This window comes from Peromyscus maniculatus, chromosome 9 (genome assembly GCF_049852395.1).
Source record: "Peromyscus maniculatus bairdii isolate BWxNUB_F1_BW_parent chromosome 9, HU_Pman_BW_mat_3.1, whole genome shotgun sequence".
In the NCBI taxonomy this organism is placed as follows: Eukaryota; Metazoa; Chordata; class Mammalia; order Rodentia; family Cricetidae; genus Peromyscus; species Peromyscus maniculatus.
Genome location: NC_134860.1, coordinates 88,455,657 through 88,527,745, shown reverse-complemented (window position 1 = coordinate 88,527,745; position 72,089 = coordinate 88,455,657). Strand labels below are relative to the sequence as shown.

The following is a 72,089-nucleotide window of genomic DNA, read 5'->3' as shown; positions in this document are numbered from 1 at the left end:
CTAACTTTGGTTCATAATTTATTATTAAATTTTGTTGTAGTGTTTACATATAGTAAACATTTAGAATTTCAACGGTGGTTCTCTATAATTTTCATTAAATTTTCTCTAATCACTTTATGTGTGATATCAAAAACATATGCCATTGTCAAAAATAGATTTTGAAATATCTTATTTAAAAGAACATTTTTGGTACGCAGTTAATTGACTAGTGTTTTCCTACTGGATATATAGCTATGATGGACTTCAGAAGAAGAATAAAAATAGTCAAGGCTGTCATGAAGTCCTTTCTCAATATTTTTTCACATACCCTGCAATAGAAAAAAGGCAAAAGCTGCACAAACCTGCATAAATTGACATGAAGGTTGATTTCCTTCATATTTTCTCAGTCATTGCATAATGTCTTTCTGTACATACTTTAAGCAGGCATGCTATAGTCTCCACTGAAAACCTAGGAAATTAGCAGTTTGGTGTACTTTGTGACCTGAAATTAATTGGTGTGTCATCAAACAATTATTACCTAGTGACTTACAGTAAATGAGTAATTGTTTATTTTACTGCCTATCCAGTAATTACAGTATAAGCAAGGCTTTGAAAAGATGTTCAAGATGTCCCATTTCTTCTCTTCTTTATCACTGCAAGAAAAATAATGGTTAAAGGAAATCATTCAGTAGAAAAATGCCGTCAACACAGATTTAGATGATTTTTCTGGTCACAGATCCTTGACCTAATAAACTAAAGCCATTATGCTCAATGAGTTATTTTAATGGTCAGGCATCTGTTGTGATGACTTGGTTCAGCCCTCAAAGTGAAGGAAAAATGTCTGACTGCCTGTGTTGAACAAATGCATGATTAGTTGAACAAACCTATCGGTTGAAAATTCAAAAACAATGAAAACCTTTATAAGTCCAGGTGAGATTTTAACTCATAGTCTTAGTTAGGGTTTTGTTGCTGTGAAGAGACAACATAGCCGCAACAACTCTTATAAAGGAAAACATTTTGTTGTGGCTGACTTTCAGTTACAGAGGTTTAGTCTCTTATCATCAGGACAGGGAGTACATTGGTGCTCAGGTAGATATCATACTGGAGAAGGAGCTGATTTTTCTATATCTTTTTTTAAAATTTTATTTTATTTTATTTTAAAATATAATTTAATTCTACATATTAGCCACAGATTCCCTTGTTCTCCCCCTCCTGTACCCCTCCCCTTCCCCCCAGCCCACCTCCCATTCCCATCTCCTCCAGGACAAAGACTCCACCGAGGATTGAGATCAGCCTGGTAGACTTATTCCAGGCAGTTCCAGGGCCCTCCTTCCAGGCTGAGCCAAATGACCCTCTATAAGCCCCAGGTTTCAAACAGCCAACTCATGCACTGAGCACAGGACCCAGTCCCACTGCCTGAATGCCTCCCAAACAGATCAAGCCAATCAACTGTCTCACCTATTCAGAGGGCCTGATCCAGTTGGGGGCCCCTTAGCCATTGGTTCATAATTCATGTGTTTCCACTCATTTGGCTATTTGTTCCTGTGCTTTATCCAACCTTGGTCTCAACAATTCTCACTCATATAAACCCTCCTCTTTCTCGCCAATTGGACTCCCAGAGCTCCACCTGGGGCCTGGAGTGGATCTCTGCATCCAGTTCCCTCAGTCATTGGATGGGGTTTCTAGCATGACAATTAGGGTGTCTGGCCATCCTATCACCAGAGTAGGTCAGTTCAGGCTGTCTCTCTACCATTGCCAGCAGTCTATTGTGAGAGCATCTTTGTGGATTTCTGTGGGCCTCTCTAGCACTTTGCTTCTTCTTATTTTCTTGTGGTCTTCATTTACCATGGTCTCCTATTCCTTGTTCTCCCTCTCTGTTATTGATCCAGCTGGGATCTCCTGCTCCCCCAAGTGCTCTTTCCCTCGACCCTTGCTCTTCATTACCCCAACTCATGTCCAGGCTGTTCATGTAGATCTCATCCATTTCTCCATCATTGGGCTATCCCTGTGTCTTTCTTGGGGTTCTGTTTTCCTGGTAGCCTCCCTGGTGTTGTAACAGTCCAGTCATCCTTGTTCCACATCTAGTATCCTGCTATGAGTGAGTCCATACCATGTTTGTCTTTCTGAGTCTGGGTTACCTCACTCAGGATGATTTTTTCTAGATCCATCCATTAGCCTGCAAACCACAGGATGTCATTGTTTTTCTCTGCTGAGTAGTATTCCATTGTGTATATGTACCACATTTTATTTATCCATTCTTCAGTTGAAGGGCATCTAGGTTGTTTTCAGGTTCTGGCTATTACAAACAATGCTGATATGAACATAGCTGAGCAAGTGCTCTTGTGGTATGATTGAGCATTCCTTGGTATATGCCCAAGAGTAGTATAGCTGGATCTTGGGGGAGATTAATTCCCAATATTCTAAGAAAGTGCCATATTGATTTCCAAAGTGGTTGTACAAGCTTGCATTCCCACCAGCAGTGGAAGAGAGTTCCCCTAGGTCCACATTCTCTCCAACATAAGGTATCTTCAGTGTTTTTTATCTTAGCCATTCTGACAGGCATAAGGTGGTATCTCAGAGTTGTTTTGATTTGCATTTCCCTGATAATTAGGATGGTGAGCAAATCCTTAAATGTCTTTCAGCCATTTGAGTTTTCTCTGTTGAGAATTCTTAGTTCTATAGCCCAGTCTGATATTTCTATATCTTGATCTGCAGGAAGCAGAAGGAAACTGTGGGTCACACTGGTCAGACTTAAGCTTGTAAGACCTCAAAGCCTGCCCCCACAGTGACACACTTCCTCTAAAAAAGCCTCTACTACAACAAGGAAGGCCACATGTCATAATAGTGCCACTCCCTAGGGGACAAGCCCTCAAATACATGAGTCAATGGGAAACATACCTATTCAAACCATCACACTTATTAGAGAAATTCTGTCCCCAGATCTACTTCCATATTATTACCTCAACATTCTTTTATCTGTTAATAATATCTTTTTTGCCAATTCATTGAAGATAAATACACACACATGTAGTGGGTAGCCAGTCCAGCTTTGACCTGGAAGTACCACCCCCATTGAGGCTTCAGTAACTGCCACGCCTACAAGGCTGGGCCTAGAGAGGACCCCTGAAGACCTGAGATCTGGATGGGCCCGCTCTCTTGGTTCCTGGATCCTGGATGCTAGAGGTAGACCGAGCAGAGTTCTCCAGAGAACACCGCTGGACTGTGCTTCACCTTTCCCAGACCCTGTTACCTATCCCTTCACTTGTAAGTTACCCCACAAAATAAACCTCCCTTTTAAACTACGTGGAGTTGCCTTAATATGTAAACCAATACACACAAGTAAATTTTCAATTATTATTACAATTATTCTCATTTCAGTGAAATTATGCGATTTTGAATCCAAAAGCACTGGCATACTTTTTATCATTACTTCCAGGGATTTCAAGTTATTGATATAACATGTCTAGTTTCTGCTAATGTATTATGTCATGCAATAGTATCTTTGGACTTACCACATTGCAATGTATTATTTTTCTAGAGAGCAGATATATGTATTTTTTGAATATGAGTTTGAGGTCAGGCTGCTCTATACAGCACTCCCCAGGGTAGCCAGGACTACATAGAGAGGAGAGAGAGAGAGAGAGAGAGAGAGAGAGAGAGAGAGAGAGAGAGAGAGAGAGAGAGAGAGAGAGATTGAAAATTTGTCTATGGCTAATGTTTTGTCAAGAGATTTGGATTTAGAACCTCAAGTCATAGTATGAGGAAACATGCTGCATAGTAGACTGGACTTTAACTTCAGATATCTTTAAATACATGATTAAAATTGTCTAATATATATGTGGCTATAAAACCTGAGTAAGATGTATTTATGAATACATACATATATATGTATACATGTATGCATACAAAAATCTTAATGAACAAAGAGGCCATGAATTTCAAAGGGCAAGGAAGGACATATGGGAGAGTTTGGAAGAAAAAAGTTTATGGTAAAAACATGTATATCATGTAATCTTTATATAAGAATTGAGAAATTAAAAATAATATTTTAAATTTTTATAATTATAATATTACATCATTCCTCCCTTCTCTTTTCTGATATGAGGAACTACAGATTCATGATGTATTTTCCCAGATGGAGCTCCAAAAGTGTTCAGCATAGCATTGCTTTTAAAAAGTTTTTGCATAGAAGGAAAAGCTCGTGGAGAATCTGAAAACTGCCTGAACTTAGATTTTTCTTGTCCTAACCTCCACTGACTGTCTTCCAGCGCTATACTTAGATGTTCTAAGCCTTGATTTCTTCCTCCATAATATCTTTTACTTCAACATTTTTGACTCTTCTGGTTGTCATTGTCTCCTTTTCTACTGCATGAACTTTTTACATACTTATTTTTAAAAGTTGAAAATAATATAAGACAGTTCTTCAGATGTATGACTCAGTAATGCTTTCTGATTCTGTAATTACTCATAATATCTTCATATCCACTTGAAAAAGTATTTATTTTTGCTCTTCATAGCCTTCATATGACTTTCTAACCTTTAGGTGATTTCTCCTCTTGGAAAAGGATCTGTAAATGTGTCTCTCATTGATATAACAATATGCATCATAAGGAAACCTTGAAACACATCCAACTATACAAAACTATGATTAGTATGTAATTTCATTACCATTATGATTACTGGGAGCTCAATGCGTAGAGTTTTATTTTGTTACTATATTTTATATTTGGTATATTATATTTGCTTTTGTGATTATATCTTTTGTAGATTATAAATGTAAAATTTCATCCTATTTAAGGTATTAATGATGTTATAGTGTTCTAACATTGCACTTTATACTTGTCATTTTATACATTCAAGTAAATGGAAATATAAAAGTAAAGTAAATTCAATTTTAACAATGGAAGAGATTCAGAAAGAATAAATATGATTATTGAGATATATTTGGAGTTTTCTTGTTTCACTGTTTCTTGCAACACTCTATGTCATTCTATGAACCAATACAGTAGTCTATTTTCCAGAGATTTTGATTTCCACTATGTGAAATGGGAAGGAATTTTATTGGAATAATCCCTTTGGAAATTTTCATAGGTGTTTGCAATTTAAACTTAAATACTCATTTTGCATTTATTTTTCCTGCCAATATTATATATTTCTATATGGAAAATATATAAGATACACTTGCCATCTATTGTTATTGATACTTTTTAAACAATAAATCTTTTAGCTCATCTTGTAACCATATGTACAGAAGCCCTAAGTACAATATTGAGCCAATGGTGTTCGTACACATGTGCACAATGCTCAAAACTGTATTAAGTCAATGGTGTTCACATACATGAACACATACATAATAGCATTATTGAGTCAATGGTTTTAACACACTTGTACACAGTGCCAAAATTCATTATTGAGACAACGGTACTTATACAAATGTTTACACTATCGAATAACATGCTTAAGTCAGTGGCTTTTATGTATATATGTGCACATTACCCAACAACGTTATTGGTTAACAGTACTAGTATTCTGTTGAAAGAATACATGATGTCTAGTATTTTAAAATTAAGGGACAAAATGGTCATGAAAATGGATTAGGATTTGAGGGGAAAATGTGAACAGTCACAGGGAAGGAATAAACAGCAACAATTTGGTCCATGTGTATAGGGTAGTACATTGTGATAGCTAATCTCATTGGTGAAATGTAGAAGCACCTGAGAGAGAGGGTACTGGCCTAGTTGTGAAGACTTAGTTACTTTGTTTAAATTATGTGGGAGGACCTTCTGATGGTGGGCAGTATCATGAGCTGTACACAGAGAGAAATGAGCTCCTTCAATTGTTAGTTACTTTCTTCTTTCTGATATGGACACAATGTGACCAACTTTCTCAAGCTCCTGATACCTTAACTTCCACACCAGGATTGAGTGCACCTTAAACTGGGAGCTCAAATAAACCCTCTTGTTTTTTAATTGCTTTCAGCAGGATATGCTAGCACAGCAGCAGAAAAGTCAGTAAAAGAACAGCTGTGATTACTATGTAAGACTGACTATCTAATCATAAGAAACTTCCAAAAACACTCTTTCCTTCTCTCTAAGGGAACTGATATTTTCACTGTGACATTCTGATAGATTTGATCAGTCCCTCTTAATCTCCAGAGCATTTGTACTTGATTCTGGATGGCTTCCTTGTGCCTTGCCCTAGTCATTTTATACGTTCATCAATTACTGGAAGTAAGAAATGTGATATCATCCCCACTTCTCTCCAACTTTAGTTTTCTTAGAACTCCTTTGTTTTTTCTCTTTCACAGCCTGAGTGGATTTAGAAACTGAAACATGAATTTTTATGTTTCTCTTTTTTAATGGAATCACTGTATTTTCCTTTCTGTTCTTATATCTCTGTTTCTTCAGTCCCCGTATCTCTCTCTCCCCTACCTCCCTTCTTCCCTGCCTTTGATCTACCTTTCCCAACTCTCTCCTTCACATCTACCACTGATCTTCACTACATCTCAAAATAAGGCAGAGGAACAGGTAATAATAATATCTACAGGCTTCATCCCCATTCCCAGAAATCGTACTCTTTAAGTTCTACCTCTTAGCAGTGTGTTCGTACGTTCAGTTGTAAACCTTTTCATGTTTTTTTTTTTTAGTTTTTTCAAGAGAATCTTCATTTATTATAAACAGAGTACATTATATTTTGATGACGCTCACAGTACTGTTTTCTCAAATAATGGATATAAAGTGGGTAAGAATCCGAGATCACATCAGATGATTTTATTTTTGCCTGTATTTAACTAGGCAAAAATACAGAAATGTCCTTCTAAGAGGGAAATTATGCAAGTGTTACTTACATGAATATGCACAGGACAGATTTGAAAAGAGGTATTAGTTGAGGGTACATGGGTTCAACTTTAATTGATCATGTATACAAATGAAATTCTCTATTAATTTCAAATGTATATCATGGCAAGCATTAAAATAAATGAAAGCAAGAGTGTCAGCCGTGCTCACTTACTGATCATGGAGGATATTATTTGTTTCAGTGTTTCTGTCACTGTTTTCTTATGTCATGCAACATAGTATTAGAAACCACTAATACAGTATCAATTACAAGATCACTAAGGGATGTAAAGAACTAAAATGACAAAAACTGCATACTTTCTTTGCATCTTTGACTATTTCTGTGCCTCTGTCTATATCACTGCTCGCTTCTGGCTTACAATTAAAATCCAAGCCTGAAACTAATACTGTCATTCTTTTACAATGCTGTCATTGTTTTACACTCTTTATTTCCCTAATAGCTATGGGTATGAGCATTAACCCTAGAAAACTTAATACCGCTTAAGTGTATAAAGACCTTTTAAAAAGTATTATTGTCTTCCCGTTGACATCTGTAAATGTATTTCCATAGAGTTTCTACCACTATGGTTGATTCTAGTGGCTCCACATATATGAACTGCCCTTAGAGTCTGGTTTTGATTTCATACTGACCAGACAATGCTTGCATGTGGGCCACAAGAGGAACCATCAGCATTTACTACTGACTCTAATGAGAAGCAGAATGTACAATGTTTCAAACATGGTGTCCCAACAAATCTTAAAGAGTTATTTGCCTTCTGTGACACTTGATAAGGGGAGATCCTCTGAAAAAGTACAGCTGGGTCACCCTGGACTTTGCCCCTTTTGCCGTTCTCCATGATAATTTCAACTTGTACCTTTTCACTCTCATGATGATAGGCATGCAGTAAATATGACAGGGGAAGTCCTTTTTTATAGACTGAAATATGAACTGCAAGGAATCTTCTTCATGTTGCCTTTATGGTCAACAGTAATAATCATTATCTTGATGCTTCTCTTAATCTCTTTTCCATAACTATCTTTTGCTTTAATTTATTTTCAAGGCCTCTTATCAGCAAACTTAACTTTTCATCCATCCTGTAGAAGATCCTTTGGCTTTTCCGCATGGGTTCTAGAGAATGAACTCAGATCTCCATGCACACATAGAAATTAATTAACAAACAACTCCCCAACACAGGTTTATATTTTCACAGGTAAACTACAACTCCCCAACACAGGTTTATATTTTCACAGGTAAACTAATTTCCATATTCCCTTGATTTCAGAGGCACAGAATCTGTAATTATATGATTTATGTTCTGCATCAATGTCTCCTTCTTTCTCTGCATTCTCCAACATACACTGAAAATCTACATTTCTTTCTTAATTATAAAAACAAAACACCTTTTCAACACCTCTCCTCAAAATGTCTCTTCAGTGTTTGATATTTTATTTCTCTATTATATTTTCTTAGACTTTGATACCTTCATTTACATTGATAAATGTGCTCTGTACACATATTTTTCTCAAACTCCACTGAAACACTTCTCAAAACCAGAATATGCTCAATCTATTAGTCTCAGTTCCCATTTTAAATTAACTGTTAGCATTGTTGATATCATAGATCTTTTCTCCTTTTTATTTTCTTTACCTGTTTTTTTGAGACAATATAACTAACTCCTTTTCTTCTAATGTCAGTCTTACATGTTTCACTAATTCCTACACTTCTCTATTTTAATTAATTTTGGATCATTTCAGGTATTGATTTTTCTGTCAAGATTGATAATAATTCCATGGTCTTTCAGATACATTGATACTGATCTGTGCCTTACTTTCTAGTCTAGATCATGCATGCATGAGTCGTTTTTTAGCCCTTTACATTTAATTCTAGATTGTTGGCTAATGCAGATCCTTGGCAATAAGGCTTAAAAGTACAGCAAGTTCAAGTATTTATTCTGACAAACTTTTCATCCCAGATTTCCTGTACCAAACACCTTTCTTTGCAAAGGTTCACAATTCAATCGCATGGACTGTTCAGTCTTGATAACTGTCGAACAGGGAGAGAAGATGGCACCATCTTTGACGTTTTCAATTTCCTCCTTTTATGGGACGTCTTCTGCCACAGTGGTTCTCACAGTGTTGCACACAAAAAGCAGAGGAAAGAATAGCAGAGCAAATGAATGGATAAACAATACATTTCTGTGCACAAAGAATTGAGTAGTAACATAGCACAGTTCCACGACTCAGGAAACAGGTTTAGGGAACCATATGTGTGAGGTGAGGCTGATATGTAATGAAAATCTTTTATAAAATATACACACGTGTGTGTGGGTGTTTGTGTGCGTGTGTGCGTGTTTATATTTAATCTCCTATAGTCAGCCAGAATGTGATATGTCAAGTGATGGAATTAAACCATTTTATAGAATATTCTCCTTACAGTGAAAATGAGGATGTTCAAACTTATATGGAGAACCTGCACTTTGAAAGTAGCAAAACCCAAATTAAGTGACACTTCGTAAGTATTAGTTTTGTCAACATTAAAAAAGAAATTAAAGATTCTATAGAATGATAATATAAAGGAGTCCTAAGGTTTTTCAAATGTATAATTTGTGATAGTTGGTTTTGATTGTTGACCACCCTAAATTTAGAATCTCCTGGGAGACACACCTCAGAGTTTGTCTATAAGGATATTTTCTGATTAACTCGGAGCTGAAGTTCAGCTTTCAATGTGCTTGTCAGGTACCAGCAAGCCAACTATAACTGCTGCATTCTGATAGAGTCCTTCTTCTGACGCTGCTCTTTACTAATGACACCAGAAATCAGTCCTTTGGCCTTCCAATGGACACTCTATTCCAGTGAGTCTCTGCAGAACCTCCAGGCTTTCTAACACTAGGCTGGATAACCTAAATGTTCAGCTTTTTCAATCAAATGGGTTCAGGCTTTTCTGCTTCTCCAATATTCAGGTGCAATGGTTGAAGTACTTAGCACTTACATGTGAGCTAATGTGATAATACTTGTATAATGTATGTGCACATATTCCGTTGATTCTGTTCCTCTAGATCCCAATTTCCTAAACTCCTGCTCATGATCTCACATGGACTTATATCACTTAATGTGTGATGTAGAAATTACCATCAGTAAAGTGATTTTCTGAATCTACACCAGTGAAATCATATTCAAACACCATGTATGTAATGAATCAGAGATGATTCTGACATTGACAATTCATACAACAACTACATTGCAGATTATTGAAACTATGCATCACATTATACTTCATGGCAACAAGTAATACTAAAGTAAATCCCCTTTAGCACTGAGTGATACAATATGGTATGAAATGGAGTGATTTTACTATATATAAACATTTTTCAGTTCTTGGTGAAACATAATTGTTTTCTTGTAGAAAACAAAAGTGGTATTTGCCTATCATCAGTTCTCCTACTGCTAAGTACCAAATAAATTTTCCTGTGGATTTTATTGTTAGAATACTTAATTTAAAATATTGTTTAAATTGATGACTAGAGTTTCATTAGGTATTTTAAATAAATTCTCTCTTTGGAATTAGAAAAAAATTTTCAAAATTTTCTAAAATTACCCTAAATATGGTTCTGTCATTTTGTACTATGAACTGTTACAAATAATGTTTTTAGCATTGATATTTATAAAATCAAAATAATTTTTCAACTTTGAAAAGTATGGAAGGTGCTCTATGCCAATCAGTGTCAAATATTAGCCCAAGATGTAAATAGATATGAGTAATTCATCTCACAGATACGTATATTTGCTTTGGTCTTTATTAGATATTAAAGATTGTATATATAACAATTTAAAAATAAATATGTTATCTTTTATTATAAGTAAAATTTTATCTGTGTATTGTTTTATAAAACCCTTGTGCTCTGGACTGTGTAAAAAGTTCTTGGAGGAAAATATGTCAAGAGTGGAAAAAAATTAAGCCTGGTCTAGAAAAGAATTGCCTAATATCAGCCTTGAGAACTGGAAGGAAGAAGTAGTTTTTGGACACAACGAGGATGTTACATCTGGGAACTGGCATCAGTTAGGGTTGCCTGCACAAGAGTTGCACAAGACTATACCATGCCAATTGATATTCCAGTTAAAAGTTGGAAAGGGCTGCAAAGCCATACCTTTAGATGAGAATTTGAATGCAGTTGATGGCTGTGGGGGAGAAAAAAATCCATTTTCTTCATGGGCAAGAGAGTTTATTAGCACGGATTTCATGAGTATATAGGCTCCATGAACTACACTCAATAGATTTTTATGTCAAAAAAAAAGAGGAAGGGGAGAACTTGAGACGGGAGATGCATGTGTGTGGCAAAGTAGTTCCTGCCCGATTGGGAGAGTAGGGTGGTTATACTCAAAATGAGTTGTACTCATGTATGGCTTTCTAAAAATAAATAAACAAGTGAAATTGCTTGGTTTAATGATACACTGCCACTAACTTGACATTTTTAATATTTTTCTTAAAAGTCAATCCTAATTTCCATTTTTCACTGAACCTTTGGAATTAAAGTCTTTCCTGACAGTCAGTTTAGAGATTTTTTTTTCTTTATTCCCTGATATATCTTGGTCTTTAATACAGTGACTACATTATAGAAAGCATTCGATTATTAGCAATTAAATTTACTCCGTTGTCTAGACTGATCTAAAAGCCTTTAAATATTTCATAACATACAAAGTGATCTGTCCTTTCCTTTTCTTAGTCTACTTTAGTAGAATGACTTTCAATTCTCTTTTATTTAATTCAATAATACAATAAAACTTTAAAAACATTATCTCATTCTGTTTTTTTGCATGATTCACTTTCTAATTGGCGCCTGTGTACTTTAGTTTTCCAAAAGCCATGCCGTTAGATTTAATTTATCTTCACTTTGTATCCATTTCTGATAGTCTCATCATATACGAAGATTTAACTCTGTATGTACTATCGCTGCTGTAAGTCCATGACATCAACCTATAAATTCTAGATGAAAAAACAAAACATTCCCATTTACCTTTTTGACTTAGATGATTATAGGCCCTCCATAATTACACACCAGGAGCTGCATTAATCACCAGATGTAGAGGTTTAGCCCCACCAAAGATGCAAACACACCGAGAGATAATTTTGTTGTATTATATAAATATCATGTTTCGTAGTTGCGTAGGAGACTATAGATTTTTGTTATCTTAGAGAAATTTTCCCTTATTTAAGCTGTTGTCTTTAAAATATACAATCTAAATGTGACTATTCCCGTGTAAGATTAATTTATTTTGTTTTATGTATATGAATGTGTTCCTGAATATGTGTGTGTGTGTGTGTGTGTGTGTGTGTGTGTGTGTGTGTGTGTGTATCCCATACATTCCTTGTGTAGGAGTAGGCCAGAAGAAGGTATTCAATGCCCTGGAAATAAAGTTATAGTTGGTTGTGAACTCTCCTGTAGGTGCTGGGAATTGAACCAGGTTCCTCTGCAAAAGTAGCAGATTCTCTTAATTGAGCCATCTCTCCAGTGATTATTCTAAAAATTTAAAATTTATGCTTATAGTCAGGAAATCTTACATGTATAGGGAGAAATAAAAAAAAATCCAGACCATATTTACTTCTTCTTAGTTTATATGATCTGAATAATAAAACAGCATTTTATGTCAATATATATCTTTCTATTCTTTTACAATCTATCTCTATCATATTGCTATCACTTTATCTCTCTATATTTCTATGTTTGTTATCGATCTATTTATCTATCTATCTATCTATCTATCTATCTATCTATCTATCTATATCTATAAATGTGCATGACAGAGAGAAAATATGTATCAAACGAAGCATAAGGAATAAGAATCTTATAGTTGTACCAGAAGATGTGATAGGAGAGATGTGTTCTACTTACTTACATAAGGTAATCTATTAATTAACCACATGTTTTTCAAATACTGGTCATAAAACATCATGGACAGTGATGACTGAGAATTGGAAACTTACTAATTTGAAACCTTTGAGAGTGTCATTTTACCATTGGCAGAATTTCCAGTTAGATACATGCAGTTCACAGAAGCCAAGAATGATGCAGAATGAAGGAATTGGAGGGTTTGTTTCTATTTTTGCCAAGGACAAGATGAGTATAGTTCAGCAAGTCTAGTGTCATGTATAAAAGAGCCATAGAAAACACACTTAGAACCCCCTGAGTCTCCGTCTGACATTACTCAGCGTGTGCATGGAGGGAAATTATGCAGATCTAGAAAAAAAATCTCTTAAATAGTTAGAAAAATATTGAAAGTTCAATGAAAATAATATGTTACCTATACTTATTTTAATCTTAGTGAGGATTTTTTTTAATTCATAGAGCATCAGGTAGTATACTTCAAAATATACTGCCACAGTAGAGGGAATTTTTTTTTTGTCTCAGATTTAAGGGTAGTCTTGCTTCTATGGGTCAAACATAACAGCATGGCAAAATGTAAAATTCTTTGAATTTGTTTGACTTTGATTCAACCCATGCTCAAGGCTGTTTATAGAATTAAAAGACTATAAAATACACAAAATTGATATGCGAACTGTCTGGCATGGTAATATTTTATTTGTATTCAAATGTTATTTATATGTTAATAAATTAAATTGCCCGGGGGTCAGAGCTATTAGCAAGCCATAGGAAAGCAGCGCAGTGGTAGCATATGCTTGTAATCCCAGCACTTGGTAGGCAGAGCTTGGTAAGTCTCTGTGTGTTCAGGGATACAGCCAGTATTGGATATACCTGCCTTTAATCTCAATACCAATCAATAGAAAACCTGGGGGTCTATGCAGACAGGCCATGACGAGGCAGTCATGTGGTTGGGTTTATAACCAATGAGAAGGCAGAACAGAAACACTATAAAAAGACAGACACACAGGAATTAGCTCTGGTTCAGAGAGGTAGGACCACCGCAGGAGGAAGGGTAAGGTTTTAGCTCTTAGCTCTGACCTCTTGGCTTTCTTCTTTGCATTGGTTCTGTGTTTCTTATTTAATAAGACGGTTGGTTACATCTACAGTCTGGGATTACAGTTTCAACATAAACAGATTCCTGATGACAATTTTTTTTTTCTTCTGGTAGATGTCTTTTGAAATGTCACTAATAAAATTAATTGAAAAAAAAATACCAAACAGGAATAGGTGATTTATAAGAGGAACGGTAATGAATTAAGCATCTAATTAACAATATCAAAACAGTTGTTTAGAGTTTCTGTGAATTGAACTCACGGTATCATGCAATGGAGGCAAAGTTCTACCACTTTTATCTTCAATCATCAGCTCACTAACTTTTCCACACTAGCCAGGAATGCATTAGCTAGCTCAGCTTAGCCTTGAACTTGCCATGCTTCTCCTTCAACCTTCCAAGTAGTCATGATTACAATCGAATATCAAATGGTGTTGTAAAAATTGGTTTTAAATTATTCTACAGGATGATTAGATAAAATAATGAATAATTTAAGAGATTTCAAAATATTACATTTTCAAAAGTATGCAACAGAAAAACATGATGAATAGAAATTTGAAAGAAAAAAATTAGAGGATTAAATTGATATGAATTAATTTTGAATTAGGCAATTTATAGGAGAGAGAAAGAGAGAAGAGAGATTTCATTTTAATACATTCTCAGATATCCAAAATAAATATACAGACAAATCAAGTTGTAAGATAAGCCAAAATAAATTTATTAAACCAAAAGACTATGTGCCTGGTGTGCAACATTTTGGTGTTCTCAAAAGAGAAAACATATGGAATGAGTACTTTCATTTAGAGCACCTTTTAAATTTATTTGATGTTGATTGTAAGTCTATGATACAGAACCTCAATGAAACAAAAAAGTAGACAAACTTTAAAACAATTATTAAAACCATGATAAACATAGCTGATAAAAAGAAACAAGAGGAGAAAACAGACACTAGAGAAGGTAAAATGAATCAAACAATCTACATTTTGGAAAATACTCATATATTAGAGGACAGGGAAGCAAAACTTCAATTTAGTAGAATTGTGAACTTAAAATACAGCACAGGGGAAAACATCCCTCAAAAAGTAAGGGAGAACAGGATATTTGATAAAATTCAAATGCACGATGTTTCAACAACAGCAGTGCTCCACAAAAAATATTATCCCCATGACTCAATTACATACAGACTTGAAATTTTGAGGAAAAGGTAAGAAAAAAAGAACAAGAAAATGGAATTTTTTTGCACTAATACAAAATGTTTAAAAGTAACTTTAATAAAATCGCGCCTGGCTTATTGGTAAAACCCTGTAATGTTAGGACTACAGAGGAAACAGGACTCAAATTGAAGTTATCAGGGTTTGAGGCTCTGATTAAACTGTTGACTACACACTGTAGCTACTTACTGTTTTGGGGAAACATGGTTAAAATGTCACACAATAATCAACACAAAAGTCAATAGAATAAACTTGTTCTGTTTTGAGTTTAGAGTAATTTTTTAGTTATATTATATTGATAAGGAGAAAATAATTAATTTAAAATTGCATTCTACTGAATTTTAGAAAACCTTGTCTCAAAGGAGCACAAATCATTAAAAACCATTAAAAATGCAAAAACCTGGGTGAAAGAGTTTTAATGACATCATAAAATTTTCCCAATTAATTAAAATAACAAAGAAACTAAAGCAGGAAATGAAAGAAAATATTATAATGAATAGTATAATGGATTAATCCAAAACTATATCAACAATTACATAAATTTATATGCTCCAAATTATAATATAAATATCAGGTATAATAAAAATTTAGCATTAAGATATATATTATTAACAAAACACTAAACATAAAATATTAATATTATGAAATTTAAAAGAAACTTTGTGTCACTATGAAAATTAACTTGAAATGATTATAGTTTTAGGGAAACAAAGTTAATTTTTTTAGAAAATGAACAGTTGAAAACAGTAAGGAAATAAATCAGTAATAAAAATTTTGAAATGCCTTGGAGTATATCATATCAACATAGAAAGAAGTATTCACAAAGGACACACAAGACCTGCATGTTGAACATACTAAAAATTCCTGAGAAAATTGAAACCTCTTTAACATTGAAGGTTATAAATGAAAGTGGGTCAGAATACTCAAAATGATCTAGATGTCAGTAGCATTCAAATTGAATTACATGTTTAACTTAATTCCAGACTAAACAGTGCATGCTTACTTATGCTTGTATAGTTGATTCTAAAGGTTTTATGAAAATGTCATAACTTGAGTAAACAATGTTGAAAAAAAAATAAGGTTTTACAACTCTCTACAAAAACCATGATAATACTTGCATGCATCTTACTAAAACTCAAAGATGCATTGGTACAGTTCTACAGTTCAACAAATATATATGTGACAAAGTAATTATTTTTAAAAATATGCCAAAGCAATTCATTTAGCAAAAGCTATTTCCCAACTGTGCTTGAAAAAATGGAAAACCACATAGAAAATTTATACTGCCCTGCGTTTCATACCACATTTAAACACTAATCATAATTGTATAACACTTATCAGATAAGAATAAAACAATTCAAGTAAAAAAATTAACAGGAAATCTTATTTTTTGATAAGCAAATCAAAAACTGAAATGTTTTTAAAAATATAAGAAATAGGTAAGAAATCTTTGAATTGCGTACAAAGGAGAAGGCCAAGGATAGGCTGTGGTTACTTTCCAAGTATTTTGAACAAAGAAATGACACATGGAATGTATAAGAGGTCCCTATCAATCAGTAATAAAAAAAAATTATGTCGCTAAAAAAGCATTGGAGGAAATCATGTGCAATGAAGTAATCCATATCTAGAAAGAATGGTCGCTAAAGCTGTGGTTCATAGGTTAAGTGTTCTTGCTGTTTTTAAAGAGAATCTGGGTTCAGTTCCCAGAACTCACACAGCTATTTACAGCTATCTGTAAGTTTCAGTTCAAGGTGATGTTTTCTGTGCTTTCCACAGGCATGACATGGGCACATGGTACACACACACACACACACACACACACACACACACACACACACACACACACCAAAAGAAAATCACTACTGTACATAAAAGTAAAGAAAACTTAAAAAAGAGAAGTATACCATCTTGTATTTATGTCAAGTCTACAATGCAAAATTAACAGACCAAAAACTATAGAATGATTGGTACTAAGGGACTCAGAGAAGAGGAACTGAGAAGATAGCTGTCCAAGGCAAAGAGGCTTTAGCTATGGAGGGTATGTATGTGCAAGACATTGAGTGCACAGCATAGAAGCTGTACTTACAATAAGACACCAAGTGAACAAAAAATCAGCAAGGGAGATAGATGAATTTGTGCCTACAATAAGAGGCCATATGGACAACAACAGAAAAAAAAAAGAAAAGGAAAAATCTCAATGCGAGATGAATTTGCTCCTTAGCTTAAATGTGGTAATCATTACACAATTTAGGTGTATAACAAGGCCTTACGTTAAATATTTTAAATGTACATTTTATTATAAAAATGAAATCAATAATGCAAAAGTATACTGTGATAAAATATATTTTGCTGAGAAAAATATTAGTAATAATCAGGTATGAATAATCTTAACATCAAATGTCACAAGATAATTATAATTGAAAAAGAAAAGCACAAAGAAACATTACTACCTATACACTGGACTTATGGAAAATAATATGGCTAGTAATACCAACTGCAGGCAAGGCTGATGCATGTTAGAATTTACTGACTGTTGTGATTTCAAATGATACATTGACGTTGGAAAACAAACCTTGGCATGCTGCATCTTGCATGCATCCAAGATTAATAAAAACATATGTCCATAACAAGACTTGCATAAAAATGTTCATGATAGGATTTTGTATTACCCAAACACTGAATATAGCCCATATGTCCATCAATAAGAAAATGAATAAACAACTTTTGAGTTATCCATACAAAAAGATACCACTCAGCAATTAAGCGATAAAATATGAAGTATATAAAATATGCATGTATTTGTAAAAAATTATATTTTTAAAATTATAATTGGGAAAGTAATATAAGATAAGGGAGACTGTCATTCCACTTACACGCATTTCTCGAAATTATGAAATATTTTAGACAAGATCTCACTCCGTCCTCTACTGCAATGCAGGCAGTATGTTGCTTAGGCTACCTTTGCACTTGTATTGTTTTTCCTGGCTTATTGGGATTACAGATGGTATTACCACACCTGGCTCATTTTTAATATTTGATAAAATAACTTACATGAGTTGTTAACTAAGTGAAGAACTTGAATAGGCATGTACTACAAAAATATAAACAAGACTTCATAAAATTTAGGAGTTTATATGTACAATTTTTCACTGTTTTTATGGATTTTTATAGATTATTGGTCACAATTTTATCAATTTACTTAAAATAAATATTAATAGATTAATTTCATGTCAAATTGCTGCAATAATTCTTACAATATTTCAATAGTTTAGATACTTTTACCAGAAAAATAAATATTTGAATTCACGCACATGCTAAATATCTTGATTTAGTCTGTTCTAAATGTATATAAATATATACAATGTATATATCTATCAAAGTATATCATACATAAATCAAGTATAATTTTATCTGTCATTTAAATTTAATTGCTATCCAAACTAAAGTATCATTAGCTAAATAGACACTAGAGGGTTAAGATTATAAAGACAATGCCATGAATCTTGTGAAAGCAACAACATTTTGTACTGAAAAGAAGAGATATGACTGGATGTTTTTATCATTGGAAAGAAAAATGGAGGTCGTTCTTCTTGGGACCAAGTAGCTCTCCAGAATGTGGTATAGTCTAGGGACTTTGAAATACATCTCTGAAAATGTATTCATTGTTTAAAAAACAGTTTTCTTGGTTTTATCTTTACTTCTTTCCTCCCTTTTACTCATATGTTTCTAATCGTTTTCCCATTAAGGAGGGTTGAATAATGTTATTGGGGGGAAAATAAACAGATGCATAGTTTTCTATTTCATGAAGTTCATTTATAAGTTCTATGTATTTACAAGATTGTGAATAATCAGTTGTTTTGGGCACTGGAGAGATTGATCAGGGGTTAAAAGTACTCATTCTTATGGAGGACCTAAATTCAGTTCCCAGCATTCACCGGTGGAGACTCATCATCCCCTGTAACTACAGCTCCAGAAGGTAGAACATGCTTTTCTAGATACCATGCCTAACCCACACACCAGCTGTCCTCTCTCTCTCTATCTCTTTTTGTCCCCATTTCTCTTTTTTCTCTCTCTCTGCCCCCTCCCTCCCTCCTTCCAACACACTGACATGCAAATAAACACATAAATTGAAAATTAAAAATAAATTAAACTGCCAGGCGGTGGTGGCACATGCCTTTAGTCCCAGCACTCGGGAGGCAGAGCCAGGCAGATCTCTGTGAGTTCGAGGCCAGCCTGGACTACCAAGTGAGCTCCAGGAAAGGCGCATAGCTATGCAGAGTAACCCTGTCTCAAAAAACCAAAAAAAAAAAAAATTAAACTTAAATTAAAAATACTTTAGTTATTGACTGGAGAGATGGCTCAGCAGTTAAGAGTACATACTCTTCCTTCAACGGACTTGTGTATGATTTATGGGAACCACATAGTAGGCTACCACTGTTTGTAACTCCAGTTCCACAAGGATAACCAACTACCTTCTATCCTCTGATGACACTGCAGAATGTAGGCATATGGTGGACTAAATACATACAGCAAACCATACATACAAAAAAAATAAAAGAAATCATAAAAGATAATCAATTGTGGTGATATTTTAGTTGTGCTTTAATAATTAAAGCTTGCCTGGAGATCAGAGGAAACTCAAGTAAACACTGAAGTCAGGCAATTTTAGCACATGCCTTTAATCCTATCACTTGGGAGGCAGGGATCTGTCTGGATCTACGTGAGTTCACGGCTACACTGGAAACAGAGTCAGGTGTGGTGGCACATGCCTTAAATTGCAACACTAGCTAACCATGGAGGTCTGGAGTTCTGTACAGACAGGAAGTGACAGAGCTGGGCAGGAAGAGGAAATGATGTAGCTGAACAGAGAGAGCAAATCAGATGGCAGAACAGCAAGGCATATAGGTATGGGTAGACAGGAAGTATCTCGAATTTGGAAGCTGAGGATTTGGTGAGGTAAGGTTAGCTGTGGCTGTTCCTATTCCTTTGATCTCTCTCAGGCTTTAACCCTTATATCTGGCTCCTTATTTTTTATTCAATAAGATAATTTAGAGATTTCATCTATAATGAATTGTGTTGAACATATTCATATCTATATACATACATGTATATTAAATTAGAAAATTCAACTTTTAATTTTACTTAGATACCCAACATTGCATGCATGCGCACGCATGCGTGCACACACACACACACACACACACACACACACACACACACAGCCCCATATGGCTTTAGAGCACTTACAAGAAAATTGTCAAATTAAGACTGACAAAGTTACTTGGGAAGTAGAGGTTTCAAAGATTCCATCTAGGGCTGGGAGGTATGACCCAGCAGCAGAGTATTTCACTGGTCTGTGACTGGTCTGTGATGGAAAAAAAGCTAGAAATTTGTTTTAAGAACACAGAAGAAATGAGTGACATCCATTCCAGACCAGTGTCAAATCTAGACATTAATGTTCCAGCTGTATCAATTGAACAACCTGACAACAAGCTTTAAGCAAGATGAAAGGCTAATGTTCAACACTTTTCTCTGTCAAAAACTGACTTAACTATATCTTTTCTTACAAAATGTTGACACTGCCATTTTTGTACCTATTTAAAAGAGCCTATTAAATGACCTTTTGTACATATTTATGTATGGCTTCATCTGTTTTTCTTCTGCTTTCCAGACAGGATTTGGTAAGCTATAACCTATCTCCTAATTTCAGCTTTAACTTTTATGGATATTTCCCTGAGGCTGCATGACAGTTTTGCTGATATTGAGCCAATGCATCTCAGATGATCACACACAGGGTGGTCTGTCTGCTGCTTTTGCTTTCCAAACACCCGTGACTATGTGAAATTGTTTTGTGTTGTGCTAGAAGCACCTTCTGTCCAAATGCCTGTGGCTTTCTGATTTCATCTCATCCTTCAACAACTGCTTGGGACTTTCTTGTACAGTCATTTCCACCTTTACTCATATGAAAAATCCCCACTTTTTGCAAAGTTACCTTCTATCCTGCTTGCTAACTAATGGGATTGAAGGGCATTGAGTTTATCCTTTTCATTTGTGGAGGCTGAGCATCGTTCAGAAGCTTAGAATTTAGTAGGGAAGAGACACAAAGTAATGCTCTGTGTATTTAAAGAAATTCTCTATTTTGATATGAAAATGAGAACACATTTAGTCTATATTTCCTTTCCATCTCTAGAAACAACCTAATGAGAAACAGTGGCATTTGAGAAGTCTAAGATTTCAGACAGCTTGCTGTCCTATGTGCATTTTATAATCATGCACTCAGTTTCTTTATAAGTTAATGGATTGCAACAAAACTTGACAAATAAGGAAAACACGTTCACTCTCAGAAACAGTGTGCTTAACTTAAGATCCAAAGTCACAAGTACCATGCACAAAACCAGACATTCAATAAGTTCCACTGAGCTTGTCTTGTTTACACTGTGGTCATGGTGTTAGCCACAGCCTACATTTAGAATCTTCGTATATAACATACATTCATATGGAAGAGTTTCGTTCTTTTATTTCACTTTTAAAAGTGAAGATCATGTTCAACATTTTCCACATACCAGAGAGATTTCAATGTCTTCATTGTTGAAGTATATGTTAACTTTTAGGTGCACTTTGAGTTTTCTTGGCTTTTACCACATCAAGTAAGAACAACAAAAAGTTTGTTTTTCACAAAGTGTCTTCCCCCTTTTGTCTCAGGAACACATCACTTCATCCAATGGACTTGGTTGGGACCTGGTTGGAAATTGCTCATTGCCTATGAGCTGCAAGAACCCATTCATAAAGCTGTTGCTGCACTCAATTAAGATTTTGCATTTTAAATTCTCAGGTGTTTTATGGATAGAATCCAACCAAATCAGCCTCATTTCATCACTCATTCTATAATGTCAGAGAGCAGAAGAAAAAATTATGGGATAATGATGTCTTCAGTATCATGAATGATGTGTATCTTCCATGCCAATATTTTGTTATCCCTGGAAACTGAATCATACAGCTATGCAGTTCAAGGAGGAGATAATCTTGGATCATCTATCTAGACCAGGTAATTCCTAGAGTGCAGGCTCACTGAAAGAATAACTCCATGTTTTTTGGATGGTTACCTAACTTCTCTCTAATTTTCTCATAAAATAATAGTCAATCATTTTGTTATAAAATTTGCATACAATATTACATAATAATCTTTTAAATGTCTTAGTATGCCATAAATACTTAAGGATAGAGAAGAATGTCTTAAATGTATGAAGAAAAATAACAATTATCTCCTAAACTAAGGAAATCTTATATATGAACTTTCAGATAATACTTAAACACTGTTCTTGTTCAAAACAACTAGAACTCTTGTACGGTCTTCATGGGTTTATTCATTTTGAATGTGCTCATGTGCCCTTCATAGGGTTCATTGACTTACCACAGTCGATAATGGAGACACTCCAGAAGTGTGAGCTGCATAAACAATGAGCGCAGCGTAGAAACACAGACAGTGGGAACTGAGTGTGCGGCTCATGACAGAGCATGACCTTAACCTGTGTCAGTCCTGAGGCTTAGTCGCTACCAAAATCACCCAGGCAGGAAGAAGTGGCGTGCCAGCATGGGAAAATGTGAGGAGAGTCAGAATGCTCAAGACCATGGAAAAAGAGTGTTAATTGTAATGAGGCTGAATTTTTAAGTAGCTTTTAGTTTCGCTCACAAAAAGCACAAATGACTTTTAGGCAATTTGGCAATATCAAATCGGGGGAAAAGAATTTTTCAGAGAAAAGTGGAAGCAGACAAGATAGTTTTTCTGTATGTGAAAAATAAACACAGTTTTATATAAAAGCTGTGCAGAGAACACAATGTCTACAGTTCCTTCTTTCATCAGTTGAGTGTGGCCTATTGAATGAGTTCTGATGAATATATTTTGGGGAGATATAATATGAATTTGTATCTGGAATAACTCATCAAGAATTTAGTTAATGGGGCCTGGAGAGATGGCTCAGTGGTTAAGAGCTCTGACTGCTTTTCCAGAGGTCCTGTGTTCAGTTCCCAGCAACCACATGGTGGCTCACAACCATCCATAGCAAGATCTGGTACCCTCTTCTTCTGGCCTGCAAGGACACATGCAGGCAGAATGATGTATACATAAATAAATATATTTAAAAAAAAAGAATTTAGGGAACATGTATTTACCCCACATTTTTCTCATTAACCAGCATTTTACACACTAATGGATCATTTGTTACAGGATTCTAAATATTTTCAGTGATATAGATATTTAATGAAAACAATACAAAGGACTAGACAATTGCTTGGTGGCGTGTACTAATGGATATACAACAAAGGGGAATTTAGAAAGAGTTCTGGAGGCAGTTAACTTGGGTAATAGTTTCTCACATTAACTTTTCACACCTTATATATTTGTATTTTAATCAGTTGATTTTCTTCTTGCTATTAAACTAGGGATATTTAAAATTCTTAGTATCATTTTTCAAAATTTGCACATTGAGACCATAATAAACATTCATCTAAAATACCCACATATATACATATTTTACCAGCAGTATTTTCAACATATACTGGCTAAATCTTATTACTATTTATATTAAGTGTTAATATAGTACATTCACATTTTTTGGTATTTGTATTTTAATCAGTTGATTATCTTTTTGTTATGACTAAATTTCAAGTAGAAAATTATTTAAAAGACATGAGATCAATTTTAACCTACATTTTGAGGGATTAAAAATCATCAAGTGGTGAAGGCATTCCAGAAGAAGTATGGAGTAGTTGGTCACATTGCCTTTTAGTCATGGAGCAGAATGCTAACAGGAAATAGGGCTCGGCTACAGAATCTCAAATCCTGTCCCTGGTAACCTACATCATCCAACCAGGCTCAGTGTGACCTCATCAATGACCCAGTACAATGTCACTAACTGAAGGAAAAGTTCAAACACAGGAGCCTTTGGAAGACATTACATATTTATCTATAAGATTTAATCTATAAGATTTAAATCAGTGTCAAAATGTTGAGGAGTTTGGATTAGTGTAAAATTCATAGGTTTTTTTTTTTTTTTTTTTCAGAGACTTGTGTTTGACGTACCATTAGAGAATAATACAGAAAAGACAAATAGGATGTTTTGGGACAGGCATCAGGAGATGTATGTGGGGTAGAAGTATCATCACAGGTAAATTTTGTATCTGATAATTAAGACATTTGAGTGGGTGAAGGTTTCTATAGAACGACAAGAATTGGGTGTGAGATTAATCTTGAGAAAACAGAACAGCTGATGAGAAGACAGATGGCTATCAGTTCTCAGAGACTGCAGAAAAAGCCGAAGAAGCAGGCATGTCTATTGTCGCAGAAGCAAAATAAGGTTGTTTCAGGAAAAAAATGATCTTAGCTGTTTTCAAAAAAGATAAATTTATAAATGTTTGCTGACAGAATTGATTTTCAGTTTAATTATTGGGGATAAATATTTGCTTTTTTCCATTTTCCCTGCTTTAATCTAGTAATTAATGAATTTTATTTTTGTCAGTTGTTAGTTTCACAATCGGGAAACATATTCTTTCATTTTTTACACTATCATGAAACACGGTGAAACACTACTTTTCACAATTATTCAAGTTTTCTTTTTGTATCATTGCATACTGCTAATTACTTATGCTAAGTTACAAATTCATTCAGAAAGAATGACTTTATGCTTTTGCTGACAAAAGTGCATATGTATTAATTGTAGGTAATAATAAAATTAATAACTTCTGCCTACATTTAATAACTTTGTGTCTCCCAAAGTTACTTTTTTCTGAGAAATGTATGATAGATTTCAAATGTTTCTATCATTTGTTTTCACATATGTTCATAGTTATTATATTTTAGTGAGCAAACCTTGCCTTTCATGAAAAAAAAATCTCTTTTACTATTGTTTTTTCATTTCTATTAATGAAATTGATTTTTGTCCTGTTAGAATGCTGTGGAGTCATGCCAATGTGGCTCAGATGCAGCTGAGTTCTTACAGCTTCCTTTAAATGCTCCCATCTGGGAAGGCTCCATGGTCTCTGCTAAGCAGTGGGTTTTTCCAGGCTGAAAGCTCTATCTCCTTCCAGTCTCCCTGTTTTTCTGTTGCCCTATCATCTCACATGGATGGGTTCTCCTCTCACTGTCAAGGTCACACTTGATTATTCCTTTTTATTTATTTATTTATTTATTTATTTATTTATTTATTTATTTATTTATTTATTATTATTTTTAACAGAATCTTTAAAAAAAGAAAGTTAAACTTCCTGACTGGATCCAGCTTCAAGACCGCTGATGATTCTGGTTTTTCACCTTAGTGGAGACAGGATGAAAAATGACAGACTGCAAAGCAAGGGTAAAAAAACTTGTGTCTTGAATGATGCCCCCCCCTTGCCAGAATATGATACCCCTCCCGTATGGGATGACATTTTCCATTTTTAAGAGATAAAACCAAAGTCTTCTTTCTAAACACTTTGAGAGAAACTTCCTATGAGAGTCTCACTTCTGTCAGTTCCCTCCTACAGCATTTCTAGGGTTACTGTTCAGAGGCAGAGGCAGCAGCCCACACTAGTTTGTCATCTTATTAAGAACCAGAAGTCAATTTTGATATACTGTAGAGATCTAATTCTTCAAACTGACAAATTTGATATTTAAATCAGGCTATTGTAATAATCCTCAAGCAGATTGCATTGCAGGTGTCTAAAAAACTTTATAAATAACCTTTTCTAACAAGCAGTATGCCGTATATCATCCAAAATGGGAAAGTATGTGTATGTGCTTTAAAAAGTGCACATTTTAACTTTAACTCCAGGGAAATATGCACAAGTTGCAGGCTTAGAAACCAATTCTGGCTGAGGTTTGGGTTACTCTCACACTTCAGGGTACTAGAACTTGACTTATGGAGTTTCTAACTTAGCTAGTCTAGCTAATGAAACAAACTATTAAGAAGATATAAACATATATTTTAAAAATTGGTAGAAGATCCCAAAGAGATGGATGTGGTTGTAATGATTCTACTCTGAACACAGCTTTTTAAGGAGTGGTTTTGATATGCAATCAAGGGAAAATTACACAATACAGACTTTCAGAAGAAGTTCAAGAAAATGTATATTATACTGACAGATGGAAGCAGTGAATGCTAAAATGTCTTTAAAACTTTTTTGTGATGCTAAATTGTGTAAAAATGAATAAGAACGAATTAGAAAATTTAGAACCATTGCTAGGAAAAATGATATCTCACTTAAAGATAATACAGAACGACTAAAATAGTCATTTCCTTCTTTTATGGTTTCTGTCAAGATTACTGTTTGTAAATGGGAAAGATTTGAGCATGCATAAAAGGGAAAGGATTCAAATCTCAGGTATGTGAAGAATGTTACATTAAATCAAGCCATTTCTTCGGACTTAGATTTATGTCCATTCAAATCACACAACTGTCACTCTAATTACAAACAACTACAAAACCTATCCATGCAGATGAATAACAGCTATCACTGGACCTTGAATTTCTACAGTATCCCCCAGAAAGCATAAGACAGATGACAAGGAGGAACCATGAATCCTCATTACTGGCAGACTAGAAACATTAGAAAAAAGGGGGTGATGGCGGGGCAATAGTCCTCTAAATACTGTAGCGGTAAAGGGTTTCCTGTTTGAGTAAATTGCCATCTCAGTAAGCATTTGTTGAATGTCAGTCACAATTCCAGTTTTTTTTCAATGCTCCAAACAAATGGACCACTATAAATGAAATCAATGGGGATGTCCCAGTGAGTGCTGGACTATGGAATCATACTGTGTCCTTGTGCTCACATTTTCAGAATATATGAAGGCAGGTAAAAATGTTTATCACTCGATATAAATTATACATGACTGACAGATTCCTACATCAGACTGTTTAGTACAGTGTTTAGACCTTATGTCCATAGTGCGGAGATTTTAATAATTTTCAGTTATTGTGGAAAGTTCATCAACACGTCATATTTGGAGCACCATCAAACAACTTTTAAAAAAAATTGTCCAGAATGCCTTACAGGAAGTTAGCTTTTCTTATGTTCAATACTTTTTAATATATAATCACTTCCTAATTATTATTGTAATGATTAATTGATTAGACTAGGCTTCAGAGTAACTGTAGCTAGAGATATGTGTCTCTCTATACAGAACAAGACTCTATTATTCTCTTTCAGTAAGTTTGCACAGATATACTCACAATAAGTATTTCTGCACATGGACTTTATATATCCCAGGTCTGTACACTCAGCCAACTGGCCATTTCAATTTTCATTGATTCAAATTCCCCAAAGAAGAATTTCCAAATGAATTTTTTATGCTTTATTCAAAAAACATGATTCTTTTTAGGTCTCTTAAAGTGAGGAGTACTCATGTCCTACCTGACTAAAACCTTGAAAACCAATTGGAGATTCATGTTCTGCAGCAGCCCAGTGAAAGAACAGTTATAAAGTCTAGACTAGAGAATTGTCTCAAGTTTTATGGCAGCCTAAACTGAGCAAGAGGGAGAGATATCTTTTTTATTACTCTGATAATTAATCAACCTCTCTTTATAAATTTTGTTAATTGTCTTATTTTTTCATTTGTTATAACAAGGTTCCTGAGACTGAAAGTGATGTTAAGACATAGAACTATTAATATTCCTTCAGTGACTCATTGAAATCAACAGTTTAAACATACTATAACTTTAAAATGTTCACAATGAATTTCTACATAAAGGAGCATTGTTTTCAGGATGTAATGGGGGCTCTCTCTCTATAACTTTTACAAACATGTTTGTTTTCTTTGACATGTGAAAAGGCCTTAAAAACTGTTTTTATATCAATGACATTGTCATATTATAAATTCTATTATGGAATTTCTATACTATACTTCAACACAAACGAACTGTGAAGATTATATGCTAACTGAAATAAGTCAGTCACTGAAAGATAAATAAGCACAACCTTTTTTCCATAAGACATATAAACTACATAAATACCAGAAACAGAATGTCCACTATAGGTTATTAGAATGGAGACTCGGCAAACAAGAGTTCACTGGATGATGGGAGCCATGTGGCCTAGTTTTAGATCATTATATGAACACTTGTCCAATGGGTCACCCTGAAGCAAGACCCATAGAGATGGTCTTTAACTTGGCAAAAACCAGTGAACCTCAGCGATGAATATTGCTGAGACCACACAGTCTGCAGGCTCTCTTATCTCTCATAATAGTTTTTAGTTTCATTTTTGTCAGTCATGCATGGGACAGGCATCATCATTTCCAGAAACTCCGTTTTTTTTATTGTTGTTGTTGTTGTTTTCCTACAATATTCTCCCCTAAAATTCTCTGGGAAGTGATGTTTCTTGGATTTCTTATGGAGAGGTACGCAGGACTATTTTGTTCTTCTTTTTTTTTTTCTTTCAACACAGGGTTTCTCTGTGTAGCTTTGTGCCTTTCCTGGAACTCGCTTTGGAGACCTGGCTGGCCTCGAACTCACAGAGATCCACCTGGCTCTGCCCCCCAAGTGCTAGGATTAAAGGTGTGCGCCACCACCACCCAGCTGCAGGACCATTTTGTAGGACAATGGCACAGATAGAGAAATAAAAGGTAACTATATACAAACTGTTTATGTATAATCAACCCTATTTCTGGAAATAACGCTTTAAGTTTTGAACAATACTGTTGTTCTTGAAAATGTGTGCCTATGTTTATCACCTTTTAGCTTTGTAAAGACAAGATGTGATACCTCAATATTTAGCAAAGCTAACAAAATGCTGAGTATTGTTTTTTGTTTAAAAGTTGTTTTGATGTAAAAGTTGGGAATAAACATACTTTTTTTCTGGAGATTAATCCTGGAGATTGGGAAAAACATGCCTTTTTTTCTAAGTATAAATAAAATTTGCTTGAGGTATTCAGGCCTGCCAATTGGGGCAGATACCCATCTGGTAGTCAGACAATTCCTTCTCTGTGCTAGCATACCTTCCTCATCTCAGGATCTGAACCCTGCTGTGGCAAGACCATAAAACTGGATATAAGTTCATTTTATAACCACGAGAACTTCTCAAAATATTTTACAAAACTCCATATACAATTAATATCAATATATTTTATATTTAAAATATTAAGATGGTAAAAATGGTTTTAAGAAATCATGTCAAAAAGAAAATACATGGCATGAAATGGTTTTTTTAATATGTAATTTATAAGCTCATTACAATTACTGAAAATAAAGAAAATCAGGAATATATACTTATAGTTTGGATTTGACTATTCCTGGGATACCTAATAATGTGGAAGATGTCATAAATGAGAAAAAAAATCACCTGGATATGTTTCTTAGTTATATTGCCAGCATCCGAAGGTAGCACTAAGCATTCCATTTGCTATGTGGAGTCCTCTTACCTGCTTATCTAAAATTCGATATTAACTGAGTAAGTCTTGTTTTGGTCTGGTTAATAGTTTCAGAGATCTAAATGATGCCTTTAATAAACAGACTTTTTTATTAAGAGATTTTCTATTCATTTTACATACCAATCCCAGATTCTCCTGTCCTTCCTCCTCCCACCCCTCACCCCCAGTCTTCCCAGTCTTCCCTTGGAACTCATCCCCCAATTCCCATCTCCTTCAAGTAAAGGTCTCCAATGGGGAGTCAGCATAGCCTGGTACATTCAGTTGAGGCAGGTCCAAGCCCCTCCTCTCTGCACCAAAGCTGTGCAAAGTGTCTCACCATAGGCACTAGGCTCCAAAAAGCCGGCTCATGCACTAGGAACAGGTCTCAATCCCACTGCCTGGAGGCCCCCTAAACAGTTAAAGCTAAACAACTGTCTTGCGTATCCAGACGGCCTAGTCCAGTACCATGGGGGCTCCTCAGCTACTCGTCCACAGTTCATGCATTTCCACTAGTTTGGTTAGTTGTCTCTATACTTTTTCCAGTCATGGTCTCGATAAGGGCTGAGGGGAAATATGAAGGGACAGGGAAATGAATGGGACTGAGAAGCATGATGTAAAAGATCCAAAGAATAAATAAAAAGAAAGTTAAAAAATTACTAAGATTTATAGAAAATAAAAATCTCCTTAAATTTTTATTGCATAAGATATACAATAATATAATATAAAAATTATTATATTATTATAATAAACAGATTTTAAACCTGAATTTATGTAGCTATCGTACTGAAATTTTATGACTTATTATTTTTGTGATACTCTCATTTTTCTTATAATATACAATAAAAATTTAAAGTGCTTTTTATTTTCTATAAGTTTTAGTAATTTTTAATCTTCTTTTATTTATTCTTTGGATCTTTCACATCATGTTTCTCAGTCCTGTTAATTTCCCTGTCCCTTCATATCTGCCCTCGGCCCTTGAAAACTCCCCCTGCAAAATCAAATAAAATAAAGTTTGAGAGAAACAAAATCTTGTCATGCTAGCTGTAGCATGACACAGTAAGTCATATTGTATATCCTTTTGTCCATATGGCTTTACTTGCAAGTGTTTATTGCAAAGAGTCATTGGTCAGGCTGGAGGCCTCTGGTTTCTGCTACGTTATCAATGCTGGGCCCTCACTGAGACTCCTCTTCGATATCCTGTTGTTGCCCTGTGCCATGGAGATCCTGAAGCTTCCCATATTCAGGACCAGCCCCCTCAGGTGCTCCCATAGACAATAATAGATGGGGTGGGTGTTGGAGTGGGCCAACTCATAAGCCTGGTTCTGGACATGAGTAGTTGAAGGGTTGGTCAGCCTGAAAGCTTTCCTCATCCTCAACATCAGAGTGAGCCTCCAGCATTGCCCTGGCTAATTCACCCTCGGAGCAATGAGCTAGGAGTAGGGCCAGTTCTGCTTTCATGCCATCAGGATCAGCTCACCCACACCTAAGGTTGGAGAGATGGCTCAGCAGTTAATGGCTGGTCTCACAACCAAAAATAGATGTTTGAATAATTTTTCAATGAGTGTGTATCACTGAATGAAAGCATTCTGTTTCAGTTTATGGGTAACTTTTAGCTGCTTTGAAATCATGTGCTTGGTATATATGTTTACTATTTCAGAGTTTTATCTGATGTTTTATAAATAACATACATATATACATATATATATATATATATATATTTGTGTATGTGGATGCATATATGTGTGTGTTTGTATATATATATATATATATATATATATATATATATATATATATATTATAGTATATATATTTGGCTTATGGCCAAGTGTCATGGAATTGGCAATCTATTTCAGAAGATATATTAATTAGAAACTTCTTAAATCTAAAACTTACTATCTGCATATTATTGGATAATATAAGCTAAAACCTGAAATTATACATACATCATATTATCTTTATTAAATTTAGAATTTTTTAATATTTCTGTGTTACTAACATGACTTTTTAATTAAAAATAAATTTCCTCTCATACAATAAATCCAGCCCACAGTTTCCCCTTCTTCCATTCCTTCCAGCTCCACCCCAAAACCCTTCCCACCCAGTCCCACTTCCCATCTGTTTCCCTCCACAAAAGAGCATGATTCCAAGAAACAACAAACAAGACAAAACAAGATAGAAAAAGATAAGGCAAAAGCCTTCATGTAGAGGCTGGACAAGGTAACTCAATACAAGGAAATGAGTCCCATTGTTTCCAATTTGCTTCAAGCAGTGTGGTATTAAAACAAAAATGAACCTCAGTGTAATCAAATGCCCAGGTTCAGTGTCTCCTTCTGCACCTGAAGATAGCAGCTCTAATTTGTTATAGGACTTTGTACTATTAGGAAAATGCTTAAGGAGCCATCTGCATGTACTGTATTAACAGATTATCCATCATTATTCTAGAACATGTTTTCTATTTTTGCTTAAACTAATATGTAAAAGGACATTTTTATTTCATCAATGCATATATAACATCATATGAATTTATTTTGCCACAATAAATATCATATATATATCACTAAATGTTATATCTAACTATTATTTCATGTAATATAAATGCCTTACAGAAAAAAGTAATACAATACAATGTGATAGTAGAAAGATCTGTCCTAATTCAACTTGAGACTAAAAGTTTTCCAAAGAAATTTAATCTTCAAGTAAATTTGGAAGGCTATGTAAATACTTTAATAAATTAATATGAGTAGAATTCATTTAGGTAAATTAGTTTGTAAACATCCTTAATTTGCTGATATTTTGCTGGCTAACAACACCATCCTCTTAACCTCTAAGATACCTATTCATCATCTCCTGTTGATGAATAGGTATCTTAGGATAAAAGGAAATAATATATATCACTTATTGCTAGACAATTTAGAAACATTTAGCAGAAATATATGATACATTAATCAGGTCTCAAAATTGTGTGGAATTAATTCAGTGGCTTAACAAATGTTCCTATTTTTGCCCAAATATGAATACCTATGATCCCTACACATAACTTGTGCAGATGGCATCAAGGAGAGTTTTAGAGTGTATGACCTTACTTCAGTTTTGCAGTTATGAAAGATTATAGATCTATTTTCTTATCTAACCATCTTTGAGCCAGATTTCAGTGGAATTGGTCAGCAGATAGTTTAACCCTCCTCACAATCAATGATGATTTGGAAGCTCAGACCTGTAGCTTTCTCGTTATCAATCAAAGCCAGACAGTGCGATAAAACTAAATGTAATGAGATGTTATCATATTTTTGAAAGTAAAGGGCTATATTGTTTTTTTTAATTCTACTACAATTTGAATTTTTTAAATGTCAAAATATTTTACTAGTGTTTTCAATTACTTTTATTTCTTGTAATAGTTGAAGACAAATAGCATTGTCTGGGAAAATTGAAGAACGAATTATAGTTTGCACCTCATCTTTTAAGTTTAGTGACATTAATATCCATGGCTATGTTAAAATAACATATTGTACTTTATTATAATAATTGACACGTAAATTGTAAATCTTGTAATCTTTTGTATTTTTTATTATTTGACTATGTACTTTGACAATTTGTCCAATTATATAACATATTCTCTTCACTTTCATACCAAACTCTCATTCACCTTTTTCTCTCTGCAGCTATCCCTCTTCCCCCCCCCCCACAGTTTCCCTTATCCTGTATCTCTATGTAGATGGAGATATTTACTATGACCTACTCTTTGAGAAAAGCATCATTTGCTTGGCAATGAGCATCAGTTGCTGTTTTATCATGGCTGCAATTGTTGTAATCTGACCTAAGTATAGCATTTCTCCACACTTCACTCTGTTCAATGCTGTTACATTCTTTTTGTCCTCTTTTCAAATATTTTTGAGGCTTATTGCAGGGTCATAAATGTCTTATTTAGGGCTCAGCACTCAACTTTCATTTCTACTAATTTTTTTTGAGTACCCATGGGGCCCTCTATTCATAGTGTTCACTGCAAAGAGAAACTTCTTTGATGAAGGATCGAGGTTGTGTTATCTACGAAAATAAAAATATAAGTATTAATGCTGCAATTGATGCCATACTAATTTGGATAAGCAGCACGAGTGAGCTTCTACTAACAGTGTAACCATACAAGCCTTGGGATTTTTACTATGCTTCCAGGATCAGACTCTTGTTCACTCCTGTACAGTGCATCTCAAATCCAAGCTGAGATGTTACCCAATTAACGGTCATCCCACTGTTGCAGCAGTGACCATCTCTTACTTGGCAGATTCATGCTGTAATTCACAGAATTTGTAGCAGGGTGCGTCTATGGATGTTTTATCTCTTCCACCCACCTGCCTAGTATCTTTCTATACTGGAAAAATTATCCAACAGTGAAGAAGCATCTAGCCTATTTCCAGCTTATTTCCTCTGTATCCTGCATCCAAGGTATATAGTGTTCTTAGCAATAGACTGATATCGTACAGTTCTGCTGGGCAACCATACTCTTATTTTTTTTTCTTTACACCACCATTCAGTTCCACATAATAGCCACAGATTCCCCTGTTCTCCCCCTCTCACCCCCCTCCCCCTCCCCCAGCCCACCCCCCATTCCCACCTCCTTCAGATCAAGGTCTCCCCCGAGGACCGGGATCGACCTGATAGACTCAGTCCAGGCAGGTCTAGTCCCCCTCTCCCAGACCGAGCCAATCGTCCCTGCATAAGTCCCAGGATTCAAACAACCAACTCATGCAATGAGCCCAGGACCTGGCACCACCGCACAGCTGCCTCCCAAACAGATCAAGCCAAATGACTATCTCACCCATTCAGAGGGCCTGATCCAGTTGGGGGTCCTTCAGCCTTTGGTTCATAGTTCATGTGCTTCCATTCATCTGGTTATTTGTCCCTGTGCATTATCCAACCTTGGCTTCAACAATTCTCGCTCATATAAACCCTCCTCTTTTTTACTAATTAGACTCCCAGTGCTCCACCAGGGGCCCAGCCGTGGATGTCTGCGTCCAGATTCCTCAGTCCTTGGATGGGGCAATTAGAGATACATCACCCTTTACAATAGCCACAAATGACATAAAATATCTTGGGGTAACACTAACCAAGCAAGTGAAGGATCTATATGACAAGAACTTTAAGTCCCTGAAAAAAGAAATTGAAGAAGATGTCAGAAAATGGAAAGATCTCCCATGCTCATGGATAGGCAGGGTTAACATAGTAAAAATGGCAATCTTACCAAAAGCAATCTACAGATTCAATGCAATCCCCATCAAAATACCAACACAATTCTTCACAGACCTGGAAAGAATAATACTCAACTTCATATGGAAAAACAAAAAACCCAGGATAGCTAAAAGAAACCTGTACAATAAAACAACTTCTGGAGGCATCACAATCCCTGACTTCAAGCTCTACTATAGAGCTACAGTAATAAAAACAGCTTGGTATTGGCATAAAAACCGACATGTGGACCAATGGAATCGAATTGAAGACCCTGACATTAACCCACACACCTATGGACATATAATTTTTGACAAAGAAGCCAAAATGTACAATGGAATACTCATTTTTTTAATTTACTCTTCTCTCATACAATACTTCCCAATGCAGTTTCCCCTTCCTCCAATTCCAGTTGGTTAGTGAATAATACTTATGTAACTACACTCTTTTTTAATTTAGAGTTTCTGAAATCCCCCTTTGAGAAAATGGTGTGTTCAGTTTGACTAAACCACAAGCTGTAGCAAAATATCTGTCTGTAGAATTTTGAGAGGAATGAATCAAAAACAAATTATAGAATATTTAAAAGAATAAAAATATTAGTATTAATTTTAATGATAAATCTGAATTAAGGTTCAAAAAGTGAAAATATTAAGAATTTGATTTTATTCTGAATTACTCACATTTTGTTAAGGGATTAATACCATTAATTTAAATCATGTATTTAAATATATTGAGATAAATTTCTCTTCATCTTTGCAAACACAAACTGTGGAATATTACATCATATTTTCATATCTGCTATGAAGTTTGCTTTCACTACTGTAATAATCATTCTTAAGTCCTTTTGAAGCATGTAATTTAATTTTTTAAGTAGAGTAATTGGGGAGGAGATATGTGGTTTAGAATTACAGCTAGGGAAACTAATTCACAGTCTTACTGAAAACTAAATTCAGGTCTATTATTTCTCAAAATCTTATATTCATTGGAAATACTGCTTTCTCTTAACTTCTCCTCCCAAAACTCACTCTTCATCTTTTTCAGGGTTTTTTCATTTTTTCATATGATAAACAGAAGTATATTTACCTTTTAAACTATAGAAGATACAACTAAATGAAATCTTGTAAAGTCAAGAGAATATAAACATAATAATATAATATGATATGCTTTTCCCTATACATTTTCAAAGAAGAATAAATCTCTGTTCTTAATATATTTTCTAGTGTAAACAAAAAGGACTTTATGTCAGGGTGATTGAAACAGTTCATAACTCCACTGATTTAATCAAATAAAGACTTAGTTACAAAGTACAAGAAAATTTTAAAGACAATAATTGAAGTTCTTTAACAAAATGTGTAACTAAGTCAAAAACTATGAAAGGAATTTTTCATGGAAATTACAAAGAAAAATCTGGAAGTAAACAGATCAATCAGAACTCATTTTCTAATTGAAAGTAAATGTGACAAATGAGGAACTCATGCATGGTTTCTAAAAAAAAAAAAAAGTTAGAAAAGATAATCAAAACTTCCTAGAAACATACAAAAGAACTGCCAACCCCAAACTGTCAAATTCTATGACAAAAACCTTTGGAACTAAAATTGAGGTTGAAAATGTGAGAAGCTTCCAGAATGAAAACGGTTTACAAACTGCACTTTCTTTCCCACTGGTGTATTTGTAATCAGATGAGAACTCGTTAAATATTGGTACTATTCTGCCTATCAGTCACTTTTTTTCTCAGCTTTCTTAAATATCTTCCAGGTTGTTAAAAAGATCTTACAAATCCACTGGAATGTCAAGACAGAATAAGGATTCTTTGGCCCTCTCAGTATAGATAGCAAACAAAAGTTACAAATAAACAGAATTTCCTCCCTAGACAAAATTTAGATTGAAGTCTTCTGTAACTTTCAGTGGTAACAGCAGAAGTAATCAGAACATAAGGTGCAAAAGATACAAGAGAATTTACTTAATTGTTTCTATTCACATTTTAGAAGATTATTAATAAAACTCAAGGAAAAGCAATCGACATACGTCAAAATTTGTGTGCTATTCTCCATAGTTGTACAACTCCAAATATTACTGAAGGAATATGAGTTTACCTTTCCTAAAAATTGCTTTTTGATAGTAAATACACAACAATAATGGGTTTTAACTTGTCCTGCTTAAATTAGGTAAGAAACATCAATAATATCTCTTCCCATTTGAGGGGATTTTTACATTAGAGAACCAGTAATTATAGAGTCTCTCTGTCTCTTTGAAATGTTTTTATAATTCTTTTATATAAGACTCTGTTTTGGAAACATCTAGCTAGTTTTAAAAGGCAGGCCATTGATACCATGGTACTGAAACGGGATTATCAGAGAGTTCTCAGTGTTAATGCTTCCCAGTTACTGAGGAAGTTGAGAGTCTCTCCTGGAAGTAAAGGATGATCTTCAAGTTTCAAATAACCGAAAGACTGGCATGCATTTGCTTCCCTAAACAGGGTAAACTCACACACCCTGATAACCACACCAATCTGACAGACGAGCTTTGGGGGGAGCCATTTATGTTTGACAGTTCTATAAAATCAAGCTAGCCTAAGAACCAGTTATCCCCTACTTGAAAACATGTAATTAATTAATGAATAATATATGCCAGGAATTTAAGAATTTATCTTTATGTGTAGTTTCATTTTCTGAGTACTATGCTCTAAAATATTATATGGAAAACCACATAAGAAGATAATTCCAAAATGTTAAATAACATTATTATGTCATGTTATTATAAATCTTCTACTTTACCATCTGGTGATATATAATCAATTGTATCTGATTGTTAAAATAATATTTAATACATTTATGTTTGAATATAAAAATTATACACATACACACACACATACACACACACACATATATACATATATATGTATATGTATATATTTGATACCCTCTTTGTACCTGGCATTGACCTTGGGTCTCTAAATATGGGGGTGTCTATGGAATAATAGGTAATATTTGTTTTATGTTTAACAGTCTTTTAGTAGATTGTGGTATACATCATATTTTTTATTTAAGAATAAAACTTTTTTTTCTTTTTAGATGTTTGCAGAGATGTTTTCAATTCTGGCAGGAGATTCAAGTTTAGCCACATTTCCTCAGCAGTGTAGGTACACATTTACAGTCATATATTTGTATATGTTTAATTAAAGTAACTTTTGTCTTCTCTAGCACATATTTACTATACCGTGTCTGAGTTATTTTCATCAAGTTTCTTTAGAAGTCATTAGAAATAATAAGGAAACAGTATTTGAGGTTTGTTTGTTTAACAGTTTTCCTTTCTTCCAACAATAGTAACATAGCAGAAAATTCTTTTTTAAAAATGTATGTAGGACAGGAAAACATATCTTATCCTTTCTATTATATACACACATTTTATTTCCTATTTTTCACTTCTCATTTTCCTCCTAGATATTGAAAGGAGAAGACATTGAGAGACTTATTCAAATTAATAATGAGGACAGCAAAAATATAAATGGATATGACTGAAACTATGCCTAACCCAAAAAGTTTAGACTTTATTTTGGAGTGGAGTGAAGTGTGATGTTTCTGTAAGATGGTAACTCATATCTACATAGTAATGGTGTTAATCTACTGGGAAGTATAGACTTGGGTGTATGCCCTGATGTATATACTTGTGGAGCACGAACACTCTATTTCAGTTGTAGTGCAGATGGAGTAGTTAAAGGGAATGCAAAAGGAAATGAACATAAGTGAGTTAAGCCATTTATACACCCAATGCCATCCTGTAGCTTGTTTATGTGCCATTTAAGAATTATATGGTGAGATGCTTTTTTAATACTCACACTAAATAGAAAGGTTGAGCTAGGAAGTGTCCCTCTTCTAAGACCCTTGCAAGTCAAGACAAACAAATTACCTTCTCTAATGTGAATGCCATGAATTAAAGCAATGCACTACCATGTATATAAGATGAAATTAAGCCATGCTTGGGGACTGAATATTCAGGAAGCAGCAGCTGTTACTAAGGGAAGTGGAAAGAGTTCCATAGGCACAAAGGAAGAAAAAGTATTAAAGAATCCAGAAGACTGATGAAATAAACCCCAATAGCTTTAGCTGATTTAAGAAACAAAGTTATAAATTAATAAACATTCAGTAGGATAATTACCTAAGAAAAAGTGTTTGTTTTGTTTAAACCTCTGCTGATTATCATGTGATTGGAAATGGTTTGCTAAATTCAGAGAACTAGAGTGGGTAGCATGGTATTTTGAAAGAATGAAATCATAGAATAAAATTTAACAAGTAGTACTTGAAAATGTCCAGAATGTATTAATGTTACTTAGAATTTATATATTAATTGCCTAAAATTAAATAATTTTGAATAATTAAAAATTTAAAAGAAATATATTAATATTTACTCAGGCATTTCCTTTATTTAATCTGGATTATAGTAAGTTGCATTTTAATATGAGAAATTATTGTATTTTTTGTTATATATCAATGTGATCTCAATATTGATGATTCACAAAATAGAGAAATACATATTACATTTTAAATTAAAAAAATAGAGTGTTTAGAACTATTCTTCTATTTAAAAAGACACCTAATCTTTTTCGGTATGTCCTTAACTTAGTTCTTTTTTATTCTAGACATTTAGAAGTATTAATGGTGGTTAATTAAATTAATTAATTAACTAAATAACTGTGTGGTTCTTTCTTCCACAGCATTGTGGGAATCATGTACTTTTTTTCACTACTAAAAATGCATGGATAACCATTAGTCACACAAATTAAACACTTTCTTCATTTACTTCCACTATTGTTGAATTATCTCTCAGTAGATCTGAGTTAAGTAAAGAGATAGTTAGTGTAGAATGATAAAGAAAGCAAAAGAAGGCTAAAGAATAGTATACATTGGCAATAAGATAAAAATGATTATGTGTAAAATCAAACTCCAGCCACCATTACTGCTTCTTTATGTGTCAAAGTATGATGCTTTTGAGAAAGAGTAAAATCATAAGGACAGTAGAAACCTAACTAGTGGACTGCAAGAGGCTAGCAGCATGACTCTAAGCTCTAAATTTGCATTCTGTGTTTTGGGGTATGGTAGAACAATAAATAAATGAATGGATGAATGAATGAATAAGATACATAAATATATTACCAAGCCACTGTTTGGAACATGGCTTATAGAGTGAAAAAAAAATCCTTTTGGATTAAAACAAACAAACAAACAAACCTACCTCAAAAAACAAAAACATAATCCTGATAATTTTGTGATAAATATGAGTAGTTTGGTAGATGTTAAGTTTGGAAAAACTTTATTTTTCATTTTATAATGTGATGCTGCTCACTTCATAATAGATGAAATTGAACCTCATTCTTTGAGCAGCCTAACACATGAGTATTCTCATTCATGTTTGTATTTTTACCTATGGTACAATGATGTTGCAGTCATTTTCATTATGAAAGGGTATTTCCAAACCTGATGTTCAAAATAACAATTATTCATGAAACCCCTTTTATGTATTCAATTCAGAGGATAAAAATTCAGTTATGAAATAAATTCTTCTGTCAATCTTATAAACACCTACTTCTCACATGCCTGATTTATTCACTCCCCCTAAAAGTCAGAAATCTCAAGGCATTGAAAAAAGTACACAGATGAATCATAATGACCAAGTCAAAATAATGGAAAGAGAAATTTGCTTTTTATTTCAATATAGGTTAAATCAAATTGTCTGGAGTTTGTGGAACCAAGTAAAACCATTTATCTAAATATACAAAATCCCAGTCTTAGTTAAAAAATGGAGAATTGCCGATATGGAGTTCACTGTTGCTTTCAAGTGAATGGAAATGCCAATAATGGATGGAACCTCCTCTCCAACTTTTTTTGAAGGGCTGCTTCCAAATATGAAATTAACACATCTGTCAAATGTCATGAAATGCAACTGTTGCAATGATCTGCAGCTGTCAATAAAATACCATAACAGCCAATAAGGGCACATGCAGAGAAAATGATAGAAAAAAATAGAAATAGATGTGGGCAACAGTACTTATTTGTTTGAATTTTATAATGTGCAAATCTCAGCCTGAATGATGTCACATTTTTGTTTAGTTTAAAATGAAATCCTGCCATGAACCACACCAGCCTTTTAACTATAGTGAGTGGAACACATGTACTAGAGTCTACACACATCCTGAAGTTTACTGGGAGAGTTTCTTTTTATCATAGTGTTTTTTTTTTTTTTTTGATTTTTCGAGACAGGGTTTCTTTGTGTAGCTTTGTGCCTTTCCTGGATCTCGCTCTGTAGACCAGGCTGGCCTCGAACTCACAAAGATCCACCTGCCTCTGCCTCCCGAGTGCTGGGATTAAAGGCGTGCGCCACCACTGCCCGGCTTATCATAGTGTTTTTATACCTAACTAGTGTGAAGGCATAAAGATTGCACATCGGTGTGTCATCCAGGATAACTCTGAATTGTCAGCTTGCAAGGAGGAAAAGTCATAAGACCTCCCTTATGACAATGTTAGAAATGGTTCCATCTCCAAAATTGTGCTCCTATGATTGTTGATTTTACAAGTAGACACAATGAACAATTGTCCCCAGTTACTCAATCAAAGATTAACCTGAAGATGGAAAAATATGTTTCATGTACAATTAAAGTCTACAATGTTTGTATGGAAGGGGTGATCTAAAATCATCCAATTGAGTCTGGCTTAATTAGTTCATAGTAATTTTGAGCAGGACTGAGAGAAGGAAGCTGTCTGCAGACTGTAGCTGCAGTCTCCTCATGAATTCCAGTGTGCTTTCCTTACATATTGCTCTATGGATTTCAGGTTGGACTAAACAGTCCCTATGATTGCTTAGGCCATTTTCTTACTATCAGTCTCATAATAATCTCTTCCTACACATTCTTTTTCTCAAGCTGAACCTTAGTAAACAATATTCCACCTCATTTACTTACAAGCACAGCTATCCAGTGCATCTTCAAAGCACCAACATGAGTAAGAAAGTGGGTAAGAAAATGCATTTTAATTTATTTGATTTTCTTCACATCTGTCCGATTCAATCAGGTTATTGCCTGGGCCAGCAAGTTCCATCAATACATTCTACTCAGCAAGTTGATTTTCAGATTAGCCCTGAGTAAAACACACTTCAAAAAGTTCATTTTCCAAACAATTTTGGCATGTTCATTTTCATTCTTCCTGGCTTTACTGATGAAGTATGGAGATACAGCACTGAATGCGTATTGAAGAGATGAAGAGCAGATGACTTGGACACAGTAGCATTATCTTTGTCTCAGGACTTCCATTATTCAGAGGGGTTTTACTTTTTCTCTGATACCAAGCCTTGTTTACCCAAAGAGCATGGTCTTCTTTATCAATATCCTGCCTGGTTTCTGGAGTCTTCAATATCTCTTTGGTATTAGTCAAGACCCCTGATTCTCCTTGCTGTATCCTAGTACATTGAAAGACTAAATATGAAATTAAATTGATAGTAGACAGAACTAGGATGCAAACTTCCTTTTTATCCTCATTACTTTTTCTTAATTCTTTTCTTTTCTGGCTCTATCTGTCTGTGAAAGGCAAATTCTTTATACTTCCTTTTGGTCATACATGCGCCCATTTTACTCACCCGTGTCTGCCTCCCAACTTTTCTCTTACCTCCATGTCTCATATCTTTCCTCATAGCTCTGTTTTCTGGCATTTCTCTCTTCCAACTGTCACTTAGCTTTCATTTCCTTTTGCATTACAGGATTATTATGGCATTTTATTTTCTCACAGCATGAGTAGTTAAGAGGATGGGTTATGTCCAGACTTACATGCTCCAAATATAGATCTGCACTAAACAGCTGTGTGACCTAAGGCAAATGTTTAACTTCTAGTCTCCTATTCTACGGTGCATGAATTGAAATTTCATTTAGTAGTGGGATATGGTAAGAAATACAAGAGATAATAGGCCTGCAAAAGGAATGTAAAAGCATCCCCATCCATTGATTAAAATTCATATTCCATTCCAAATATGGACCTTAGTTCTATTTACATAATATCTCCAACAATCACTCATTTTATTTCAGGGAGTCTCTACCTATTTTTGTTATCTTCATTTTAACTCTTGAGTTCTATGTCATTTCTTTCTTCTGATTCTACCACAAATTCTTGTACTATACTAGAAAGGAACACTTAGACCCATTACCAGACACTGGAGAAAGTATGGAACTTGAGTATGCGCCCTGAAATTATTATCTCTCTCTACATATAGGACAGAATATCAATTTTAATCTTTGGGGTTTTACTTTCAGGTGGAAAAATGCTTACTTTACTTGGATTCTGTTTGTTTTTTAGGTTTTTTGGGGGCAGGGTTCTTGTGTGCATTTGTCTTTGAGACAGGGTCTCATTGTATATCACTGTATAGTTTGGCTGGCCTGAAATTTACTATCCTGACCTCAGACTTATAAAAATCAGCTTATGTCTCCTAAATTATAGGATTAAATGCTTATGCTCTTATGCCTAGCCAAGATGGAAAGGGTTTTTTGTTGTTGTAGTTGTTGTTTTTTGGAGACAGAGTTTCTTTGTGAAACAGTACTGGCTATCTTGGAACTCTCTCTGTAGACCAGGCTGTTCTTGAAGTCACAGACATCCTCCTGCCTCTGTCTCCTGAGTGCTGGGATCAACCACCACCACTTGGCCAAGAGGGAAAGTTTTAATTGATGGATAATCAAATATATGTTTTTATGTTTTACAATCTAGTATGTTTTTATCAACCCTGTGACTAAATTAGTACTCTTAAATAATTGATACTGCCCTGCATCACTTAAAAATTAGAACATGTTATTAGGAATGAGTCACGTCATGATTTACGTTTGTTTCCACACCACAGAGTGTATTTCCACTAACTTAGGCTATATAGCTTGTTGCTCTGTGAGATTTATTCCACTAGACTGCTCTGGTTTGCTCGGTCATAACGCCTTTGCCGGATTTGTTCTGGCAAGTAATTTTTCATTACAAACAGCTTATTTAGAGCTCCTAAATAGTCTTCAACCACCTTCATATTGTAGCACATGTACAGTCACTACTCATTTTCACATAATGCAATGAATAACAATTCTTCAATCATTTAAATACCTCAGAGCTAGCATTTCCATCAACAATGCAAGAATAAACCTTTTTTTTTTTTTTTACTTTTTGTCATGGTTATGATTGTCATAATGTGAGTGGGATGCACCATGATCATCTTCAAGCTAATACATTCTTGAAATGTTATTCATCTCATTGTCATCAACAATACATATCCTTCTTTCAGAACTTTTAAAGTTTACATTTTAAAAATAAGTAGTAATTTTAAAATGTTAACAAGTCTCACCATGGCATTACAATGAATACATACAAAGAATATTTAATGTCAGTCATCATTAAGTGCTTAAACTCCAAGCTCATACATGTGATGGAGTACACATGCCTGACTGGTGAGTACTAACCACCAATGTTTATACAGGTTTTTAGTATTTGATAACTTGTAGTTCCATATTCTATGACTTACTTTGGCTTCTTATCACTATTATTATTAATGTTTGCATAATATTAGCATGAGTTTAAATTAATTCAAAAGAAAATGGAACAATGAAGAGAGTTGTACACAGCAAATGTATGAAACTGTTACCAGTGTAACATGGCATCATGTTCAACAGTAAACATTGTTTGAAAAAATTGAAAAACTGCACTCTCAGTATTTATAAGTATAATAACATAGTCAAGTCACATGTTAGTAATATTAGAAATTAAACTCTGGTGGCTGGGCTGTCTCTAACCTGTGAGCTACAAGTTTCCCATTTTCCTAAGTTGTCACTCACGATGGAGTGGGCTTTTGGTGATGCAGCTGTCTTTGAGTAACTTTAAAACCATCTTTACTCCTGTGAGTAACCCCTTACACATGCCTCTCTAAGTATCCCCAGTCAATTTCCTTGTTGCCCCTAGGATTTAATAATATCCTTACTTTGATGTGCTATTGATTCCCTATTTCAGGAAAGGAGACATTTGTTCTCTTCTTTCCAGAAACACTTTAAAATAATGCTGTAACTTTATTTATTTTATTCACTTTACCGACTTTTTAAAATCTATTTTTTCAAAAGACATACTATTTCCTGTCATCAGAAATGTTACGTCTCAATATCTTACCAATCACAGTTATTTAACTATTCTATAGTATTTTGAATTAGTTCAAGGTTCTAGAGTCAACCTAGGTCTTATGTTCAGTGAAAAAAAGTGACTTATACATTGCTTTTCAGAATTACAGAATTTCATTTATTACTAACATTATTGAATTAGAGAAAAATCTGATGTTATTTTAGACAAATGCTCTTTCACTTTAGAAATAAAATATTTTTATAAACTTTAACATTCTAAGAAGTGGGATGCCATAAATTGAAATTGATGGGTCTATGAATTTGTACCTGTTCCTTACCACCAAACTACCTTCCAAAGATCTCCTTCAGTGTCTTATGGGTGGATAGCAGTGATAAGGTGTCATCTCTAAATGTTAAGTTTTAGTGGAAATTAAATCAAATATTTTCTACAGAAGGGACCGTCATCATTGAAATTGATTCATGTAATTTATACCCTGTATTAATAAGTAAGAAACTGAGAAATATATACTATTTGTTGGTTTAAGACTAAAAAAAAACCCTCTGATTATCTTACATTAGTTTCTGCATGGAAATTATGAATTAAAAGAGAATTAATTTTTGTGCAATTATCTTCCATCTTTAATGCACTTTATGACTTTGAGAGCCAATAAATACCATAGACTTGAAGCAGAGAGAATCACATTTTTCATTGTTTTATTGTGGGATACAGTAACAACTTAAAAAAATTTCTCCCGGCAGCTTTTTCAGAAATACATCAATTATAATAAAAATAGAAACTTTAGAATTATTGGTTTGAAAACAGAAAATATGCAAGTATATTAAATAAAAACATTCATGTTTAGAATATGAGACAGAACTCTTTAATTTTATATTAATATATAGATGATAGATAGACAGATATTCACTAAATATAAGTATTCCTTTATTTAAATTAAATGATTACCAAAATTATTGGCTGTCAATCTTGTTTGTTTTTTCTTTTGTTTTCAGTTTATTAGTTAGTTAATTTTGATACCTTTTGTTTGTTTTTAAGTCAACCTATAGCTCACCCTGACCTCATAATTGCTATGTCCCTCTATGGTGGCTTGAATGACATGCCCCCATCCCCAAATCTCAAGCATGTGACTACTTTGTCCCCATTATGTGGCAATTAAGGGAGTATTTGAGATTGCAGCCTTGTTAAGGGAAGTATGTCACCAAGAACAAGCTTTGAAAGTTTATAATACTGACTTTATTTCAAATCAGTTCTTGCTTCTTCTTGATTGTGGATCCGGAATCAAGTTCTCTGCTGTTGCTCCAGTGCCATGCCTGTCTGCTTTCATACTTTCCATCAACAGGATGGTCATGGGCCTAATCTTCTGTAACATTAAGGACCAAATAAATGCTTTCTTCTATGTGTTGCTTTGATTGTATTACTTTGTCACAGCAATAGAAAAATGACTAATACACCCCCTACCTTACCCTTCTGAGTAGAATCATAATAAACATGAACCAGCACACATAGCTTAAGGTTTTTATTTTCATGTATAAGAAATATTTCTATGTGTAAACACCAGGGAAGGAAAACAAAAACATAAGAAATAGGTAATAAATTGTAATAGGGAACTACCTTTATTCTGATTTTGAGAGTTCAGTCAATTTAGATAGTCTTGCTTTATTATATGTTCATTTTATATTAATTTTTATTATTATATTATATATCTATTTACCTTTTCTACTTTTCAACTCTTACTAGTCATATAACACAGAAAGACATAAAACCAGACTGAAAATATAACATTTATGTTGAATGTCCATTTGTTTACCTTCCTGTCACCTCCATTCTTTATTTCAGATGTATGCAGTTTTTGAGTGTCACTGTCATAAGAATCAACTAGTGGTTATGTCTCAAGTGAGTTGGAAGGCAAGCATCAACATTCTGCCAGAAGCTGATCTTTCAGTTAATTCTATACCAACTAATGAGTTGGTTAGAATCATAAAAATCCTTTGTAGTTCTTCTTGTACATAGTCTTTGAATGAAATGTTTAAGTTTGACATTCCAAAATGCCACATGGTATCCCTTTGCAACTAGTTTTAAAGTTTACTGAAAAGATAGATAAAAAAATAGATAAAAATAGATTTTTAATCAATCTTGTCAATAGAAATTATGTAATGTAAGGCCTTGAATTTCTAAATATATACCATAAGATAGTTATTTCCTTCCATTTTGATATTTACCCAGAAATCTCAAATATTTTGGGAAATTTAAGAAATTAAATCTTTCCAGGTGGTGGTGGCTCATGTTTTAATTCCTACATTGGAAAAACAGAGGAAGGAAGATCTCTGAGTTCGAGGTCAGCCTGGTCTACAGAGTGAGTTCCAAGACATCCAGAGATGTTACACAGAAACCTTGTGCTGAACAAAAAATCAAAAAGAAAAGAAAGAAGTGAAGTATAAATTATGAGATGTTTAGTGATTGCATATAAGAAATCACTACAGATATGTTCCAGAATAGGAATTATGTTTGGGGGACAAAAAGAGTACCATGAATCCAAGGATATGAAAGTAGGATATATAGAGTGTTTTATTATTTTACTTAATATATAATAATTGTGCAAAAGAAAATGTTTCATTACATCTTAAAATTGGAGATAGCTTATAGTTAAAGCTCATTATTCTTTAGTCTTTTAATTTATGTCATATCATTACATTTGCATTACGCTACATTTCAATTTAATAAAGTAGATTTGGTCAGTAATTATCATGTGGGAAAATATAAACCTTGAGCTATGTTTGCTGATTCATGATTATAATGCTAACACTCAGAAAGCTGAAGTGGGAGGATTTGTTAGTTATTTTTCTATTATTGTGACAAAATAACTTGAGCAAAGCAACATAAAAAAAGAAAGTGTTTACACTTTCTACAAAAAGTAATCAGAAAGAACTGACTTGAGTCTGGGTTACCTCACTCATGATGATATTTTCTAGTTCCATCCATTTGCCTGCAAATGTCATGATGTAATTTTTTTTACTGCTGAGTAGTACTCCATTGTGTATGCGTGCCACATTTTCTATATCCATTCTTTGGTTGAGGGGCATCTAGGCTGTTTCCAGGTTCTGGCTATTATGAATAATGCAGCTATCAACATAGCTGAGCATGTGTCCTTGTGGTATGATTAAGCATTCCTTGGGTATATGCCCAAGAGTGGTATAGCTGAGGTCTCCAGGTAGATTGATTCCCAATTTTCTGAGAAACAACCATACTGATTTCCAAAGTGGCTGTAAAAGTTTGTGTTCCCACCAACAGTGGAGGAGTGTTCCCCTTGCCTAACTGTAATCATCGAACCTTCATCCAGTTACTGATGGTAGCATGTGCAGAGATCCACAGCCAGGCACCAGGCTGAGCTCCAGGAGTCCAATTGATGAGAGAGAGGAGGGATTCTATAAGCAAGGGAGATTGAGATCATGATGAAAAACATATAGAGATGACCAACCAAACTAGTAGAAACCCATGAACTGTGGACCAATAGCTGTGGAGTCCCCATAGTACTGGACTAGGCCCTCTGGATACGCAAGACAGTTATTTAGCTTGAACTGTTTGGGGGCGGGGGCAGCCAGGTAGATCTGGACCTTGCCCTGGTGCATGAGCAGGCTTTTGGGAGCCTAGTGCCTAAGGTATGATATATTGCACAGCCTTGGTGCAGAGGACAGGGTCTTGGACCTGCCTCAGCTTAATATACCAGGCTCTGCTGACTCCCCATGGGAGACCTTGCCTTGGAGGAGGTGGGAATAGGTGGAGGGTTGGGAGGTAAGGCCATGGGCGGGAAGAGGGAGGAGGGGGCATCTGCGTTAGGTATGTAATATGAATAGAAAAATTTCTTGATAATAAAAAAAAGAACTGACTTGAAATAAAGTCAATGTTATAAAACTTAAGGACTTGCTCTTGGTGACATATTTTCTCCAACAAGACCCCATTATTCTCTGTGAAGAGCACCAAAATGGGGACCAAGTATTCAAATGTTTGAGATTTGGGCATGGATGTATCTCATTCAAACTTTCATACTTTCACAGAAGGCACAGAAATAACATTGATTCAACTCACATTCAATAACTTCTGATAGCATTTCTGTCCTGTGATAATGATCAGTCATATGATAACATGAATATGTAAATGATATTCATTGAATTTTATTTCACTATCAAAACTGAATGATCATTGTTTTTGTTATATTAAAACTATATTTTAATTTGAATACTTGTTAAACTTTCTATGTCTTCATAGAAAGTCTTCAATTGATTTCTGAAAGAAAATTTTAATTTTTTGAAACTTATCATTTAATATTATGAAACAATTGCCAGTTTACATTGTTTTTACTCAATCATACTTGGAATGAAAAATCTAGTGATTTTTTTTCATTTTGTGGACTTTTGTTTCAGAAATAAAGATAATATATACCTCTAATAATAAATGAAATTAGGTACAGGATTCAGTGGATAATATAACATTTAATTAAAAATAATTTTACATATAAGATTCTAAATCATATACCTGTATAGAATATTTTCCCTTAAGTGATTTCATAGAGAATTTGATTCCATTTGTTCAACCTTATGTGTAGACAAGTTTGTGTTTTGTTTTTTGCACACTATAAAGTAATAGAAACATAATGAGGCTGAAATGTCACCTGAGGTGCAGAACGAAAATGATAGGTGAGAAGTTGCCAAACACAGACCACCTGTTTATGTTACAATTTTGTGACCCTAGTTTTATTGACAAAGGAAAACATCAAGCTAGAGAGGTGGTTTTATTTTGCGGCCTTTTGTAGGTCAGCCTTACAAATTCCAGATCCTCCTCTTTCTTTGGTGCAAACTGTCAGACGTCCCACAGAGCCATCTTCTAGATGGCTCATTGCAAACCTCACCATGTGTTTCTGAATGATGTGAACCCCACGAGGGGAAGAAACATAAATTACGCCTTTTTACTGGAACAATTGCATATCTCACAGGGTTCAGAGGTAAATGTGTTTTTCTAATACAGAAAAAAATGAGAAATGACAAAAACTGCATTGTTTCAATTCAATTTAACCGAATAAAATTAATTCATCACCTTCCAGAAAACAACAAAGGCATGCATATTTGCACATTGTCCTGGAAAGACAGCACTCTAGTAAAGGAAAAAATAGAAACCACAAAGATGCTTTCCTATTTACAAGTAGTCAACCAGTAGTAGTCCCTATGATTAGTATTTGGAGAAATAAGCAAAGTGTATGAAAATTAAATTAATTTCTCATTGGTTTAAAAAATATATGTAAAATTATTATAGAGATAATATTATAGGGGTGCCACATACATGAAAACATACTGAAAATAAGACAGATTCAGATACTGTTATCATCAAATTTACCTACACAGCTCTACTGATGTCCATTATAAATAACTCTTGGTGTTTTTCACACCATCACCTTAGAAAATATACATGGAGAAAATTAACATAAGTCTGAAATTTGAACTAAGAATTTTGTCTGAATATGAAACGCATACACTGAAAATGTATTTATCAGTGCTTTTGAAACATTTCTTTGTTTGTTAATTTTTATCATTATTTTACTTTATGTTTTGTATGCTCTTATGTAAGTACATTCAGTGTCCATAGAAGCCAGAGGAGGATGTCAACCTTGGAAATGGAGTCATAGAGGGCTGTGAGCCACCATGTGGATACTGTGAATTGAAGCTGAATCTTCTGGAAGAGCAGCAAGTGCTCTTAAATTCTGATCCATTTCTCTGGCCCCTTCTTTGTATTAAGTTTTTAAAAATTACCAGTGTTATGTCCATTGAATTTAAAATATCATTGGAATATGATAGTCTTAAATGGAAGTTACAATATTTGAAGCTTCTGATAATATATTGTCTATATAATAAAGAGATTAGAAATAGTTAATTTAGGTATAAATTGTTGATGATTGCTGTTTAGATCTACAATAGGAAAATAATCTTAGAATAAATTTTCCATTTTATTTTTAAGAGGCACAATAGACAGGGAAGGATACATCCATTCATTGTCTTGCATAAGGCAAATTTAGTCAACTGAATAAATGATTTCTGGTAAAATAACAGTAAGTCTCTTTGGCTTTAAAACTTAGTGATGCTATATGATGAAACTTTCCATGTCTTTCCAGTGTTAGTGGGATGAATTGGAACCTATTTTATCTTCTGAATGGAACAAATTATGAAAAAGAATGCATATGATTGGATAACAGAAACATTAGTCATGGTAATAAGATATACTGATAAGTTGGTAAAGGACATGAGACATCACTGTGATGTGTTTCTCACTGCAATATATCACATAATTAACAAACCCTAAATGTTTATCATATTAAGCATGCCACACTTGTTTATAAAACAAGGACACGATCTGGAGCTCAAAAATATTCAACATATCCATATACCTTTAGTTTCCCTTCTCTGCTCCACTCTCTTACCTTCCAAAAGCCTGTTTGTGGTGATACTTTGCTTGTGCTGTAACAAATTCATGCCTCTATCTGTCTCTAGGTTTTTATTATTAAGACCAATTAGAAGTCCTGCTACAACTGTTTACTCTATCACAGTCAGAACTGGATAGCTATTGAACTTCTCTATATCTACCACCAAATCATTCATTCTCAATGCGAAAATATTTCATTTAATATATTGATTCATTCATCTTTTTTAATTTCTTTGAGGAAATAATTCTTTCTCAAGTATGACTCTGTGATGAGTTGAGATTCAATGAGGCCTGATTTATTTCTCACAAGTAGTTCATTCTTCCTGGGGGATTTGGGAAAAAAAGAATGTAATTATTTTGTTTAAATGATGATTAGTCAATAAATTAAACTTAATATGAACCAATGTAATTTATTATAGGACAATTTAATTTGAAGTGTGTTTACTGTTTTAGTTAATACTTTTATCTGCTATGAATAGGTCTTCATAATCTCTGAAATATCAATCATTTGTGTTTTTTTGCACACCTTGTGTGAAATGATTCTATCCATAACAGTTAATTAGATTTTTGGAAAATTTGATTTTCTGGTTGTATTTTAAAGCTTATTTTGAAATTAAAATCTATTAAAATAATGAGTTAAAATATTATTTTTTGCTAAGATTATGTTTTACAGGGCAAATATAGCTACCTACACAATTCTTATATGTGACTATGAATCCAATAAGAAATGTAAATTGAGGGTATTACCTTTATTTGTTTTTTTGTTACTAAAATAACCAATTTTGTGTGTGTGCGTGTCTGTGTGTGTGTCTGTGTCTGTTTTTGTATCAAGGTTTATCTGTACATCTTAGGTTGGCTTCCAAGATTGGACCTTTCTACGTGACCTTCAGAGGACTACCCTCAAGGCTTGTACCACTAGGTTGTGCGATACTGAAGTTCTTCATTGGGAAGTTTTCTGGGGTTTTGGAGATGGGTATGAGACTTCAGTGAAGGACAAGATTGGTGAGAAAATAATAAGGAATGAAATTAAACTTGAAGTTTTGTTGCTAAAAAACAAAAGTTATGTAGAAGCCACAGTGGCCATTATCTGAGTAGTTATCAATGTAGATAAAAGTGTTACAACATTCATTAAATTAAACATCATTTTTTTCAACTAAAAATTGAAAAAAAAAGAGTGAAAGTAGTTAAGATTTAAAACTATACCTGGTTCATGAAGTGGATTTTAGTTTTTAATAAGTAGTATAGAGTTTATTAGTGAAGTCTTGCTATGCTTTAGGCCAAGAACCACCACAATAATAATTTGACTTAGGAATTTGCTACTGCTGAAATTGGAAAATACATTTGATAAGCCACTTATGAGTCAGCAATGACTCTTTAAGAAGATGTGAGATTCCAGGTGAGAGAATGGATCTATGTTTGTGTGGGTACACTTGAAAAGGAAGGAAGAAATTAGGGAACAATTAGCAAGTACAATAAAAATAACAAGATGAGGGATTTTAAGAGGAGTAGTCAAAGAATAAGATAATGCTAAGTTCATGAGTTGCTTTATGAGGTTAATGGTTAAAAATGTGCTTTTGGATAGGTAACATTTTAGCAACAAAGGAAGACTTCCTCAATTTTGGATGCTCCATTTCTTATTTTTCCAGGGGCATCTATACCAATTTGATCTCTGGGTTGGAGGTCCCAACAGTGATCTGGGTAGCAGAAGTAAAAATTGAAACTTAACAACATGGACTCAGGATATTATTTCCAGGAAGGAAGCATATGGTTAGAAATTACTAGCAAAGTATCATGAATACTTATCAATGTTTAAAGAGAAGAAAATATTAAATTAAAATTCAAGGAGATAACTCAGACTTTAAACAAATATGTGCAGAAATTATCACAGCACCAATGAGTCAATAGAAACAAAAGGATAATTCAATTTTAATTAGCAGATCAATTATAAAAATAAATTATCTTCATCTCATGTAAATAGGAAAACTCATCTGCTTGTGAGGTTTTAATTTCTGTGCTTACATAACTTAAAAATAAAATCTACTCATTTCTATTTGATGGACATTGTTGGTATTTGCATGCCCATCAATCAGAACTTCTTTGTGGATATGGCTGTAAAATTTTTAATTTGAATATTAAAAAATGTTCTAAATGTGTAAGCAATTTTGAAAATCTGATCTTTGCATTGGTTTCATCTTGTTCTTTATTTTAATTTCTTTTCTGTATTGTTTGTGACATACACTGTAGCCAAGGCAAGTCTCGAAGTAACTATGTAGTACAGTCCGGACCTGAACATGTGTAATTCTCCCATTTCAAACTCCTGAGGTCTGAGATTACAGGCATGGCTTACTATGTCTGTATCTTAATATGTTTTTAAAAATGTGTTAATTTTTAATTGATTTAAATGAAATATTTTTTATTTGTATTTGATAAGAATGATCCTGAAAATTCAGTTACAACTGTAGATTGTGATTCCTTAGGAACTGAAAAGCAGAGTTACTAGATCACATTTTGTATACTTAGAACATTAATTGAATGATGTTTCAAATAAAAATCATATCTTTGATGAAGAAATTTATGCCTAAATATTGCAATATATTTACATATATGTAGATTGGCCTGTGTTTGTGTTTTCACACACTTTAGAGTTAAAAAGAATAACGAACAAAAAGAAGGCATAGTCAATTATTTTACCATAATGTTTTGATACTTCTCATTATCAAAAGAATTATGAAACAAATATTTTAACCCTATAGGATCAGAATAAAGGACATGTTCAATTCAGTACATAGCCGTCATCTACATGATATGTTGTTAATCTACCTAAAATGTTTTCGAACACTTTCCTTTAGATTTTGTTTATAATTACTAGAAATAGCAGTAATCACAGGATACACCCTTATTACTTCTTATAGGTATTTGAAGGTACCACAAGAGGTGATAATGCCCAAAGAGCAGAGGTCTCTGTTCTGATATTGGACAAAAGAATCTTAAAAAAATATTTTGAGTAGCACTTAGAATGTGACTACATTTGGAAACATTGTTAAGTGAAGATATATATTGACCTTATTCACTACTGTAATTATGTAATAATTATAAATGATAATTATGATTACATGAATTTAAACAATATTAATATAATTTGTTAGATATTATCTCTTTAGTCAGTTTTACAGTTTTATAAAAAATAATCATCATAACACCTTATATTAATAAGGTACTACTATTTCAATTTTTCAAAATGAGGACATTGAACTACATAATAGTTAATTAACTTTAGAAAATGAAGAATTAATGAGCACATTGGCTTCAGCTTTAGTGAAGGTTAGAAAAGGAACTGACAGCATATCTGCTACTGTAATTTACCCACTCCCTCCTTTTAGCCTAGTTAGCATTAATTCTACAAGGGTTATAACCAGTACACCTTAGAGAACTAACCTAGTTTCCCCCAGTTCTAAGGTCGAAGAGGTGACCCATTATTAAAAATGGCTCTCAGTGGGGCTCATCATCATTGCTTCAAATCACGTGCTTTCTGCTTCACAGCCCCATTTACTGAGAATTAAGAAAATGACTCATTAGATAATTGTAAATTGTAGTATGCCCTAGAGAAAATAGTTTTTATTAGTTTCTGTTTGTTCTGTAAATCACAGGGTGATGAGACTTGGGCTTAAAGAAGCAGCCTACGTTAGATGCAGAGATATCAATTTTTGTTTTGGTTAGTATTTGCAGATTCCTACTGGTACTTCATCTTCCCCACAGGTGGAGACACTTGTCTATTCCTAACGGACTAGATATCTCCATTGTGTAGCACAGTGTTCCTAAGCTTGCTTTAATAATTACAATTATATCGATTTAAATTGTACCATAGATATACATCAGAAAGAATATGGGTTTCCAACTGCGACATAAGATACACAACCTACTAATTCCTAATATTTGATTATTATTCCAAGAATTTACACTTGAAGTCAGCATTCTAGGCAATGTATGAAACAAATAAAATCATCCAAAGAATTACTGGAGACAGAAGATATTTAGGCCTATGTGGCTTATATTTATGGAATGAATATGAAAAGCAGTTGAGGAGAGAACTGAATTATTATTTTTCCTACTGTAATCCGAAATCTCTCTTTTTATAGTTTTGAAAATTTGACTTCCAAATTTGTCCCTTTTCTAGAGTTTCTAACTTGGAATTTTATGTATCCCTAAAATGACTTAAGTGTGATGTTCTCTCTTTCTATAGACTGTTTTCCATTCAGAAGCTGAAGATAATTCCAAATCAGCTACCTAGTGGCTGCTACCACCTGTTCCCTGACAAATAAATATATCCTATAAAAACAACATCTCCATATCCCCTCCATCTGTTATCTATTTTGTCAGTAATCCTAGCATGTGGCCTCTCTTTCCCTGATGGACAAGGATGTACTTGTATTCCTTAAGTATTCTGAAAAACTAAAATGTTTGCAGGTCTGATCTCTCAGGACTATTCTTAGTAGATCAATATATGGGATAAAGACACATTTGTTATGCCAGCATGGCCAATGCATTCATATGTATTCTAAATATTTACAAAGTTAAATTCACTAAATTATTTGCTAGAAATATGGACAGAAGTGATACAATATCCAATCCAGCCAGTGATCCTAAATAATTAAATTTAAATGAATGAAAAAATGCATAGAAAATATCTATGAATATATATAAGTACATATATACACATATATGTATGTATGTAAACTCTAGAAAACTAAGATATATTGAAAAAGTATTATGATATTATCCCAATGTTAGATATTTGAGTTATGATATATATATATATACATATATGTACATATATATAAAAGTTTATATGTTTAAATTCTTTAAAACTTATGGGAGAATAAACAAGGTTTAATATAATATAGAACTTTAGTGACTGATATAGTAATCTTTAAACGTGACCATTTAACTTTTTAAAAACTTTTTTATTAAGAAATTTTTTTATTCATTTTGCATACCAATCAAAGATCACCCTCTTCCCTCTTCCCTTCCCTCCAGCCTGCCCAACAACCCACTCCTCTTTCCCTCCTGTAAGAAGGTAATGCCTCCCATGCTGAGTCAGCAGATCATTTAAACTTTTAATTTAATGTAGTTGTAAGTTTAATGTTAGAAATGTGTACTGTGCCATAATCCCATGCAGTTTTTATGCTGCAATTCCTAGTGGTTATATTGTAATAATTATACTACAGTATGATATTTAGGTCATTAAAAGAGTCCAGATATAAAACAGTTGCAAGATAAGACCCTACATGGTTTCCATGTATAATATGATTATATTCCTTCATACTGCTCCTTCCTGTAGAGGTGTTCAATGCATGTTAGTGAGTGAAATAATGATTCTATATATCATGATGACATACACTTTTATTATATATGTTTAGTTAAGGTCATTTTCATTAAATATATAATGAACTTTGAAAATATTCTTCCCATGCCCTACCAATCTTTCTTCTCATATCAACGTCAGTTACCTTTGTTTCTACACAGCTTTGCTTCTATTTTCATATTATATTATATGTAATTTGATCAAATATAAATGAATATTTGATTTTTTATCTGTAGTATCTAGGAATACCCACCAAAGACAAAACAACAATTTTAATCTTTCTGAAGTTGACTTCTTAATATGATAACCTCTAGTCAATTTCATTTTCCTAAAAGCAAGATAATTTCTTATGGCTGAAATAAATTTCACTGTGTACATAAACTACATTTTCTGTATCCATTCCTGTGAAGTTTGATTTTTAGGCTGATTCCATAACTTAGGTAATGTGGAAAATAGTGACTCAATAAAGATTGGTGAGCAATTTCCTCTGGAATATACTGAGCTGGTGAGTTTTGTGTTAACATTATGTAGTGGTATAGCCAATTCATAAGATAAAGTTACTTCTTTAATTTACTAAATATTTTGTTTTTGTCATTTTAAAAAGCAATGGAATCAAATACTATACAATTATTGGTGATTTTATTTTTTGAGCAGTCCTCAAATTGTTTTTATTCATACAAGATTCTGCCTAAGTCAATCGTTGATTCTATCATATTGCTGAGGCAATATATTTTTCCACTTGTAGATCAGCTGGTTTCAAGCTTTGTTTGTTAAATATAAAGCTGCTATTTTATATAAACTAAAAAATTATTTGCCTTTCCTGAGAATCCATCAAACCATGGTTACTGAGAAGTGTCTGAGTACTGCCTCTTCTCTGCATTTCCACCATCGTTTGTGTTTGAGTTTAGCTCTGTATCATTTATCTGATCATTTATCTATTCATAGCTAACTCAAGTCCATATCTGTCTATACATGTATCAATTACCTATCTATGAAACACATACATAGGTGAAAGTTTTTCTGTGTCCTACCTGGCCCACAGTCAGGACTAATCTCTCTCACCTGCTGGTCCTGCAGCCACTCAGACCCAAGTAAGCACAATAGGCTTATATTACTTTTAAACTATGGCCATGACAGGCTTCTTGCTAGCTAGCTCTTATATCTTAAATTAATCCATTTCTATGAATCAATAACTTACCATGTGGCTTGTGACTTACCAGTATCTTTACATCATGCTTCTCCTGGCGACAACTAGCGGCATCTTTTCTGCCTCTCCTTTCTCTTCCTGTCTATCTGTTTGGATTTCCTGCCTGCCTCTAAGCTGCCTTGCCATAGGCCAAACAGCTTTATTTATGAACCAATCAGAGCAACATATTTACAGCATACAGAAAAACATTCCCATCATTTCCCCTTTCTTTCTATTCAAAAGAAATTTTTTAACTTCAACATAGTAAAATTACATATAGCAAAACAGTTATCTAGCAAAAAATTACATTTACAATATCTAGTCTATTTGTATATGGCAAAATTAAAGAAAATATTCTATCTATCCTATATTTGTGAGTCTAAGGTTTTATATCTACCTTATCACTTATCATATCCAAGGAAAACCATAATTATAGCTATCTAGTCTTCAACTACATCAAAGAACTCAGCAGGATACAATATTACCTAAGTAAACAGGAAAAACATTGTAAGCAACTTCCAAAAATCTTTTTTTTTTTTTTTTTTTGGTTTTTTCGAGACAGGGTTTCTCTGTGTAGCTTTGCGCCTTTCCTGGAGCTCACTTGGTAGCCCAGGCTGGCCTCGAACTCACAGAGATCCGCCTGGCTCTGCCTCCCGAGTGCTGGGATTAAAGGCGTGCGCCACCACCGCCCGGCTACAACTTCCAAAAATCTAGATGACAGAGACAGCTGACTGCCTGGACAGCCACCTGAAGTTCTTCAATGTTGGGACATCCATTTTTACCCATAGACTTAGAGTCTCTCAGTCATTTCTCTCTGTGTCCTGTAGAATGTCTGGTAGTTTCTTCTGTGAAGCAGGAACCTGAAGGATCATCTTGCCTTACAAAATTCAGTGGTCACCTTCCTATGGGTTCTGCATGTCCAGTCGATACATTTCATCAAGCAGTCCAGGCAAGAATAGTTTCTTGTCCAAATGGCTATTTTTGCCAAGAAGATGAACTCTATATGGAGTGTCCTCGATGCCCATCCTCTTCTCTGAAGTAAATCCAGTGCTACTAGGAGCAGACATGTCTCATTGTCCAGAAAGTCTAAGTTTTTAAAACATTTTAAATGCCATATTTTGTAGGTCTTTGAAGTGTTTGAAGATTACATATGTAATTGAAATGTACCTATGTATACCTAGAAAACTCAACTAATATGACTATAAGTTTGATTATCATGGATGACTAACAATTAATCTGCATTTCTTTTTTTTTTTTTTTTAAAGATTTATTTATTTATTACATATACAGAAGAGGGTGCTAGATCTCATTACAGATGGTTGTGAGCCACCATGTGGGTGCTGGGATTTGAACTCAGGACCTCTGGAAGGGCATTCGGTACTCTTAACCTCTGAGCCATCTCTCCAGCCCTTAATCTGCATTTCTTAATTATACATTGCAATTTTAAATGAGCTGCACAAACATAATACCTTAAAGAAGTAGAAATATATATTCAATATAACAAAATTAACTTTAAATTTGTATCAGTAAACTAAAATGCATAACAATGTAAAATATTTTAACAAATTTGTTCTTCTTTAAAAGTAGATTCAATAATCTACCCTTTTATCCTATCATATCTATATCATATATTTCTATATTATATCCCCTTTCTTTTTTTAGAAAGAGACTGATTATGATGAATAACAATTTATAACTAACAACCTAAACAAAGACAAACATCCATTGTTTGGAAATGTGGGCATAATTTTCTAGGCTACTTCCTCCTGATAGAGGGCACTGTATTTTTATGGAGATCCTAAGAAAATTAAGAATTATGGTCAAGTCCTGACTGGAGTAGCCTTTGAGGCTACATTGTCTGAGCAGTTGCCTTGAAGCTGATTTTGGATGTTGGATGATCTGGGCCATGGTGTCATCTGAGACCTTTCAGGGCGTCTTATCTGATCAAACCTGATGTATCTTAAACTGGAACAAATCCATAGCCTCTTGCTTTCTGCGGAAACAAAAGCAGAACCTCTTTTCCAAAGCAACAGATCCTTAAACACAAACTTTGAAGTCCAGATAACTTTAAAATGTATATATATTGATTTAACTCAGCAGCTTCTACAATCAAATGTCTTTCTGATCATATCTTCTGTCCATTTTTTTCCAGGTGAACAAATAGTTGTTTTTATGGTCTAATCTTTTCTCAGATGTGTAGTTTGCTATTATTTTCCAAAGAATATAGGTATTTTTGTAAATTTAATATGATTCTTATGAGATCACCTTACAATATTTTTGAAGGAGTCCAAATTATTATTATCCTTATAAATATTATATATACATGTAATATACAATATTTTCTTTCAATTATACAAACCCTTTAGTTAATAATATGTCAAAAATATTTTCTCTATTTCCTTGTTAAGAATTTTCAATTTTTTCTTGTTTGTTTATACTATGTTTAAGACTGCTTAAGTTTCAAGATTCCACATGAAATTAATCAATCTCAGTAGCACAAGATATAGAAAATCTGTACTTATTATGTGAAATTCCCCATTTGTGTGTATTTGGGTGCAGTTACTTATGTATTCCTGTTTTTATTCCATTGACCTATGTTTTATTCCTCTGGTAGTATAAGACAGCCATGATCAGTAGAACTAAATAATAAACCACAGGACTTATTCAAAACCTTATAACATATGCTTATTTCATAATATATATAAATATATATTTTAATATATATTAGAACAATCATCCATATAACAAAAATGTGCAACAATTTTAATGGGAATTTTTCTAAAAGATGAACATAAATTTGAAGAAGTTAGAGTCTTTCATATCCTGAACATTGTATTTCTTTCCAACTGTTGAGTGAGCACTTTTCAAAAGGTGTTTTTGTTAAACATTTTTCAGGTTTAAGCACTTTAAACATTTAGACATTGTTTAAAACCTTCTATTTCAAGGTTTTATAGAAGTATACATTTAAGGACATTCAGGATCCAGAGGTTCATCATAATTTATAAAAACATAAATTGTTTTCTCAATTTTTGTTTTTATCAATCTGGTGATTATTTAGGAGGATTTCCTTAGAGATTCATTGTGGATTGTTTTTTAATGTAAACAATCATATTTTGATAGTGGCATCAGTTTTGTGAATTTATCTCAGTTCTCAATGCCTTTGATGAGACCTTCAGTCATACTGTGCTAACTGTAATTGTCAATATTATTTTAAGAGTAGTACAAATATATATTCTTACCTTCTTTGTAATGCAGCACTCAGTGCTAAAATATAAGTTGTTAACTGTTGGGTTACTTTTCCGTTTGTTCTGTTGTTGTTGTTGTTGTGTATCTTCAATAACATGACGATCCTCATTCTAGTCTTTTCTGAGAATTTGTAGGAGGTATCTTGTCTACTTGGACTGTCATACCAAAATTCCACTTTAAGAATAATTTAAATAACAGAACCCATACACTCACAGCTTTGGGCACTGAAATCTGTACTTGGGATAGCAGTATATTTGGGTTTTGATGCAGACATTTTTTTTTGACTTGCAGACATCTGTCTTCCCATTCTGTCTTCACACAGTGTCTAATTGATGCATATCTCTGAAGAGACATCTTTCGTCCTCTTCTTCTAAGGCAACTGATTATATTGAGTCAGAACCATCCTTTTGACCTCATCTAGCCTTAGTCTCCTAGAAACCTTGTCACCAAACAGGATACAATGAAGGTTGGAGCATAACATAGGAATTTGAGGAGAAATCTGCAATAAACCCATCTGGCACTGGGCTTTTTTGGGTTGGTAGAATTTTAATTACTACTTTTAAATCACTAGGTGCTAGAGGTCTGTTTAAATTGCTTATCTGATCTTTATTTAACTTTGGTAAATGGTAAGTATTGATAAAATTATCTATTTTTAGTCTAGATTTTTCCACTTTGGTGGAGTAGAGATTTTTGAAGTATGTCCTTGTGATTTTCTAGATATCCTTGGTGTCTTTTTTTCATAATCCTTTTCATTTCTAATTTTATTAATTTGGTTATTCTCTTTCAGTCTTTTAGTAAATTTGGATAATAATTTATAAATGTTTAAGAATTTCTTAAAGAACAATTTTTTTTGTTTCTTTGATTCTTTGCATTGTATTTTTGCTCTTGTTGTTATTCTTATATTTTCAACCCTGAGTATGATTATTTCTTATGATTTTGGGTAATTTCTTCTTTTTTTCTGTAGCTTGCAGGTGAACTGTTAAGTTACTACTATAAGATCTCTCCATTTATTTTTATCTAGATAATTACTGCAATGACCTTAACTCTTACAACTGCCTTTCTTGTTTCCTATATATTTGGTTATGGTCTCTATTCATTTTCACTCAATTATAGAAAGTCTTTAATTCTTTCCTAACTTCTGACTGACCCATTTTCTCATTCCTATGGGAGTTTTCCAGTTTTCACGAGTTTCTAAGATTTCTATTGTCTCTGTTTTTGTTGATATCCAACTTGAATACATGGTGGTCATATATGATGCAAGATGTTATTTATATTTTCTTTTGTCTATTGAGATTTGCTTTGTATTTCATTATGTTGTCAATTTGGAGAAAGTTCCATGAGGTACTGAGTAGAAATTAATATCCTTTGGTGTTTTGTTGAAATGTTCTATGAATTTCTTTTAGGCTTATTTGCTTTATGGTGTCAGTTAGCTCCAGCATTTGATGCACAATTTTTTCTGAATGACTTATCAGTTAGTGAGAGTGGGTTATTGAAGGCTTATACTATCAGTGTGTGGGGGTGATTTAAGCTGTAGAAGTGTTTCTTTTATGAAACTAGGTGTCCTTTTGCTTGCATAGATGTTAATATCAATACCCATAAATTATACCACAAAATAGAAATAGATGAAACATTGTTCAATTTGTTTTACAATGCTACAATTACCCTAATACACAAACCATATAAAAACTCAACAAAGAGACAAAATTACAGAACAAATTCCCTTATGAATATAGATGCACAAATTCACAACAAAATACTTGCAAACTGATTCCAAAAGTATATAAAAAAAATCATATACCATGATCAAATATGCTTCATCCAAGAGATGCAGAAATTGTTCAACATATTTAAATTGATAAATACAATCCAGTATATAAACCAACTGAAAGACAAAATACAAAAACAAAACAATATAATCATCTCATTAGATTCAGAAAAGGCCTTTGACAAACTCCAAAAACCCTTCATTATCAAAGTCTTGGAATGGTTACAGATACAAGTGGACATACCTCAACTTAATAAAGGCAGTTAAAAGCAGCCCATAGCCAACATCAATTTAAATTGAGAGAAATGTAAAGCAAATCCACTAAAATCAGGAACAATACAAGATTGTCTATTCTCACCATACCTGTTAATTATGGTATGTAATGTCTTAGGAACAGCAATAAAAAATGGAAGCATTCAACCTTGGTTTTAACAATTCTTGCTCATATAAATCCTCCTCTTTCTCGCCAATTGGACTCCCAGAGCTCCACCCGGGGCCTGGCCATGGATCTCTGCATCCAGTTCCCTCAGTCATTGGATGGGGTTTCTAGCATGACAGTTAGGGTGTTTGGCCATCCTATCACCAGAGTAGGTCAGTTCGGGCTGTCTCTCGACCATTGCCAGCAGTCTATTGTGGGGGCAACTTTGTGGATTTCTGTGGGCCTCTCTAGCACTTTGCTTCTTCCTATTCTCATGTGGTCTTCATTTACCATGGTCTCCTATTCCTTGTTCTCTCTCTCTGTTCTTGATCCAGGTAGGATCTCCTGCTCCCCCCAAGCTCTCTTTCCCTCGACCCTTGCCCTTCATTACCCCCACTCATGTCAAGGCTGTTCATGTAGATCTCATCCATTTCTCTGTCATTGGGCGATCCCCGTGTCTTTCCTGGGGTCCTGTTTTCCAGGTAGCCTCCCTGGTGTTGTGAGTAGCAGTCCAGTCATCCTTGTTCCACATTTAGTACCCTCCTATGAGTGAGTACATACCATGTTTGTCTTTCTGAGTCTGGGTTACCTCACTCAGGATGATTTTTTTCTAGATCCATCCATTTGCCTGCAAACCTCAAGGTTGGATAAAGCACAGGGACAAATAGCCAAATGAATGGAAACACATGAACTATGAATCAATGACTGAGGGGCCCCCAACTGGATCAGGCCCTCTGAATAGGTGAGACAGTTGATTGCCTTGATCTGTTTGGGAGGCATCCAGGCAGTGGGACCAGGTCCTGTGCTCAGTGCATGAGTTGGCTGTTTGAAACCTGGGGCTTATGTAGGGACTCTTGGCTCAGCCTGGAAGGAGGGGACTGGACCTGCCTTGACTGAGTCTTCCAAGTTGATCTCAATCCTCGGGGGAGTCTTTGCCCTGGAGGAAATGGGAATGGGAGGTGGACTGGGGGAAGGGGAGGGGAACGGCAGGGGGGAGAACAAGGGAATCTGTGGTTGATATGTAGAATTAAATTATATTGTAAAATAAAATAAAATAATAATAATAAAAATGGAAGCAGTAAAAGAGATTCAAATTGGAAAGAAAGAAGCTGATTTGAAGTTGATACGATAGTATATTTAGGTGTATAAAACACCTACAGATGATAAACACTTTCATCAAAATAGCCAGATACAAAATTATCTCACAAAGATTAGTGTCTCTATATAAAAATATCAAATAGACTAGTAAATAATAGGGTGAATAACACATTCACAATAGCATCAAATAATGTAAAGTATCATGGTGTGACTCTACCAAAGCAAGGGAAAGACTAGTATGATAAAAACTTTAATACACCAAGGAAAGAAATCAATGAAATTATCAAAAGATGGAAATATCTCCCATGCTCAGAAATCAGTAGAATTATTATAGTAAAAATGGCTACCATATCAAAAAACAACCTACAGATTCAAGTGCAATCACTATCAAAAATCTAACACAATTTTTAACAGATGTTGAAATATAAAAATAGCTTCATATGGAAGCACAAAATACGTAGGATAGTTAAAATAATTCCAAACAATAAAACAACTGCTGGGAATGTCACCATTCCTGACCCCAATGTGTACTACAATGGTTTTATCACAAAAAGAGACATGCCAGTCAAAGTAATAGAATTGAAGACCCAGATATAAATCCACACAATTGTGAATGCCTGATTTTTTTTATAAAGAAACTAGAAATACAAACTGGAAAAAAAGAAAGCCATCCTCAACAAATGGGGCTGGTCAAACTGTGCAGATGCATGTAGAAGGATCCCCACAGATCCATATGTTTTACCCTGCACAAAACTCAATTCCTAATGGACCAAAGAACTCATCATAAGCCAGGTTCACTGATGAAAGAGAAAGAAAAGAATAGCCTTGAATTCACTGATATGGAAAAAGTCTTTGTGAATGAAACACCATTAGCACAGGTACTATGATAAACAATTAATAAATGGTATCTCATAAAACTAAGAAGCTTCTACATAGCAAAGGACACTGTCATTTGGACAAAATGGCAGCCTATGGAATGGGAAAACATTTTTACTAACTGGACATTCAATATCCAAAATACATAAAACTTAATATCCAAAACACTCAAACAATTAAAAAAAAAAAAAAAACTAGATGTCCCTCAACAGAAAAAAAAATGGATATAGACAATGTGGTACATTTACAAAATGGCACAGTTAAATCAAACTGACATTTTGATATTTGCAGGAAAATCTGAAATAAAAAAATATCATCCTGGGTGAGGTATCCCAGAATCAGAAAGAAAAGTATTTCTTTCTTATATATATTTTCTTATATGTGGCTATTAGCTGTTAAGTCAACAATAATCAAACTGCAATGCCTAGATACACAGAAGGTAGGTACAGAATAACTGACTAGGCATGATGGACAGAACATCTTAGAAAAAAAATTGAATAGGTATGGGTAGTGGGGTGAGTGAAACAAGATAATCAAGAAGTGAGCAGAATGGAAGGAATGAATGAGGAAAGAAATTCGGGGAGAGAAACAGCAAAAATTGAGGATCATTTGAGGTGTAATATGGAAACCTAATACAGTAGAAGTTTCCTATAGTATATACACTTATGAAATCCTCAAATATGGGTAGATGATGCTCTAACTTGACATCTTATCACCAAATGAAGCTTCCAATACTTGGATTGGGTTATATCTAATTGAGTTGTTGGCCAAAGGAGTTCCAAAAAAAATCCCCAAAGAACCCAGGTTGTTGCCAAGTCCATATATTGCTTTCCACAAATGGACAGTAAGACCACAATGCTGAAGACAACGATTGCACAACTCAATGAATGAGAAAACTTGAACTCTTGAGAAGATATAGTTTTTCACCTCTACATTCTTAAATTTTGGTATAGGAAGGTACTCTGCATGCTACCAAAGAAGAAAGTTCAAGCCAACCACTAACCCTTAGATCTACAATTCTGACCCACCTGCAAGATATGCTACTAGATCAATGATGACACGAATCTTGGGAATAACCTAGCAATATCTGATTTACTTAAGGCTCATTTTCAAAGGTAGGACTCATATTTATCACTTCTTGGATAACCAAGAACCTGAGATTAGATAGCTCGGGGACCTAGGCCAAAACCAAATGCTACCACTTTAGAGGAATAAAGTTATTTTTAATGGCATGTTGCTATACCCATTGTTTGGTTTCTAGATTAACCATCAGCAGATAAGCTTCTTCTTGCAGGATGTAGGAATAAAAACATTGATCCATATCCAGCTATCATGCAGATAGTGAAAGGCATTGCCACTCATGGTCTTAAAAGAGATATTTCTATCAAATAATTCCCCTCAGGACCCAGCATAAAAGGAAGCTGTCCTAATTAGGGTTACTGTTGCTGTGATCAAACACAATGACTGGAGAAACTTGGGGAGGAAAAGGTTTATTGGGTTTATGTTTCCTCACTACTGTTCATCAATAAAAGAACTCAGGACAGGGAATAAAACATGGCTAAAATCTTGGAGGTAGTAGCTGACACAGAGGCCATAGAGAAATGCTGCATAGTAGCTTGCTTCCCCTAGCTTGCTCAGTCTGATTTCTTATAGCACTCAGGACCACCAGCCCAGGGGTGGCTTACCCACAATGGATTGAGTCCTCTCACATCAATCACTGAATAAGAGAATGCCTTACAGGACTTCATGCAATCTGATGTTATGGAAGCATTTTCTAATAGACATGTCCTCCCGTCTGATGACTTTAGCTTGTGTCAAGGTGACATAAAACTAGTCAGTACAGAGGTTGAATGTAAGGACTATAAGGAGGAAGGAGCACAAGTAAAACAGGTCCAGATCAATTCACATACAAATGCCCAGAATCTTAGGCAGCTTGCACACAAGCACAGAACCTTCAGGGATAGGCACCAGATGGGGTTGTACAACTGAAAGAAGTGAACACATACCTCCATCCCTAACTCAGAAGCTACTGCCAATTATTAATCATTTGCAAATGAAAATTTAGTTTTCTCTTAGGGAGTCTCACTGAGGAAACACACTACTCTTAAAGGTAGGCTGCATGCCCAGCAGCAGATGGCCAACAGAAAAAAAAAAAATCCTCAATAGCATTTTTGAAAATTCCTTAACTCATAATTTCATGTAAGAGCTTTTCCCTTTTATATTTTAATTTCTATATTTCACATAATTTCTATATTTTTAATTTGTTTTTCTTTCTTGTTATCCTACAGGTCCTTTGCTTATATATACTAGCTTTGTGCAAAGCAGTGAGGCTCTGTGCCTGTATCTGTTTCTAGTCCCTTTCCTGGACTCTTTATCTTCTGTTTGTTTTATCCTATTCTTAAGTGTTAGTTTTTGTTTTATCTTTTTTATTTTTATCACATGGAAACCTATTTGTTTTCTAGCGATACAGGAACAGAATGGATCTGGATGGAAGGGAGGAAATGGAGGTGGGAAGAAACTGGGAAGGGAAACAGTAATCAGGACATATTATATACACATACATAAAACTATTCTCAAAGGGGAAAAAGAAAATAGAATGTTAAAAATAATAAATAATTGAATTTGGGGGAGAATTAAGTGTGGTGGTATTATGTTCCCCAAAATATTGTGTACCTTAATAAACTTATCTGGGGTCAGAGAACAGAAAAGCCACTAGTTAGGCAGTGATAGCACACGCCTTTAATCCTAGCATTCCAGAGGCAGAAATTCATATGGGATCTCTGTGAGTTCAAGGCCACATTGGAAACAGCCAGGCATGGTTGCTCACACCTTTAATTCCAGGAAGCAAGCCTTTAATCCTAGGGAGTGATGGTAGAAAGCATAAAGGTATATAAGGCTTGAGGAACAGGAACTAGAAGCATTTGGCTGGTTAAGCTGTTAGCTGGTTAAGCTTTTAGCAGGTTAAGCTTTTAGTTGGTTAAGCTTTCAGGCTTCTAGCAGCAACAGTTCAGCTGAGAGCCGTTGGGATGAGGACACAGAGGCTTCCAGTCTGAGGAAACAAGACCAGCTGAGAAGTTGGCCAGGTGAGGTTAGCTGTGTCTTCTTCTGTCTCTCTGATCTTCCAGTGTTCACCACAATACTTGGCTCGGGTTTGATTTTATTAATAAGAACTTTTAAGATTCCTGCTACAATTAAGTTTCTTTAATGTCTACTAAATTTTGGAGTTTGAAAAAAGATACATCTATATCACAGCTCCTGTATCTATGGCCTAGTGAACATTACAGAAAAAAAGAAAAACAGACTAGATGGCAGAAAGAGAGACAAGCAATCTGCTGTGAACAAGTCTCTTAGAAATGGCTGCACGTCAAGGGCAGAGCAATGGCAATATCAGTGGATGTGGTAATATAGATGGGGAAATTGTCTGGATCCTAACCCTAGACAAAGAACTTGTGTGCATATTGACCCTATGCTAATACTGTCAGCAGGAGTGAATGAATGTAAAGGAGATAGACCAGTGTATTTAGAGAAAGTTTCAATGTAGCACAGCATTCATGTAAAATTACAGGTTTTACTGGCAACTGCTACCCAAATTTGCAATGAGATTCTAGAGCAGAAATAACTAAAACAGAAAGCCTAGGGGGCCATTAGCTAAAACAAACTGTGTGTGTGTGTGTGTGTGTGTGTGTGTGTGTGTGTGTGTGTGTGTGTGTGTGAAGAAACTCTGTGTGTATGAGAGAGACAGAGAGAGAGACAGAGACAGTGAAACAGAGAAAGAGAGACAGGGACAGAGACAGAGCTTTTAGTTAGGGACTGGTTATTACTATTGATTATTAGATGTCAAATATGTATTGGACAATAGGGCAAACAAAATGTGACATTTCAGGAATCTGCATGTCTCTTCTCCCTCTGCTGGGATAAAATGTGAAAAAGATTCAATCCCATTTAAAAATGTTCAAGTGTTAATTCTTTCTAATAGGCATCTAAAAAATACTGAGTGGGAGAAATTGTCTTCCCTGGGGAAGATCACACTAATAAATTATCCAATACCAAATGTTCATCTGTACAAATATATACATAGAGGTAATATTATAGGGGTATATGGAAAGATTTGGATGGGGGAAAGGAGAGGAGAAAATGATTTCAGGATTTAAGTATATTATTATCTCAAAAATTAATAAATCATGTAGATATTTTATTTCATTTCCTTATATTAAGTTCCCAAGACAGTCTTTGCTTTTTCAAGTCAAATTATATTTCATTATAGCAGCAAATCTTGTCATCAGTCATGATGTATAGTTTTGCAACTATACAAAATCCAAGAGTCATGAATTGATGGTGGCTGCATATAGATTTCAAGGGAACACTGAAAGGCATTCTGTATGGTGAAGAGTGACTCCTTGTAAGCAGCCCTAGTATTGAAACACTGGGATGAAGCTCATGCTACAGAGGAGATCAGAGAAATCTGAAGGCATATACAATGGCTGCCCAAGGAAAATGTAAGCAGTTGAGAGGCAACCTGACAAAGTGAAAACATAGGATGCATCCATGCTTATAATGATGGGTCTACTAAAGTCACTGGAGCCCTCATAGAGCCAGTTTGCTCTGTCTATTGTACAGGGACTTAGGTTTTAATGTCTACAGGGCTAGTTACTTGCTTTGAGACAATTTCTTATGACTTTTGTCATTCATCCCTTGGAGAAGGGATCCTTACCCTGTGCCTGTCTCACCTTTGTGTCTTCAACTTTGCAAGTTTCTCTCTGAGAGGTCAAAGTTTTCTTTCCTCTGATACTGTTTTGCTTTATCTTTAATTCCTGAGATTTACTTTTTGGAAGTAGAGGTATCTGGGTTGTGGCAGTATTTTGGTAGCTCTTGATAAAGTTCTTTCTACTTCTGTCCTGTCTTTATAATCCAATGAACTATTTTCTACTGTATAAAATTAATTGTGTGTCCATTTTATGTTATTGCTTTTTATTTAGTTTTCAAAAAGATAAAAATGTCTCATGGATTTTCTTCACATTTTCCTTTGCATTTATTCAGTATTTTGTCACTAATACTTTCTGTGGTGGTCTGATTTTTTTCATTTGGTCTTTGGTTTGATTTTTTTTCTGATTAGAAATATTAGACACTTATTTTTCAAATATCCATTGGCAATTTAAGTATCTTTTTTTTCTGAATTGTCTATTCAGGTCTTCCTTTCTTTTTTTTTTTGTTAATGATTCTGCCTTAATACTTTGCTATTTGGATTTTATCTTCTTGAAAAGTTATATTTTACAGATATGTTTTACATTATGAATGATATAATATGTATTATATATTATATATAATCAGATATTTCAGAGAAAGGACTGAGATTCTATTTATAAATGAGAAATGATAAATATTTGAAATGTATATAATTTTACTATTATCTGAGCTTTACATAATGTATAAGGGCACTCAATAATCCTAATGAATATGTGCATTTTTCCTTTATGTATTGGTTAAAAGCCAATTTATAAACAAAGTTGGAAATGAAAACATCAAATGTAAGAAACCAACGATGTAAAAATAGCAGGTGAGAAAATAGCATTATGTATACTTCACCAAAGAAGATACGCCTAGAGCAAGTAAGCCCATGAAATAAACATTAAACTACAACTAACTAGAGAAGTACAATTTAAAATTGCAACCTAACAGTCCCACATGCCTAATAAGAACAGGTGCAGGGGGAGGAATACAGGGAGAGTGTAAAGGAATTGGAGATATTTGAGGGGGGGCATGTGAAATCCTAGTGCGGTATAAATTCTCAGGATTCTACTAGGGTGACCCTACTGAAGACTCCTAGTACTGGCCAATAAGGAGCCTGAACTGGCCATCTCCATAACCAGGCAACTTCCAGTGGTGGGAATGGGACACCAACCAGCCATAAAACCTTTGGCCTACAATCCATCCTGAATGCAAGATGTGCTGGAGCAGTGGAGGAGCAGAAGTTGTGGGAGTGATCAGACTGCAAATGATCAAGTTGAGGCCCACACCACAAAGAAAGGGAGTCCATTTTCCACTGGATGACCAGGAACCAGAGACTGGATAGGTGGGAGACCTAGGATAGAAAAAAAAATCAATAAAATGATTTCTAATGTTCTGCTGCTATGCAGTGATTTATTTTTTGTACTTTCTAATTTTTAAAAATTTATTCTTCTATCATATGTTACATCCTCACCATAGTTCCCCTTCCATCCTCATGTCCTAGTCCTTCCCCTTACCTTCCCTCTCCCTCTGATCCACTTCTCCTTCCTTTTCCTTCATAAAAAGTTAAGCCTCCCAGGTACATCAACCAAACTTGCCATAATAGGTTGCAATATGACTAGGCACCACTGTCATAATAAGGCTGGGCAAGGCATTCCAGTATAAGGGTTCCAAGTGCAGGCAAAAGAGTTAGAGTCACCCCCCCCCCCCACACACACACACACTGTTAGGAATCTCACAAGAAAACCAACCTACACCACCATAGCATACATGTAGTGATCCTAGGTCAGTCCCATGAAGGATCCATGATTGTTGATTCAGTCTGTGAGCCCAGGTTAGTTGATTTTGTGGGTTTTGTTGTAGTGTCCTTGAACCCTTTAGCTCCCATGATCCTTTGTCCCCCTTGTTCTACAGGATTTGCTTAGCTCTGACTAAGGTTTGTCTATGCATCTGCACCTGCACCCATCAGTTGCTGGATGAACCCTCTGATAAAGATTATGATACATTCTGGTTTCTGGGTATAAGAGAGTATTATTAAGAATAATTTCATTGACACTTTTTTTCCAATTGTATTTGATTCTCTCCTAGATTTCTGGGATATACAGCCTCTGGTTCCTGGCCTTCCAGGCAGTGGCAGTGGTGGACTACTTGTCATGACATGGGTCTAAGCTGGATCTGTCATTGGTTGGCCACTCCCAAAAGTTCTGCACCATCTTTACTCCAGCACAT

General features: G+C 34.3%; 1 long non-coding RNA gene across 1 annotated transcript; it reads left to right on the top strand.

Annotated features, from left to right (window-relative positions):
- The first annotated feature begins 25,218 nt into the window (after positions 1-25,218).
- Positions 25,219-38,302, top strand: LOC143267196 (uncharacterized). The gene is made up of 3 exons (XR_013042112.1): positions 25,219-25,344; positions 37,661-37,724; positions 38,030-38,302. It is a non-coding gene; the product is annotated as an uncharacterized LOC143267196 (long non-coding RNA).
- Positions 38,303-72,089: the final 33,787 nt, after the last annotated feature.